This window comes from Aegilops tauschii, chromosome 7, assembly GCF_002575655.3.
Source record: "Aegilops tauschii subsp. strangulata cultivar AL8/78 chromosome 7, Aet v6.0, whole genome shotgun sequence".
Taxonomy (NCBI): Eukaryota; Viridiplantae; Streptophyta; class Magnoliopsida; order Poales; family Poaceae; genus Aegilops; species Aegilops tauschii.
Genome location: NC_053041.3, coordinates 201,427,802 through 201,499,890, shown reverse-complemented (window position 1 = coordinate 201,499,890; position 72,089 = coordinate 201,427,802). Strand labels below are relative to the sequence as shown.

General features: G+C 46.6%; 1 protein-coding gene and 1 long non-coding RNA gene across 2 annotated transcripts; both read left to right on the top strand.

The window, feature by feature from the left end:
- The first annotated feature begins 18,676 nt into the window (after window positions 1-18,676).
- Window positions 18,677-21,747, top strand: LOC109765627 (formate dehydrogenase, mitochondrial). The gene is made up of 6 exons (XM_020324411.4): window positions 18,677-18,867; window positions 18,978-19,149; window positions 19,869-20,409; window positions 20,493-20,617; window positions 21,039-21,151; window positions 21,472-21,747. Exons 1-6 carry the CDS (start codon window positions 18,799-18,801, stop codon window positions 21,583-21,585), a joined length of 1,134 nt encoding a protein of 377 aa, XP_020180000.1. The 5' UTR covers window positions 18,677-18,798; the 3' UTR covers window positions 21,586-21,747.
- Window positions 21,748-23,501: 1,754 nt separating this feature from the next.
- On the top strand, window positions 23,502-26,651 carry LOC141028062 (uncharacterized). Its single transcript, XR_012190280.1, has 2 exons — window positions 23,502-23,806; window positions 26,349-26,651. It is a non-coding gene; the product is annotated as an uncharacterized lncRNA (long non-coding RNA).
- The last annotated feature ends 45,438 nt before the right edge of the window (window positions 26,652-72,089 follow it).

Genomic DNA, 72,089 nt, shown 5'->3' with positions numbered 1-72,089 from the left:
AAGATTCAACACCCTCCAAAATAGTGGGATCATTACTTCCTAAATTTGACACTCTTCCAAACCCACTTTCATCAATATAGTCATCATAAGTAGGAGGCATGCTATCATCATAACAAATTTGCATATCAAAACTTGGGAGGCTAAAAACATCATCTTCATTAAACATAACATCCCCAAGCTTGGGACAAACATTAATTTCAGCAAATATATTCTCAAATATGTCATTCTCATCAAACATAGCTTCCCCAAGCTTGGGCCTTTTCATATCATAAGCATAATCACTCTCATCATTAATAGTATGGATAGCATCAATAATATAGCAATTATCATCATCACGATGAGTAGTAGGAGCAACATCATTTGGGAGGGATACCTTTTTACCTTTGCTTCTCCGTCTTTTATTTTTCTTCTTCACATCATGTGTGGGTTTAATCCTCTTTTTGGAGCTCCTTACTAATGAGATTGGTTGAATAGAAGGCTCCTCGTCGTTACCTGATTCATCATAAGAAATAATAGGAGAATATTGGGAACTCTCTTCCCTTTCGTTAGTATTCTCTTCATCTTCTATTTGTTTTCTTGTCTTTATGTAATTGGCAATATAAGGATTTTCAATGCAATTCACCGCACAATACATATAAATTTCCTCTAGATCAAAATCAAGAAGTTTATAACGGGCAAATTCTGTAAGATGCTTAGTTATACGTTTCATTTCTTCATAACCCATAAGCTAACTAAGTTCATTATAATGTGCAAGGGAAATCAAGTCATCACAATTTTTGGACACGATTAGATCATGAAACAATTTGCATCGGATAGTTAAATGACCCCGTTCATTGCAAAGTTCACAAGTACGGCTAAGAAAATTTAAATTTTCAGCACAAACATCTAGCCTTTCTTGCAACAATTTAGTTTCTAAATGCTTATGCCTCTTGCAATATCTATCTTCCCTATTTGGTCTGTACTTGCAAACCCAATGCACTCCACAAAAATTGACATGTTTATAGGAGACATTTTCATCATAACTAGTGCAATCATCATTAGTACTATGGATATTCAAAGAGTTCATACTAACAACATTGCAATCATGCTCATCATTCAAAGATTTACTGCCAAACATTTTATAGACTTCTTCTTCTAGCACTTGAGCACAATTTTCCTTTTCATCATACTTACGAAAGATATTAAAAAGATGAAGCGTATGAGGCAAACTCAATTCCATTTTTTTGTAGTTTTCTTTTATAAACTAAACTAGTGATAAAACAAGAAACTAAAGATTCGATTGCAAGATCTAAAGATATACCTTCAAGCACTCACCTCCCCGGAAACGGCACCAGAAAAGAGCTTGATGTCTACTACACAACCTTCTTCTTGTAGACGTTGTTGGGCCTCCAAGTGCAGAGGTCTGTAGGACAGTAGCAAATTTCCCTTAAGTGGATGACCTAAGGTTTATCAATCCGTGGGAGGCGTAGGATGAAGATGGTCTCTCTCAAACAACCCTGCAACCAAATAACAAAGAGTCTCTTGTGTCCCCAACACACCCAATACAATGGTAAATTGTATAGGTGCACTAGTTCGGCAAAGAGATGGTGATACAAGTGCAATATGGATGGTAGATATAGGTTTTTGTAATCTAAAAATATAAAAACAGCAAGGTAGCAAGCGATAAAAGTGAGCGTAAACGGTATTGCAATGCTAGGCCTAGGGTTCATACTTTCACTAGTGCAAGTTCTCTCAACAGTAATAACATAATTGGATCACATAACTATCCCTCAACATGCAACAAAGAGTCACTCCAAAGTCACTAATAGCAGAGAACAAACGAAGAGATTATGGTAGGGTACGAAACCACCTCAAAGTTATTCTTTCTGATCGATCTATTCAAGAGTCCGTAGTAAGATAACACGAAGGTATTCTTTCCGTTCGATCTATCATAGAGTTCGTACTAGAATAACACCTTAAGACACGAATCAACCAAAACCCTAATGTCACCTAGATACTCCAATGTCACCTCAAGTATCCGTGGGTATGATTATATGATATGCATCACACAATCTCAGATTCATCTATTCAACCAACACAAAGAACTTCAAAGAGTGCCCCAAAGTTTCTACCGGAGAGTCAAGACGAAAACGTGTGCCAACCCCTATGCATAGGTTCATGGGCGGAACCCGCAAGTTGACCACCAAAACATACATCAAGTGGATCACGTGATATCCCATTGTCACCACAGATAAGTACGGCAAGACATACATCAAGTGTTCTCAAATCCTTAAAGACTCAATCCGATAAGATAACTTCAAAGGGAAAACTCAATCCATTACAATTGATTAGAGGGGGAGAAACATCATAAGATCCAACTATAATAGAAAAGCTCGCGATACATCAAGATCGTATCACCTCAAGAACACGAGAGAGAGAGATCAAACACAAAGCTACTGGTACATACCCTCAGCCTCGAGGGTGAACTACTCCCTCCTCGCCATGGAGAGCGCCGGGATGATGAAGATGGCCACCGGTGAGGGTTCCCCCTCCGGCAGGGTGCCGGAACAGGGTCCTGGTTGGTTTTTGGTGGCTACAGAGGCTTGCGGCGGCGGAACTCCCGATCTATTCTGTTCCCCGAAGGTTTTAGGGTATATGGATATATATAGGCGAAAGAAGTCGGTCAGGGGAGCCACGAGGGGCCCACGAGGGTGGAGGGCGCGCCCAGGAGGGTGGGCGCGCCCCCTGCCTTGTTACTTCCCTTACGTACACTCCAAGTCTTCTGGATTGCTTCCGTTCCAAAAATAACTCTCGTGAAGGTTTCATTCCGTTTGGACTCCGTTTGATATTCCTTTTCTGCAAAACACTAAAACAAGGGAAAAAACAGAAAGTGGCACTGGGCTCTGGGTTAATAGGTTAGTCCCAAAATTAATATAAAAGTGTTTAGTAAAGCCCATAAACATCCAAACAGATAATATAATAGCATGAATACTTCATAAATTATAGATACGTTGGAGACGTATCAACGCTCTCAATGGAGGTGAAACTTTTGCTACTGAGGGAGTTTGATACGGCTTGTCCAGAAGAGCTCGCCGATCATACATGGGAATTTCATCGGCAACATTATCATCAGAGGGATTATCAAATGAGGCAGGTGCTGCCTTCTTAGACTTTCTGGCAACAGATTTCTTTCTCAAAGCTTGAGGGGAAACATACTTCCTCTTCTTCTTTTCCTTTCTGGTAGAAGCCCTTTCCTTCTTTTCTTGCACATCTTGCTGCGTCAACTCAAGATTTCTTTGTTCCACTTTATTTTTCTTCGCGGCCTTGGCTTCACGCTTGGCCTTGGCCTTGGCTCTCTTGTCCACTTCTTCGGGAAAATCAACTATTGTCTTTAGTGAATCGGCATGAGCATTTGCGGGAGGAGCTGGCCTGACTTTTTCATCATCTTGACCAAGGCAGGCCTCTGCAATGCAATCATTCCAAGGTGGAGTGAATGCGAACAAGATCTGATATTTCCTTCTGACATTTTCATAATTAAACCACTTCTTCGCCCAGTGACGGCGAATCCTTTGCAACCTGTTATTTCCTTCTGTTGCTGTTTCGACTCCAGGTGGAGTTTTATAAGTCTCGGCTGAGACATCTCAGTAGTGGTGTTTCTTTCTCTACCACGACCACCCTTCTTGGGATTTCCATCAGAGAACGAAGTCTTCGAATCGGTGACATGTTCATCCTCGGGCTGGCTGTAAGCCGAGGGAATATCATCCTCTTCTTCTTCAGATCATAATTCTTCTTCGAAATCTTTGGCGGCTTAGCTGCTTTTCTTTCACCAGCCAACTTTGCTCTTATAGCCACATGCGGCATCTGAGGTATTTCTTCTTTAGACCTAGACTGCTCTTCTGAACTGTGAGCCATGACCACTCCTGAGATGAAAACAACAATGCGAAGGAAAACAGGAAGGGGTCATAAACATGCACAGAAGCATTTTGACAGAAGAACAACATATTTTTCGGAAGCAGCAAAGGAATTCATGGTATGTATATATGTAAGATATCATCGACAGATCTGCAGCATGCCTTGAGGCAAAGTGACAACCTATCTAATCTTTCGAATAAATACACACGAACCCTAGATCCAGAATGACTAGCACGAGGGAAAACTACAAATCGCACTAGTTACAACTTAGAGAACCTTAAAGATCTACCGCAAGATAATAAAGCAAGATAAATCAGCGTCGGTAAGAACAACCCTAGAACAGAGGTAGGATAGGGCTAGCTCCAAATCTATGCGCCCTAACTTGGTAGCAAAGATCATCTATGGCAGTACGGAAGAGAAGATGTACCGCACTGGCGCGACCAACGATGGTGGGGCTTCACCGGAGTTACACGGCGAGGCGCGACGACGATGCTGCTTCGAGCATGGGCTCGGGCGGAGAGCGAGAGGAGGGGTATGAGGTTGAACAGAGAAAGAACAAAGGAGGAAGACGCCTGGAGGGGGGGTTTATATATCCCGAGGGCGAAACCGCTTCCTCTGAGATCCACGACCAAAAATCACGGGGCGTTCCACATTCAACGGACGAGATCACAATCATGAGATCGTGGGCACGTGTCATCCGTTTCCTGCGAAAATCTCGATAACTGAATAGAGTGCTGAAGGGTTCGAAGAAGGGAAAACACCAAAACAGATAAAATTTCGAAGTTGATTTCATTCATGACCAAGGACGCCTTATTGAAATCTTCTTCTGATCAAGTTGCATGTTTATGACGAAGAAGAATAGAAATAAACATAGTCCGACACAAAACACTTATACAAACGAAAGAGACCATAAAACTACAAAGCTCTGAGAGATTTGTCATTCAGACAGAACTCTAACACATCGAACAAAGATACAAATGAAAACAGGAAGACCCAGCACCAACAATTGATCTCAGGGCAAAAAATGGACGATGAAGATTCTTGAGATAACATCTGCATGAAAGGATTAGTTCTTTTTCACAACCCACACTTGCATGGGCAACGAGGATCTCATTTTCTTCATCTGAGCAGGAACATTCTTTCGGCGAGTTATGTGAGTCACCTGTGTACTTCAAGAGTAATCATATGAATAAGCATTGAAGTTATTTTTAGAGACATGAGTATAATGATTTGAGGAGGTACGCACGTACTCCTTCTGTCGATGGTTTGATTGATGCTCATACGAGAATTTTCCTGTGCCATTCTGCGAATGATAATCATTGTCTCGAGGAGAATTGCTCTGTAAGTACAAGTTAGCAGTGACAGATAGATTTTCAATAATGCACTTCTTCACCCATATTCGCTTCTTGGGTGAGATAGACCTGCAGTTAGTCCCAATATATCAGGTGAAAACCTTACCATTCTGTGTTTGAACAGTTTGTAATTCGAGTCATCAGACTCATCAGAAATGATAGTAATGGATGAATCATATCCTGGCAAAATTGCAGGTTCAAGTGTTTTGCTTTTAGCAAGAACCCAACTCGTTCGAGGATATTGCTCGGGAGTCCAGTAAGTTTCATCAACGTTGAGTTTCCTTTCGAAACCCAATCCTTCCTTTTGAGGATTTTTGTGCAGTATCGACTTCTTGAGCACATCACATAGGGTTTGATGCCCTTTTAGGCTTCGTAGCATTCCTGTCTCAAGCAAGTCCTTTAGCCTACAATTGTCATCAGCAATAGCAGCATATTCCTTGGAGGAGAGGTTAGAGTTATCATCCGTAGCTGCTACAATATTCTCGATGATAGCATTAGAAGTTTCAGCATGTGAACCAGCATTACTACGCTCTAAGCATTTTAAACATGGAGGCACAAAATCACCAGGAAGACGATTAGATTGCTCGGCGAAGAGAGAAGCATTTTCTTTTGCCAACTCGTTGTGAGCCTCTTTCAGTGACACGAATTCTTGATTCCTATCAAGGAGTTCATTTGATAAACTCTCATAGTCAACTGTAAGAGAATCATATCGATTGGTAAGATCATCAATAGTTGAGGAAAAAGCATCTTGCTCTTCGATCAACTTTTGATTCTTCTCCATCTATTCGACCAGTAATCCTTCGGTATTCCTAAGATTTCCCTATAGCATTTCAGGCTCATCTTGTTGAGATTTTGCAATCTTAACAAGCTTTGCATAGGCAATATATTCAGGAGAATATCCATTCATGGATTTTTGGTGTTTTGCTGATACCTGATCCTTTGATGATTTTGCCATGAGACAGAAGCGACCTTTTCATCACTGCTTGAAGCATCATCATCAGTGTCTGACTCGTGTGAATTCTCAGGTGATTCATAGGCAATGAAGGCATTGATCCTTCCAATACTTTTGAAGAATTCTTCATCATCTGATTCAGTGTCCATAACTTCCTCTTTAGAGTCCAGGCTCATATCAGCACATGCTCTATTCAGCTGTGATATTTTCTTCATATTTGATTCGATGGTTGCTCTTGTCTTCACATCAGTGACTGGTCTCATTGAAGAGGATGAAGAAGATTCAATTTCCTTTGAGAGCTTAGTATGACGATCCACTTGACTAAAACAACTACAGCGAAGATATTTCCAACGGTTACTAGGTTTTCCTTCCTAGCTAGGGCAATATGTTATGAGATGACCGAACAGTTTGCATTTGAAGCACTTCATTTCCTTCGGAGTAACTTTCTTGATGATCCAGGCAAGTCAAGTTCATCATCATTAGTGAGGCACAAGTTTGTCTTCTGAGATCACTTAGCCTTTCTGTGAGCATCTCTAGTTCCCTTGTGATCGTGTGTTGATTCTCAATATCTTCTTTTTCTTCTGAACTGCCATAGTGAGAGAGAATATCTCCTACACTTTCCGAAGAAGATTCTTGGTTCGCATTTTCAAGCTCCATCTTTTCTTCGTGAAGGCACAACAATGTGATGATCTCAACATAGTGAAGTTCTTCATAGTCCGGCTTTGCTTGATCTCTTCTATGATGGGATTGAATGATGGATCAATAACGCTTAGCAGCTTGCCGACCACATCTTTATCGGTGATATCAGTTACTCCTCGTTGATGAAGTATTTCGACAATGTTTGTCAATCGATCAGTGAGTTCCATAGCACTTTCCTTGCGCAAACTTCTAAAACCAGTGAACATAGCATGAAGCGTTTGAGTGTGAGGATCCATTTTTGCGATGAATTCTTCATGAACATTTTTTATGGCATCCCAGAGTTGATGTGTAGTGTCGAGCTTTTGGAATCGAAGAAAAATGTCTTTCGACAGACTGTAACATATGATGTCTTTCGCTTGAGCATCCAGCTGCAGATTGGCTTTGTCATCGGAATTTGGATCATTCGGTTGCTGAATAGTGTATCCATTTTCCACAATCTCCCACAGATCATAATTGATCGCCTGCATTCTGATTCTCATTCATTCCTTCCAGTACAAATAGTCATTTCCATCGAAGATAGGAAATCTTTCAGAGTGTGAGGATCTACCTGCATATGACATACTCAACACTCCAAGGATGTTAGACCTTTAATAAACAGAGATAAGGAGAACCCGCTCTGATACCAATTGTTAGGACCGAGAGTATATCTACTAGAGGGGGGTGAATGGGAGAATCAAAATTTGTTCGAAAAGTTTTGAACTGATCCCAAACACAGAAGTGGGGTAAAGTAAAGGATGGAAAGAACTGAGTTAATCTTCGTCTTCAGAAGCATATTCCTCGATGAAAGATGTAATAACAGTGCGAGTTTGGAAAATCACAGGTTTAACTACGATGAGAGTTATGCAACAGGCAAACAGATGTAGTAGTATGAGACAAAACATGGTACGGGAGATGAGAGATACACAAGATGGTTAACCGAGGTGAAATGATGATGACTACACAGAGTGAAGAAAATGCAACAGAATGATATACGAAGATAAACTTATGCGAATGACAAATAGGGGCGACAGATGAAGTAGATCTCTAGAAGTAATGATCTAATCTACTATCAACATAGAGCATGAAAGTAAACTGCTGAAGGAAATGCAGTAAAGTAAATTGAACTAGTGGTGCTCGGTGGTGACAGAGAGATTTGGTAGACCAGTTCACCCTTGTGCCAAAGGACTGCGTCTGGTCGGAGGGGTTGTGACTTAACATGGAAGATAAACTCTCCACACTATTCTCCTTCAACTCCAAGCTGATCAGACTCCAGTTGATTTCACTCGTGCTAGATCCTTGTCGGCGATCTCCAAACCTTCGGTCGACCTTCGCGAACCACAATCACTCTTGGTTGCTGAATATCTAGCTCGGTGAAGACAACAACTCTTCGACACTCGAGCGGAAACCTATCCGTCTAGAGAGTGTGTAGCTCTCAACAGTAATAGGTACAAGAACTCTAACTCAGAACCACTGTGATGTTGAACCACTGTCTAAGTTTGGGCTCTTGATTTTCTCTCAGTGGATCTTAAACTCAAATCACTCGGAGAGGGGTTTCTCAAAACAATCTTCTCAGAAATCTCAAGCGGAGCAGCCAACGGACAATGTTGGAGCGGGGTGGCTATTTATAGCCGCAGCCTTCCCTAATGGGAAATGACCAGATTAGACATCGGGATCAGCCAATGGCCGAACGACACGAGTCCAACATTCGGATTTGAGCACAACAGTAACATTGCTTGTAGAGCAAGTAATACTAACTCCTCGGTCTGAGACAAATCTCTCGCGACGAAGAAGATCACAGTCTCTTACTGACCAGTATTTGCTCGAAACACAAAGAGATTTCTCTCGCAACTTTCATAGGTTTTGGCTAAGCATCACAGCGGATCTAAGCTTCGAGAACCTATACCCCTCTTAATAGTACGGAGGTCATATGACTCAATTAAACAGAAGAAGAGAAATGAAATGAATACTACGTCTTCACTTTGTCTTCGACTTCCATTCGCTGCAGTTAGTTTCTTCGGATGATGATACCGAACCAAATGCTTTGCTTCAGCAGTAAACCTTCGAGGGGTTTAATTCTTCACTTCAATCTTCTCCTCTACAAGACTCAATAAGATGTAGCTCTTTCTTCTCTGCAACACTGATATACTTCGGTGAAGTTCCTCGAACTTGACACCAGAGACAAAATTCTCTTCGGGTTTTGTATGGACTATTTCTCTCTGTGTGCACTAGCAAACAAATCAATCCATACCTGTTTCTGTCAGCAATCTCCAAAACACAGGGTAGGCAGGTATTGCACCAACAATCTCCCCCTTTTTGGACGATTGTTGACAAAACAGATCACATCGAAGGATAGATAATGAATGGAATGAAATGCGAAGAATAGTGAAAGACGAGAAATAATTACGAATATAAAGCACTCTCCCCTTGAAGGTATGCATCAGAGCATGAAAGGACCGGAGGGAGATGAGATTATTTTTCGTATGAGTGACATTGATTTATGATTTCATCCTTAACTTCCTTCAATGCACTCCACGGTGACTAAGATAATTCCTGTCACACAAACTTCAAACAGAATTAGACATAATGACTATATTGAAGGATTTGTGATGAAAGATAAGCCATGAAGGTTTTCTCATAGCACAATTTGAATCCACACAAGATGTAGGTTTCCTGCATGTTAGATATTCGATATGATCAGAGCATGATAGGAATACGTAGTTCGGAGTGAATATGCTTTGGACGTGGTTTTCCTGCAATACATAAGATAATAGAAGGGATAACTGCGAGGAATAACACTTTATCAGTCAAACATATGGCCTTCACAGCGTAAGGCATTAAAGCTTAGACTGACTTTCTCTTCCTGCAAGGTTAGATAATGAAGGATAACAATCATAGCATATCCAACCAAAATAGATATGATTCATTTTGTACTCAATGTACTTCTCCCCAGTTGTATTATCATTCGATGATTTTATCACTCGATGATTTCCTGTCCTCCTTGTAGAGCAAACATTTTCCCTGCACTATAGATAAATATCGAGGATAATCACTACAAAAGTACCTGCAAATAGATTGTACGAAGCAAATAACGTTGCAGGGGGGTTATTAACATTACATGGCGACCGAGTATTTCAACACCACAGGCGGTGCGTTAAGTTGTTCAAGCAAATTGTTCGAGGGAAAACCAAATTGTTCGAGTGTGAAAAGCAAATGGCGAAGAAAAGACATCCTGCAAATCCCCCGATAATCTATCACTTGATGTAATTCTCCCCCTTTTGTCAACAAGTGTAAAAAAGGAATGAGAAAACATACGAGGAACTACTCTTCTGGAGTGTCCTCAGAATCAGAATTAAAACCACTAGACGAACCAGACTCCAAAGAGCGAGGAATGGTCGAGGCAGATGCATGATTGGCAGCATGGGCCCTCGAGGACTTGGCGGGATGAGCATCTGGCTTGTATACGAGTGTTCCAGCTATGTCTTCAATTTCATCATCGGGTCCGACAAATAGCAAGTCAGTTGATGCAGAATGATCAGGGAGCACATGAGTTTGTCTTCGGATGCGCGGAACAGCAAGTAAGTCCAGGTGGTCATAATCCTTCTTGATTCCCTTGGCAAGCAGCTGCTTGGGAGAGTAGTGTTGTCCCAGCAGAGTCCAGGAGCGGTTCTTTACTTCCTTCTCATAAAAAAGAATTTGGCGAGTATGATTATGAAGCAAATTTAGCTCAGTCATCAATTCCAGCTTTTCCTTCTGATCCAGTGCTTGCTGTGTGCGAATACAAATTTCATAGAGAGATGGATTTTCCTCATGAGGGATTTCAACCCTGGCTTTCTTGACCTTTGGAGCATCTTCAGGCGCAGACGCATTACCAGCAGCATCAACAGGTTGCTTCCCTCTTCCAATATCCTTCACTATGCGCAGTGTGTCACGAACTGGTGGCATGAATACTTTTGGAATATAAGCCTAGAAGAATTTCTCGTTGATGAGCTGCTCGATTTCAAACATGATCCATGGGGCATATGGCTTCAATGATTGAGGGTTGTCAGTTGCACAAGACAAACTACGAAATGAAAAGATCAGGAACATCGAAGCGAATTCCTTGAGAGATGGCCAGAAGTGCATATCCCAGAATGCCATTGATGGAATTTGGTCTGTTCGTTGGCGTGAGAGTATTGCACATAATGTGAAACATCACTTTGTTGTCATAGGCCTACTTCTTTGGGTCTACATCAATGCATTCATCACCAACCATGGTGGGATCCATCAGAATATGGAGTTGTGCTTCGGACACTTCCTAGAAATGCAGCTTGTGTTCTCTATCTTTTGAACTCGCACCGAGGAAGATTTATCATGACCAAAAACTGATCTGCCGAGCATTTGATCTTTTCTCTGCCAGTCATCCATTCAAGAATCCAGGTTGAGGTGTTCCCAAGCTCTCCTAAGATATATTATGTGGCATAGAACTGAAGGATATTTCTCTGTTCCAACCATGATTAAAGCGCATGAATCCTTTCAGAAGGGCATGTTCAATATGCCCGATTGCATGGTGGAAATAGGGCATTTCTTCGAGCTTAGCGAAGTTTAATATCTTGTGATTGAAGATTCTATCCTTGCCGAACAAGATCCGAGCATAGTATACAACTTGTTCGTCAGTCCGAAACCTCAGTGATAGAGAAGTCCTTTCACCTTCATAAGGACTGATTCCAAAGAATGCAAGCTTTGAATGATGAAGCTCTTGATTGAACGTAGGGCCATTAGGGCCACTTTTATCAATTTTTTCAACAAGATTTCCACCCTCCGAATTATCGGGACGCCTTCTAGCTAAGTTGACTCTTCTTTAGTCCCTTTTTCATTAATTTTAATCTTACTAAACAAGGAATCAATAGAAGAAACACCAATCATTTTAAGCTCTTCATCATTTTTATGAAAGCAATCGGTAGAAAACGCTCTTTCTAAAAATTCTCTATTAGCTCTAACCATAGCGGTTCTTTTCTTAATTTCATCCTTAGAAACACATAAAGCTTTAATTGATTCATTGATATCAAATTTAGGTGGAAAATTTTTAATCTTGAGATTTTCTACATCATGGGAAATTCTATCAATGCTTCTAGACATACCATCAATCTTATTCAATTTTTCTTCTATCGTAGTGTTGAAAACTTTTTGAGCATTGATAAATTCTTTAATATTACTCTCAAGATCAAAGGGGTTCCTATTATTATTGTAAGAAGAATTACCATAGGAATTGCCATAATTATTAGAGGAATTTTCAGGAAAAGGCCTAGGATTAAAATTACCTCTATAAGCATTGTTGTTAATTAACCTTGTTTCCAGAAACAAAATTCACATCTACAGGATCACTCTTTTGCTCAATCAAAGTAGAAAAAGGCACATCATTAAGATTACTAGGATCACTTTAACTAGCAACCAATTTCATAAGAGCATCAACGTTTTCACTCAAAGTACTAAGTTCTTCAATTGAATTAACCTTTTTACTAGTAGGTGCTCTTTTGGTATGCCATTGTGAATAATTTGCCCTAATATTATCAAGTAGTTTAGTGGCTTCACCTGAAGTAATCTCCATAAAAGTACCACCCACGGCGGAATCTAAAAGATTTCTAGAAACAAAATTCAATCCCGCATAAAAAATTTGTATGATCATCCAAAGATTTGAACCATGAGTAGGACAATGTCTTAGCATCAATGTCATTCTTTCCCAAGATTGTGCAAAATGTTCATGCTCATGTTGCTTAAAATTCATGATCTGAGTTCTAAGGGAAATAATTTTCGCGGGCAGAAAATACTTAGTAATAAAAGGGTCTTTGCACTTATCCCAAGAATCAATACTATTGCAAGGCAAAGAAGAAAACCAGTTTTTTTCACGATCCCGCAAAGAGAAAGGAAACAATTTCAACATCACAATATCATTGTCCACATCCTTTTTCTTTTGCATATCACACAATTCTAGGAATGTGTTTAGATGGGACGCGACATCCTCATTAGGAGTACCGAAAAATTGATCTTCCATCACAAGTTTCAACAAAGTGGCATTAATATCACAAGATTGGCACAGGAGACTACCTTGACTCGATCCTCCCCGGCAAAGACCCCATAAATTCCTTTTGAGGCGGCTTGAAACTGCGTCGGTATTTCCCCAAAGAGGAAGGATGATGCAGCATAGCTACGGTAGGTATTTCCCTCAGTTATGAAACCAAGGTATCAATCTAGTAGGAGGACCAAGCAAGACTATGTAAACGGTACCTGCACACAAAGAACAAATACTTGCAACCCGACGCGTAAGAGGGGTTGTCAATCCCTCCATGGTAAAAAGATAAATTGTTTTGTGATACATTGGATAAATAGATCTCAATAAAACGCAAAATAAAGTAAATAAATAAAAAGTGCAACAAGGTATTTTTGGGTTTTTGGAAATATAGATCTGAAAATAAATATTGCAAAAGATAGATCAGAAACCAAATATGATAAAAGATACACCTGATGGGCTGTAGATTTCACTAGTAGCTTCTCTCGAGAAATAGGACATGGTGGGTAAACAAATTACTGTTGGGCAATTGATAGTAGAACAAATAATTATGATGATATCCAAGGCATATATAGGCATCACATCCAAGATTAGTAGACCGACTCCTGCCTGCATCTACTACTATTACTCCACACATCGACCCCTATCTAGCATGTATCTAGTGTATTAAGTTCATGGAGAAACGGAGTAATGCAATAGGAACGACAACATAATTTAGACAAGATCTATTCATGTAGGAATAGACCCCAACTTGTTATCCTTAATAGCAACGATACATGCGTGCCTTGCTGCCCCTTCTATCATTAGGAAAGGGCACCACAAGATCGATGTCATCACAAAGCACCTCTTCCCATTGCAAGAAAAATCAATCTAGTTGGCCTAACTAAACCAAAGATTCGGAGAAGAAATACGAGGCCATAAATAATCATGCATATAAGAGATCAAAGAAGACTCAAATAATATTCATGGATAAAAATCTGATCATAAACTCGAACTTCATCGGATCCCAACAAATACACCGCAAAAAGTCATTACATCAAATAGATCTCCAAGAGACCATTGTATTGAGAATCAAAAAGAGGAGAAGAACCCCTCCATGATCGTGTTCCCCTTCGGCAGAGTGTCGGAATAGGGCTCTAGATTAGATCTCGTAGTTCTGGAACTTTCAGCTGCTCGAATTGTGTTTTGTCAACTCCCCTAGGGTTTCTGGAATATCTGGGAATTTATAGGGCGAAGAGGCGGTGCAGGAGACCCCCGTGGGCCCCACAACCCACCAGGGCACGCCTGGGCCTCCTGGCGCGCCCTGGTGTTTTCTGGTCCCCACGGGACTCCTTCTAGGTGCTTTCTTGGCCCCCAAGGTGTCTTCTGGTCCAAAAAAATCTCCAAAAAGTTTCGCTGCGTTTGGACTCCGTTTGATAAGGATATTCTGTGAAGTAAAAAACAAGCAAAAATAGCAACTGGCACTGGGCACTATGTCAATAGGCGAGTCCCAAAAAATGATATAAAGTTGCTATAAAATGAATATAAAATATTCAAGATTGATAATATAACAGCATGGAAGAAGCAAAAATTATAGATACGTGGGAGACGTATCAGCCCTCTGTAAAACTTTCATGTGTAAAACTTTTCTCTTCTTCTTAGAAAGTGCGTGTAACAGATGCTTTGGCATTTCGAATTGTACGGATATACGTCTTGAGGTCATGGGAAATAAAGACCACCTTCTACGGTCCTCTTGCAATTACTTATATTGCACTGTTTTCCGCTCTTCGACTAGTTCGACACACATTTTTTCTAAGATGCAATTGGCTAATAGACCGGGGGCTCGTCCATAATACTCGCCCTATGCATCAAAGTCCGGCACTATCTTTTCTCTACATGTTCGGCATCTCAGATATTGCATTATATGAATCGGTTCCGAATTATGTCTTGGGTCAATAGTTGGGTTGCCTGGCTCCTGTGCTTACCTTCTTATGTTCCGCATGTTCGACTAAGAAGGTAAAGGGAGAACCACTGCGATTGTACTTCTGGCTAGCCTGGTTAAGTACCACAGTGGAGAAAGCCGAAAATTGACTGTCATAATAACCGAGAACTGGTCGGCGATCCGATGACAAGTGTCAAACTCAAAATCGATAGCAATTACCCCGTATTATACGAAGGGTTTGTCTTTGGACAAAACCACGTGATAAAGGTATATACCTCGACTCTCCCGAACATCACAGAACAATGGGGGCTAGTCACTAGCCCTCTTGATAACCCACAAGTATAGGGGATCGCAACAGTTTTTGAGGGTAGAGTATTCAACCCAAATTTATTGATTCGACACAAGGGGAGCCAAAGAATATTTGTAAGTAGTAGCAGTTGAGTTGTCAATTCAACCACACCTGGAGATTAAATATCTACAACAAAGTGATCAGTAGCATAGTAGTATGATAGTTTGATAGTGATAGCAATAATAACAGTAACAGTAGTAGCAATGATTTTGTAGCAGTTGTAATAGTAGCAGCAACAGTAGTAAGTTAGCAAGAACAATATGTGAAAAGCTCGTTGGCATGGATGATGCTCGGGCAATAGAGGCCCAATGTCCAAAAGATGTAATTTATCAATGAGCGTACTATCATGTATCCGATGATAGTCAAACCTTTGTGCTTTATGATGCGATTGTTTTGCGTGGTATATCATGCTTTGTTTGTTTATTTTGACTCCTGTACGGCCGTTTTAATCTGAAAGTTACCAGTCGTCGGCTTCACCCCCCTTGTAGATGCTACAAGGGGTGTTTCTACCTCCACACTTTGACCCTTAGCCCAATTCTCGGTGCCCGGAGGCGGTAGTGTGTAAGTGAAACGAGCCAATAAGACTATGTGGCTTTAGTGCTTTCACTTAGCCATAGGAGCTTGACTGCGGGGGCTAATGACTAGCCCCCAGTGTTTTGTGATGTTCGGGTGTGCCGAGTTGAACCATTGTCACTTGGTTTGTGTGAATACAAACCCTTCGTATAACACGACATAACCTCCATCGATTTTTAGTTTAACACTTGCCATCGGATTGCCGACCAGTTCTCGCAATCAGTTTTTGGTTTTCTCCACTGAGGTACTTAACCAGGCGAGCTGGAAGTACAATCACAGTGGTTCTTCCTTTACCCTCCTAGCCGAACATGCGGAACTTAAGAGGGTAAACATAGGAGCCGGGCAACCCAACTATTGACCCAAGACATAATTCGGAACCGATTCATATAATGCAATATCCGAGACGCCGAGCACATGAGATAGAAAATAGTGCTGGAATGATGCTCGGGCGAGTTTTATAGTCGAGCCCCTGGTCTATTAGCCAATCACATATACAGAAAACATGTATCGAACTAGTTTGTTTTGGCGTCAAAGAGCGGGAAGAGCTATGCAACATACATGACTGCAATGGGATCATGAAGAATGGTCTTTATTTCTGATGAACTCGTGACATCTAATCGTACAATCCGAACTGCTGAAGCAACTGTTATAGATACTTTGCTTGAAAATAAACTTTACAGAGGCACATGTGCTCTCAATTATTCCCCGGTACCCCATCAAATTTGCACGTGTGTTTACATTGGCACATCTTGTTAGTTTTCCATATGAAAGTTGTTATTGTTTTTACAAGATATAAAGTTCAGAGTTCTTATTCGGGTTAAGACTGCTGGTGAACCACGCGGCCAAGATGACATCATCCACCGATCTCCCAGTCATGGACGTCTCTTAGATGATGCCCCCAAGGAAGAGAAAAGATGTGATCGATCTGAGGTTTCCCTCCAGAGCCAAAGCCATGGGAAGGAGGGACACACCTCCATTACGACGCTTCCAAGAAAGGTCGCGACACCCGTGGGCACCGCCGGCGATGGGTTCGATGAGGATTAGAGCAGGGATTTCTCTCGAAGATGCGTGCCACCCCCGACCGCCGCCCACCAACCACCACCCTGTCGAGAGAAAACTCAAACCGGATGCGGGATCCCTCGATCCAACGCAACTAGACACGCACCACCACCCTGCCATAACCGTCGTCCACCACCGTAGCAACCAACTCATGCATCGCAAGGAGCAGCACCCAGATCGAAGAATTAGCCCGCACAAGATCCAGACCGAAGCCACCCGAGCGAGTCGTAGAGAAGCTAGCGGGACTGCCACCCGCAACACACCTCGCGCTCCAGAGTTGTCGCGCCTTCCATGGCCAGCCAGCCGCCGCCGTGCCCAACCGTCAATCCGCGCCCCACGCGCACATCCGGAGTCGAGCGCTGCCACACCCACCTCGCCACGCACGTCGTCCACGCAAAGGCCATGTTGGGAGCTCTGATCGAGGCCGTCGCCCGAGCGGCCTATCGCACCATGCCGCGCCTCAGGACACGCGCACCGCTGCCCATAGAAGACCGGATATCCCCACCCCCTTTGGGAGCGAGGCTCGCCGCTACCGCGGCAGGGGCCAGCGACAACAGCGGAGGGGGGAGACGACGGGGGGAGGGCCGTCAGTGAGTCGCTAGGTTTCCCGCACACCACTCGAGCTAGGCGACACAGGGGTCAGGTGGGGAAGGGATGTCCATGCAAAAATATTCAAAGCATCACTCAAAGTAATTCCTTAGAGCATATCCAATAGATGATGTATATTTCGTGATGTAAAAGTGCTAGATGTAATATTCACATCACCAAAAAGTGTGTTTTACATCACCAAAAGCACCCAACTCCAACAGATGATGTAAAACTAGTGCTCCAACAGATGATGTAAAACTAGTGCCCCAACACGCGACGGTGCGGCGGTGGCTAAGCGGGTGAGCTCAAAATCGCGCGGTGACCGAGCGGATTCGAGGCGTGGGGCTCCCTGCCGGCGGCGCCGAGGGAGGGAGGGTAAGGAAGCCGGATGCTGGAGGACAACGACGGAGGAGCTCAAATCAAGCAGCAGCGAAAAAACGGTGGATGCAGTGATTTGCAGTCAGCGGAAAAGTGGCGGAACCGGCGGCGGCGGGGGTGGGGAGGCCGGATCTGGCGACGTGGTGCAGAGGGACGCAAGGAGCTGGCCGCGCCGCGCGGAGGGGGGGCGGGGGAGGAACCAACGGATGGGCATTTACGGGTGGCTTTCAATTTTACATCTAGGGTGGTCAGGTGATGTATATTTGCATCACTTGGTGATGCATTTTACATCCGATGTAAATCCAGATGTAATAAAATACATATCTACATCATTCGATTGAAGAGTTTTTTTAGTCTAAATGATGCATATTTCGGTTATTTTATCTACATCATCTATTGGTGATGGAACTCTGAAGAGATGAAAACCAAAGCTAATGAATTTAAAAAGGAGTTTGTGCTCCCAACCACCACTCCCCCGCTTGAAGATCATGCACGCATGACTCACACAAACATTCGTCGAGGTGGCAAGAAATGTGCGTTCCTAGCGCCAGCAGTGGTCCGGTTCATTGATCCTTCACCACCTTCTCTCCCCACCGGCCGCTAGCTAGCCACGGCACAGATCACGGCATCTTCTCGCCCACTTTTCGACTGGACAACTACTTGGCACTTTCATCGGCGCAGTCCTTTTCCTACCAGAACAAAAGCCAAAACAAACCACTGCGCACGCGACACACAGACACGTGGGGCATCACCGAAAGGCGGGCCCACAGGTCATGCATGCCCTCACGCCTCCGTCCGGGACCACCTCCGCCGCGCGGCGCAGGCTCCGGTCCACGTGTGGGCGGAGGCGGTCCACCTGTCAGCGTGACGGCGTTGAGGCTTTATCTACCCGTCCCGTCCGGCCCTCACTGTGTGTGTCATCACTCCCATCGCCTCCCCTCTTTTCCTCGCTCGCCGTTCCCCGTGAAGTGATTGGCAGATTGCTTCTCCCTCCGCCGGGATCTCTCCGTCCCCATGGCCGCGATGTGTAGGGCCGCCGCGAGGCAGCTCGTCGACCGGGCCGTCGGATCCAGGGCCGCGCACGTAAGTTTTCTCGCTCGGTTTGATTCCTGCAAGTTTTGTTTACTGAAGAAGTACTACGGTCGGGATTCTGAAGAATGCCGTGTTTTGATTTCTGTCTTCCCGTTCTGCAGACGTCTGCAGGCAGCAAGAAGATCGTGGGCGTGTTCTACCAGGCTGGCGAGTACGCCGACAAGAACCCCAACTTCGTCGGCTGCGTTGAGGGCGCCCTCGGCATACGCGACTGGCTCGAGTCCAAGGGGCATCACTACATTGTCACCGACGACAAGGAGGGCTTGAACAGCGGTCGGTACCCAACATCATCCCAATTCTTCTCATGTTTTTCAATTTCCTATAATTTATTATTATTTTGTTAACGATTCTGTAATGCAATTCATGTGCTTCCCTGTGTGAACAATTTGTGAATACATTGTACTATACATCAGATACAGATCTCAAAACGCTAAACGTAGTGAAGTTGGCAGGAATGGTCAAAACCTGTATCGAACTCTTTACTGAACAGATATGTAGTAGTGTTTTACTGAACAGATATATATCAATTCTGAATTATCTGGGTTACTGTGTAGTCTATAATGCTATGAGTAATCCGACTGCCCTCTTTTTGAGCTGATGACAGCGAAGAGTAATTTTTATCTGTTCCGTGTGAAAGGGGAGATTTGCTCCTTATTTGGCTAAGCAGCGTGTTTTGATTTTTTCTAATAAGCAGCCGTGTTCTGATGAATCGATTGACAGACAATTGATGGTTTTCGTCTAGTTTATCACAATTTCCCAAACTAATTGGAGGTATCCACATCATGTGAGCTTTGCTGCAGGATCAGTTCAAAAGCTTATATATATTCCAATCTAGCTTGTATGTTTGAACCCTGTATAAGTGCTTGTATGTTTGAACCCTGTATAAGATGAAATTACTATGATACAATCTTATTATTTTATGGTTTTATATCTCTGATTATTGTTATCTGACTCTTAACTTGTGAATAAATGATTGCTGTTCTTGTCCCCAGAGCTGGAGAAGCACATTGAAGACATGCATGTTCTGATAACCACCCCATTCCACCCAGCCTATGTTACTGCCGAGAGGATCAAGAAGGCAAAGAACCTCGAGCTGCTTCTCACAGCTGGGATTGGCTCGGACCATATTGATTTGCCAGCTGCTGCTGCTGCAGGCTTGACAGTGGCTGAGGTTACTGGAAGTAACACTGTCTCTGTGGCAGAAGATGAGCTCATGCGCATCTTGATTCTGCTCAGGAACTTCTTGCCTGGCTATCAACAGGTTGTTAAAGGTGAATGGAATGTTGCAGGCATTGCCCATAGGGCTTATGATCTTGAGGGGAAGACCGTCGGAACTGTCGGGGCAGGTCGTATTGGCAGGCTCTTACTTCAGCGCCTTAAGCCCTTCAACTGCAACCTGCTCTACCATGACAGACTTCAGATCAACCCAGAGCTTGAGAAAGAAATTGGGGCGAAATTTGAAGAGGACCTGGATGCTATGCTTCCAAAGTGTGATGTCATTGTGATCAACACACCTCTTACTGAGAAAACTAGGTTTCTATTCATCACACTCGGTTCTTTTCCATTATCTTCTAGTAATATACAGTTCTCTAAATTCTGTTTGGTCCTTTCTTCAGAGGCATGTTCAACAAAGAAAAGATTGCAAAGATGAAGAAAGGTGTAATCATCGTGAATAACGCTCGGGGAGCAATCATGGATACCCAGGCAGTTGCTGATGCTTGCTCCAGCGGTCACATTGCTGGTACAATTCTTTCACTTAATCAGTCTATCTTAAGCACCAGTATGCTGCAGGATGTGTATCTAACTCTTGCTGTTGGGGTCTATGAAATACATCGTTTTATTTAGTCTGTCATACTTTGCATTTATCTGGGGTAATATGATAAAATTTCGAAATCAATATAACATAATGCAGTAATGTCAGGTACTCAATAATGCCAGTTTGTAGCTAATTATTTCTTAGTGTTGACAGAAAACAAAGGTTGATCTATGCCTCTGTAAATTCTGTTCAATCCTATTTCTTGCCATGGCACTTGTTTCTTGATGGCTGTTACTATTGTGTCCTATTGAATTGTGTCCAAGATTAGGAGAATGATGCAGTACCTTATATCTCTATCTTGGGGATTATTTCCTTTTACTCAAAGTACATCATTCCTGATTTTCAGGATATGGAGGTGATGTCTGGTTCCCCCAACCCGCACCCAAGGATCACCCATGGCGCTACATGCCTAATCACGCAATGACCCCTCACATCTCTGGAACTACAATTGATGCACAGGTTTGCTTCTGTGTTTTTATCTCAGCATAGGCCCTACCCAGCCATATGCTTTTAACAAAACTATGGACGAATTCTAAGTAGTCACTAGTCAGTTATTCCGAATGGATTCTGCATATGGTAACTTGTGTTTTCCTTTCCTTCATAAGTGGAGAAGCAAGGAATAATCTATATCAAGAGCAATGTACATACAACTAAGACAGTGGGGCAACCTTAACCATCACACATACGCAGCCTAGATCAGTTTATGCCTGTTTGTCCATTGCCGCGCTTTGCTACCGACTGACCAGCCGTGTTTCTGATGTGGATGGCAATTGCTGCAGCTGAGGTACGCGGCTGGAGTGAAGGACATGTTGGATAGGTACTTCAAGGGCGAGGACTTCCCCGCGGAGAACTACATCGTCAAGGAAGGCGAGCTGGCCAGCCAGTACAAGTAGAGGTAGTAACCCAACCCTCGGCGCTGCATGGTAACATATCTGAAGCGAGGTGCGAGAGAACAAACCATTGTGTTGTTGTATGAGTGTTCTCATAGAACGGAAATAATGGATGTCTGCCTGGGATTGCGACCATGGCAGTGAATAAAAAAGCTTTGGGATCAAGCTATCTGATTGTGATGTGTGTACTGCTAGTTTTTCTTTTTACTTACTTTTGTGTCTAGAGCATCTATAACCGGACACCGTATCTGCCCCAAATGCCGGCCGGGCTGCCCGGTCACTAACCGGACACAAAATTGCCACCCAACCGGACATGGCAAATCCAGCCCAAACGCACGGACTGGCCGGCAACTCCCATATCCCACCCTATATGGTGATATCTGGACGCACCTACCACGTCGGATTTGGCCCACTATGGCCCATCCGATCCCACATATATTCAACTCTATCCGCACTCCGGACGAAACCTTAGCTGCACTCCACTCCACATCACTCACTTCCCACAGTATCCAATCTCCTCTTCGGCGAGTTTCGGCCTAGTTCTTCATGGAGGGCACTCGATCCAGCTTCGAGATGTCTGGATCCGAGGACTGGGTGCTCATCCCTTCTAGTCCCGGGGAGTAGATGGCTGTCCTCACTGCTCTCCAACGCTCCCGGGAGGAGTGTCCTCCTGCAGTCTTCATCGATCCGGAGGGATTCCATTGGGCGCTAGGATTTCGTTGATGGAGCGTCATGAGCTTAGACCGCTTTAACCCTTTTGTTTGCGCTTCAAGTGCCAAAGTTTAGAGTTGAAGATGGAAGATAGTCTCCTCAAGGTTGGCGATGAGGGCGATTAAGCCTCGAGAGTGGTTTTTGTATCCACAACTATCTTCTTCTCTATCTGCATAAAACGTGCACGCAAAAGGTGAGGTGAATAAGCAAAGCATTCGCATGTTATACCTCGAGTTTCCTGGTGTGTTCTTCAATTTTGCTAGGATGTGCTTTCCGAAAGACGTCAGGGTCGGCAAGTACTTTTTGTGTCCACAGTCCACCCTGGTTTTTTTTAGCCTTAGAGGTTACCAGTGGTGGCGTCTAAAAGTGCACGCCATTGCTAGGGGGTGTAAGAGCATGGTTAATAGTACAACTAGCTATAAACCACCGTCAGGTCACATAAAGCCTTCACCCACATAGTAGGTTGGCTATTACGTTGGCTGTTAGACTGACTCTAATAGATACTTAGACGTTTAATACTTGCATGTGTATATCACCTATGGTGATCCAGTGTAAGCTACATCTTTGTGGCCATTTCAATCAGCATATATATGCCATTCACGAAACTGATTAATATTCAAGCAACTGATTAATAAGCAAGCAACAAACTGTGACGCCCGAATATTTAAGCTACAGTAATTCTCTGCTAATGATGCCACGTCACTTAGATTACAGTTGCTAATCTCGCGTTAGTTTGAAACCGATTCAAAATCAAGCAAACAATAAGATTTTTCAAATATTAAAACTAAAATGTTCGGAGTGAACCAAATATTGCATAGGTAATTATGGTGGAGAACCAACTCTAAAAATGAATAAAACCATAGCAAAACAATTATTTAAATGATTTTAAATATTAAAAATATATTAAATTAGTTTATTTGACCACCAAACTTTTTATGGTAGAGGGTTGTTCTGAAACCTTAATTTAGGAGCTAAGGTTATATTTTATAAAACTATAAATAAAAGAGGAACTAAAGTTAAAACAGAAAAAAAACAAAAACAGAAAACTAAACTAACAAACAAATAAAAAGGCAAAGGCCGCCCCCCTTTTCACATGGGGCCTCTTGGCCCAGTCGGCTCCGTCGACCAGGCCGGCCCAACCGGCCACCCCTCGCTCCCCTTATCTCCACCCGACCGGAACCCTAGCTACACCCCCACTCCCCCCCGAACCGCTCGTCTCCACTTCCCCCCTCACTCCCCCGATCCCCTTCTGGATCGGGATCCCGTCGACGACGACCACTCAGGAACCGCGCCGTCGTCGTTGTCGCAGCCGGAATCGTCCCCAAGCCACGAGGAGTTGTCCAGGAGGCGTGCCATCGTCGCCTTCCTCGCCGGATCGAGGCAGTGAAGCCTCATCGACAGCGCCCACGTCGTTCCCCTCCGTCGGCGAACCGCCACTGCTCGTTTTTGATTCGTGCTTCCTCAGCCCCTCCGGACCTCCCAGATCCATCCCGGGCACACCCCGAGCATCGCTGTGAGGCCTCCGCTCGATTCACCTTCTCCGTTTTGTTTCTCCCTCGCCGAAGGTCGCTGTAACACCATCGTAGACGGGGCTCTGCTCTCGCGCGCTCTTGGCCACGCCCTGCACCCGCTCGTCGCGCGCCGCCCGCGCCTTGCCTTCCCCGAGGCTGTGCTCGCCGCGCGCCACGCTTGCTACCCGCTGCTACCTGCACTGATGCTGCTGCTTGCTACAGCCGCCGCCGCCTCCGACCGCCGCTCCTCGCGCTCGCTCACCCCCCTCGCGCGCCCATGACAGCGCGCGCTGGCGACGTTCGCAGCCGCTGCTGCCCTTCCCCATCCCCGCCGCAGCTACCGTCTCCGCCCCCCCGTCACCTCCCCCTGCGGCTGCTGCCGGCACCACCGCCGCAGCCATCTCGCTCGTCTCCGTCTCTGGCTTCTGCTGCTCCGGCCACTCGCCGTGGCCTCGCCACTGCCGCCGGAGGCGGACAGCTTCCGTCTCTGCGGGCGGGCGTCCTGGCGCCCCGCGCCCGATCCACCGCCCGCGCCCGTTTGGCCCTATGGGCCACTGCCCAGTGGGGCCCCCACCCACGCCCCTGTTAAAAAAAAGAAGAATAGAAAAATATAATTAAAATAATAATTAATTAATTACTTAATTAGTTAACTTAATTATATCTGTTAAATTAACCTAATCACTTATTAAACTAACTAATCAAGTTTATTTAACCTAAGTCAATGACAACCGGGACCCACACGTCAGTTTGACCAAGTCATCTGACTGTTGACTGCTGACATCACCCTGATGTCATGCTGACATCATAATAGCATTTTCGAATTAAATTAAATCTGTTATTTCTAGAAATTGATAAAATCTATAAAAATTCATATAAAATAATCCGTAACTCGGATGGAAAAACTTTGTACATGAAAGTTGCTCAGAACAACGAGACGAATCCGAATACGCAGCCCGTTCGTCCGCCACACATCCCTAGCATAGCGAGCACGCAACTTTTCCCCTCCGTTTCATCTGTCCGAAAACGCAAAACTTCGGGGATACTTTCCCGGACGTTTCCCCCCTTCGTCGGTATCACCTCCTACCACGTTAGGGCATACCTAGCACCGCGTATTGCCTCGTTATGTTTTGTGATGCTTTGTTTGCTCCGTATTTACTGTTTCTTCCCCCCTCTTCTTCCCCGGTAGACCCCGAGACCGGCGCTGATGCCACCGAGTATGACTACGTCACCGACGACCCTCTTCTTCCTGTGCAACAAAGCTTCCGGGCAAGCCCCCCCTTGATCACCAGATATCGCCTATTCTTCTCTATACTGCTTGCATTAAAGTAGTGTAGCATGTTACTGCTTTCGGTTAAATCCTATTCTGCTGCATAGCCTTTCATTGTTGCTACAGTTGATACCCTTACCTGCAATCCTAAATGCTTAGTATAGGTTGCTAGTGTTCCATCAGTGGCCCTACACTCTTGTCCGTCTGCCATGCTATACTACTGGGCCATGATCACTTCGGGAGGTGATCACGGGCATATGCTATACACTTTATACTGTTACATTACTTATGATACTGTTCGGAGATGGGGGCTGAAGGGGCAGGTGGCTCCATCCCGGTAGAGGTGGGCCTGGGTTCCCGACGGTCCCCGACTGTTACTTTGTGGCGGAGCGACAGGGCAGGTTGAGACCACCTAGGAGAGAGGTGGGCCTGGCCCTGGTCGGCATTCGCAGATACTTAACACGCTTAACGAGATCTTGGTATTTGATCTGAGTCTGGCCACTGGCCTATACGCACTAACCAACTACGCGGGAACAGTTATGGGCACTCGGCGTCATGGTATCAGTCGAAGCATTCATGACGTCAGCGACTGAGCGGCGCGCGCCGGATTGGACTGGAACGCCTGCTAGGCTAGGTCTGCTTCCGGCCGCCCACGCAACATGCAGGTGTGCAATGGGCGATGGGCCCAGACCCATGCGCCATAGGATTTAGACCGGCGTGCTGACCTCTCTGTTGTGCGTAGGTGGGGCTGCGACGTGTTGATCTTCCGAGGCCGGGCATGACCCAGGAAAGTGTGTCCGGCCAAATGGGATCGAGCGTGTTGGGTTATGTGGTGCACCCCTGCAGGGAAGTTTATCTATTCGAATAGTCGTGATCTTCGGTAACAGGATGACTTGGAGTTGTACCTTGACCTTATGACAACTAGAACCGGATACTTAATAAAACACACCCATCCAAGTGCCAGATATAACCCGGTGATCGCTCTCTAACACGGCGTCGAGGAGGGGATCGCCGGGTAGGTTTATGCTATGCGATGCTACTTGGTGAACTTACCATCTACTCTCTTCTACATGCTGCATGATGGAGGTGGCCTGAAGCGTAGTCTTCCACAGGATTAGCTATCCCCCTCTTATTCTGGTATTCTGCAGTTCAGTCCACCGATATGGCCCTTTACACATATACCCATGCATATGTAGTGTAGCTTCTTGCTTGCGAGTACTTTGGATGAGTACTCACGGTTGCTTTTCTCCCTCTTTTCCCCCTTTCCATTCTACCAGGTTGTCGCAACCAGATGCTGGAGCCCAGGAGCTTGACGCCACCGTCGACAACGACTCCTACTACACCGGAGGTGCCTACTACTACGTGCAGGCCGCTGACGACGACCAGGAGTAGTTTAGGAGGATCCCAGGCAGGAGGCTTGCGCCTCTTTCGAGCTGTATCCCAGTTTGTGCTAGCCTTCTTAAGGCAAACTTGTTTAACTAATGTCTGTACTCAGATATTGGTGCTTCCGCTGACTCGTCTATGATCGAGCACTTGTATTCGAGCCCTCGAGGCCCCTGGCTTGTATTATGATGCTTGTATGACTTATTTCATTTTAGAGTTGTGTTGTGATATCTTCCCGTGAGTCCCTGATCTTGATCGTACACGTTTGCGTGTATGATTAGTGTACGATTGAATCGGGGGCGTCACAAGTTGGTATCAGAGCCGACTGCCTGTAGGAATCCCCCTTCCAAACTCCTTGGCCGAAGTCAAGTCTAGTCGATGAAAATTGTTTTACTAACATGGCTGTGCGGCCCATGGGCCCACGTCGCCATTGGGTGGTATTAGGATCTTTTACTCCTCATCTATACTCTGGGACTCTAATCTCTCTTCTATTCGGGTTAAATGATTTTACTAAATCTAACTCTAGGTTCTCGTAGCTACTTCCTCCCGGAGAGCCACTCGATACAGGTGATTGCCTGATGCACTAGAAGATTCCGAAGTTACTCTCCGATGTTCTCTCGATACTTTGTGCCATCGCTTTTGCAATTCCCTTCCATCGATAAACCCCTATGGATAACCACGTATACTCGCCATTCATACAATGTTTCCCAGTTGATCTTGTTACTACAAGATACCCCGAAATTCTCTCTGTTGTTCCGAGAATCCTTTGAGCTTAGTGCCTTGCTGTTCTTTGTCACCTGAATACCCCTACGGATAATTCTCGCACTTACCGAGTATCCGCTCATCCCCAGTTGATTCAACTAATTCACAAAAATCTTCGAAATGCTATTTGAACTTCCAAAAATCCCAAGCAGCCTATTGCTCTTGAAATTCTTGCTTGCTTGCATTATGTTTAATCCCATAAGTCTCGTAATCATATTGGTATCCCTTGTCATTATCATTTTGAGGTTGTTGATTCAAAATGTTGCGAATGCTCACAATCCTTAATCAGATCCTAGAATTCATTCTTTCGGCTCAGACGTCTTTTTAAACATGAGCTGAATCTCGACCAATCAAATTGTTGTCGATTTTACCCCTAAGCTTACTCAACTTATCCATCCTTAATCAGAGCGTTTGCTTCTGATCCTTTGATTTGGAAATCATAATTCCCTTACATGTGAGCTTTGAATTAGCCAGTTGTTTCTATAATCCAATGCCTTTGAATTGTTTCTTCCTCTGGTTGAGTACCGATGCTCACATCAGACCCCTTGAGGACCACTGGAACCTTTGTTGGGTTTTATCTGACAGCGTCCTTCCTATTCAATCACTTGGGAAGTTCTTTCCCTGATACATAATGCCATTAGTAAATCCTATTCTCGGATTTGGCCAACCATGCTCTACCTTCGAGCTTGTGTTATTTACTCTTTAAGTTTGTAGTATATGTTTCTATGCCCCGATGGGTTGAACCTATGCCATCCTTAATCTGTGGGAACCCGAGAGTTTTCACGAGTTATACTCTACTGGCTTTTCGTCAGATAAAATTTCAACACCTACAACTTCTTCAAAAGCGGGAAGTGAATGAAAAGTTGTGCATTGGAGAAGTGGGAGTCGGCCTTGAACTTTGTGTTCATGCCCATGGACACGATGTAGATCCTATCATGAAAGCTTCTAGTAATGATAACTATTTCCTTGATAAATATCATCTGGCATCTGTGAATTGATCCTTTGTAATTGTGGTTCCGACCATATGTTCTTCCTTGATCCCATCTCTCGGGCAAGTTTAAGCACTTGCCTTCCATGGATCAATACACCAATCCAACCTCTACTTTGATCTTTCATCGAGTATTACACCCAGGTATCTCGAGATTGTCACGGAACTGCATAGCGTTTTATGAGTTCTCCATCAAGTACTACATTCTCACTGATTCTAATTTTTCACGGGCTCCGAGTCATTAAACACTCCAGGACACCGATAACTGAATTGAGTTCGCATCACGATTAAACAAGTATTAGTAATCTTCTTTGCTTACGAGTTTAGTAATCCTTCAAGTCATTCCTAGCCTGATCGGCTATATCATTGTCGTGATGATTTTAACTGTGCTACCTGGTCCTTATTCTTGGAGCACCACTTTCGACGATGAGCTAAGCTTACGTCGATTTTCCTCGTCATGTCATTTCGCCTTAAACAACAAAGTTGATTTCGAGTTTGTGTCCTACTCGTGGTTCCAATAACTGTGACACCCCAAAAATTTTGGCCTTATTTTTATTTATTCAAATGTTGCCAGGAAATAAAACTTTTCCAATTGTCAAGTTTTACCTTTTGTGACTTTTGGATTTTATGCCCCTAGTGGGAAAAACCTTCAAAGGTATTGTTGGACTTGATTTCTCTCTATTATGAAACAATTATTTATCAGTGGATTCAAATGTTGCAAGATTTATTTTCTCAAAACTTTGCTCTTATAAAATGATTTCTTCTGCATTGGGAGCCCATTTGCACTACAACCATTTGATAAATGCTCCAAAAAATTCCACCAAAATTTGGGGATGTCAGGTGATGTTTCCACATCACTTTTATGCAAAGATATCTTCTGGCCATTGGAGATTTTGGGCTCTACCCCAACTTTTCCAATCTGGTCCAGTAGGCACTTTTGCACTACAACCCATTTAAATATTCTTCTAAAAATTCTTCCAAGTGTTTGGAGATGTCAATGGATGCATACAATTCACCTTCAAGCAAAAAAACCAGTGATGTTCTTTGAAAAATTTGAGTGAATCAACCTCTTTTGCATGCTGGTCCAAATTGGTGATTTGTACTGCAAACATGTTTTCCTTTGCTCTAATAACCCTGAGCTTTCTCCTACTTGTAGCCCTCCCTACCAAACTCTTAAGTCCAGGAGATTGGGCTCATTGGAGATTTTGAAGTGCATGTTCTAAACCTTTTTCTTTCTGCCCAAAACTGGAGTTTTGCAAAACTTGCACTATCAACTTTCTGTTTTTGCCAAACTAATCTTACCACCATCTCCTGCATCTAAGGAGACACTGATCTGGAGATTTTGGCCACCCCAAGAGTTGCCTAAGTGCATCTGGCTTTCTGTCGAACACCTGGTGTGCACAGCCACTTTTGGCAAGCCCTCTGGTTTGCATTGTGGACTTGAACCCCTGACCCACCCACCTTGTCCACTGAGTGTCTTGCTACCCCTACCTCCATCCTGTGCAGTGCCAGCTCCACCCTCGAGCTCTAGAGCGCGCTGGCATTTCGTCGAATAGGTGCCGTGCGTGCTCTGGGCGCGCCCAGAGCGCACGTTTTGCACGCGCGCGCACTACGCCGCACTGCCGCACTCGACGCGACCCGACCCTGGCCCCCTCTGCATCGCTGAACCGCGCACTAGCCGCCCCCTGCTCCACGGTACCTCTGGCGCCCTGATGCGCCGCTGGCCGCGCCTTTGGCGGCACGCCGGCGTCGGCAGCGGATTCCGCCGCGGACGGCACCGCCCAAACCACCAGCGCGCGCCAGCTGCCTCAGAGCACAGGCCGCGCTTATCCTCCCGCTCGTCGGCACGCGTTCGTCGCCGCCGCGATGCCCTGCAACTACAGCAACGGCTGTCGCCGGCGATCCTATCTTCTGCCGCCACGGTCCAGCCTCGTCACGCTATATAAAGGGTCCCCGAGCTCATTCAAGACTTCAGGCGACATCAGACTTCCCCCGTAGAGCTTCCCACGCAGTAGATCGACCCATAGTGGCCGTCCTCCCCAACTCCGGCCAGCTCGGCCGCCGCCAAGCCCCGGCGCGATTCGTCGCAACCAGCCACCCTCTCGCCCAACCAGCACCACCAGTAGCTCCCTCTGGTCCTTGCGGAGCTACCCAGCTACCCAAGCTCGATCGGAGACCACCGGAGCACAAAAAGCACTTCGCCACCGTAGCCTCTCTCCGCCGCGGAGCTCGCCGCCGGTGACCTCCTCCATCCCCACCTGCCTAACACCCACCGAGAGGACCGCCTCGGTCTGGCCAACCCATCCCTACCCTCAGATGCCCTCGAGGAGCCGCCGTTCGTCGCCGGCAATCGTCGGAGCCCCGCGCCGGTCGGGCACAGAGAAAGGAGGGAGAGGGAGACCAGTCAAACCTGACCAGTGGGCCCTCTGGACCCACTGTCAGTGACCCGCTTCCCCGCCCTCTCTGGTTAAGTGGTAGCACAAAGACCGGAGTACGTCTCCCCTGTTTTGAAAGCGTATTTCTCTCGAATCGTTTTCCTTTTCTGGTTTTATTTAAAAACAAAGTTGACCAAACTTTGACTAGCTATAACTTTTAAAATAAAACTCCAAATGAGTTGATTCTTTTTCCTACCTCTCTCAAATTTTCATCTAGTTTATTTTAAGATTTATTTAAAAATTATTTGAGACAGGTTTTGGTACTGTGTTTGAAATATTTGTATTTGTGTATTTTGCAAAATAGGATTTTCGGAGGAAAAGGAAAACTTCCAACAAGTGCATCCTTTGCATACTCTTGAAGGCAAGCATTTCTGAGCTCTGGCATAATATTTTGTTGTGGTGTTTGGATGCGATCACAACACCTTTTGACTCAAAGTATGTGATAGCTTTATGTATCGATATGGTCTCGTGCATGAGTGCACTTTGGAGTTTGTTTGTGGCCAGCAATGGATACACTAATGATTTGGATCATCCTCGTGAGCTTCTCTTGCACACCGGTAGGGAGCCGGGAAAGTCGTGGTCTTGGGTAGACGCGAGCTTGTCCCTAACCCCTCGTCGAGACGAGTATGCCCGGCATAGCATGGTGAGGCTCGAGGAGTGGTGATTTGTTTCACTAGTGGTAATATTGTTGGTGGATTCTTGGACCACCTGAGTCGGTTGTAGACCGAGTCTTGATCGATAGCTTCTTCCTTTGTCGGTACCACCACTTGTCGCTGCAAGGGACAGGGTATGGTTCAGTAGGTTGTCAACCCCTTTCCAAAGCACACACCGTACAGAGAGGCCGTGATGAGGGTCCCATGGCCATGGATTAAAGCCAGTCATCCGGTCCGGGGGCATGGGTGTTTCGGTTGTAGCCGAAGGGGATAGCTTCCCCAGTTTGCGCGCGGTATAAATTTTGTGATCCCATGCTACGTCGAGGTTGTAGCCTCCCCACTTAGAGTTTTGCTTGGCAGGTGTCGTGGGTGATTCCAGGCACTGGTGAGTTAAGCTGGTGTGTGCAGGTCAGGCGTGTTTTCAATCAAAAGACCGTAGACGGCGTTAGTCCCAAGGGACTGAGTAATCCCGTTACTCGTGGAAAATGGTATTACCTCTGCAGAGGATATATCCTGTTAGATAGTCATGTTCTTGAGTAGAGACCAGTCTGAGATGAGTCTCAGTAACGGTATTCGGATGGAGAACGATTTAACTAGAACTCTGTAACGGCATTCGGATGGAGATACGGCTTGACTAAATTATCGGTTTCTGGATGGAGAAACGACTGTACTTATTTTTGTTTAAGATTTTGGCATATGGATTATGATCTTTATTATTTTGGACTGACCATTTATATTGCGTATATTATTGAGTATCCCTGGGACGGTTCAACCCCCTGGATATTCGCTGTGATTATTCTCTTATAAGCCCTCTCTGTGGCGTCGCTCAGACGCCCGACTGCGGCATGCTTGTTCTTCATTTATCTTTTGTAAGCCCTTTATGTGGTGTCGCCCCGACGCCCGACTGCGGCATTATTATTTCTGCATTTTCCGCTCGAGGAGTCATTCAGACCCTCGTTTGGCACCTATATTACTATTCCGCATTTTCCGCTCGAGGAGTCATTCAGACACTCGTTTGGCACCCAGTATTTTGTTTTGGTATATTTTTTTAACCATATGTGTGCATCTTGATTTTTCGTATCTTTTCGTGACAGACGTGTGATCACATAATAATCTGGAGCATGTTGATATTTATTATACCTGTGTTCTTAATGTTTGCGAGTACATTCCAACGTACTCACTGGCTTGTCCCTGGCTATTGTCTTGGCCAGATTCCTCGCTTGGAGATGAGCACCGTGGTGACAGCCTCGGAACCTACGTGTTGACGTAGGCAGCCTCGCGAAGATAGGAGTTATCCTGGTCAGCTGTTCTTGTGGGAAATGGAGTCCCATAGACGCAGATGTACCCAATCGCTTCCGCCCTCAACCATTAGAAACCAAGTGTTGTACTCCTAGGCCTAAATGGTCTTGTACTACATATTTTTGTACTTGCTTGGAATTCTTGTATCAAGTTGGTACCTCATCAGCTAACAGTAATCCTGGGGCTGATGAGCGCACAGGCCGTTTTTCTGGGAATTTATATCCCAAAAATCCGGTCGTGACAGACTTGGTATCAGAGCCAGGCTGACCATTGGCTAATCCTATCTTAGCCAGGTCAATAAACCCAGGTTAACCCAAACCATCAGACCTTAGCTTAACCCCGGTCAAGCTTCCCGCATAAGGTAGCCCCACAGTGACCCGACGTCCTTTTCGGCGGACGGTGCCCAACCTATCAACCTAGCCCGTCGATCACGCGCCAGTGACCGACACCCAACCCGTCTCTATCGCAAGCGTGCAGAGGAAGACTCCGTCCCCTTTTCCTATAAAAAGGGCACGCTAGCCACGACACAACACAGCCTCTTTCCCCCCAAATCGAGCCACGATGCCTGGCCCCATTGTTCACAATGAGACCACAGCGACCAACCTTGGAGGTTTTGTGACCATGCTCGCAAACCTCACCCGCCGTGCCTATGCGTTAGAAGAGCCTCCTGAGTATGTTGTGTACCAAGGACCCATGTACGGTGAAAGCCGTCAGTATTGGGCCACTGTGCACATCTACGGTAGGGGTCTGTCGCCAGAACGCCCCTACAGGTTCACTGGAAGGACAACTCCCTTCGAGCCACAAGCCATCCAACTGGCAGCCCGAGAAGCTATAGTTCAACTCCGGCACTTGTCGCCCAGAGTTAACAGTCGCTCGTTCTACTACTACCCCAGTCGTGACGGGTATGGTAGGCCGCCTCAAGTTGCCAACGGAGACCACGAGACGGATCCTGCGCTGTTGCATCTGGTGCGCTATGTAAGCGCACTAGAGCAACTGTTCGACCAGGTCACTCTTGATCTGATCGCAGCTCGTGGAGAGCTGGTTCGCCGAGCCCCGGCGAGGAGAGAAGCGGAGCCCGACACCGACAACCCAGTCGTGCTGTTCGGACACCCGATCGATCCCTTGAGGTCTGCGCCAGCCATCAACCAGAGCACTTTGGTGACCCCAGAAGCGCTTCGTCGCCTTTTGGAAACCCATTCCAACGGGATTTGGGCCAACAACCCCCGGGATGGTCATCACCATCTCCCCAACTCTGCAGCCCCTCAGCCTCAACCAGCGAATCCCGACGGTGAGAACCGTGGAGAAGCATCGGCGTCCGCAAGGCCAGCCCACTTAGACATTAACGAAGTAGACTAAGTCGCTCAAAGTTGTATCGAGCCTTAGTTTCCTACGCTTTGTAATATGCGGCCTTGTATCGCTTTTGTTGCATGCTGTCTGTTTGAGTGCTCTTATTTTTTTTGGAGTAGTAGCTATGCATGTGTACGTTGGCGTACAGTTGCATTTTTTTTCGGGCGCAGCTACCAAGACCAACCCTGTCGGCTCCCACAGCAATGCGTCCCATTTATGTGACGTGTATATCTGTGGCTTTGACCCGAGTACAGGATCGTCAGCCAGTTACCTTTCACCCCGGTAGATATCCCAGCCCCGGTGCTATATAAAGGCCACTCCGTGACCTTGCCGAGCACCCCTCATCTTTGTGCGCAGCGCTCACAGCCATTCCTTGCCATGTCGACCCCCAGCATTTATCTGAGAACCCCAGACGCAACCCCGGGTAGCTTTGTCAAATTATTGTGGGACTTTACCTGCAGTACTATGAGTGCCACCCGTCCACCCCAGTACGAGTTGCTCAAATCGAGGATCACTCCGTCCACCTCGAAATATTGGGCAGTGGTGCACATCCCTCCCGCATACCCAAATCAAGATCCAACGGAAGTCTCCTTCGTGGGGAAATCCATGCCGACTCCGCATATGGCCATAGAAGCTGCTGCGTACGAGGCGCTCACTCGTCTTCGATTCGCAGTGCCCTATGCCAGCGAGCGAGGATACTACTATTTTCCGAGTCGTGCAGCACCCGGAGAAGTTGCATCTTTTCCCGGTGGGCGCATTGAGAGAGATCCAGTACTGGCCAACCTTGCCCAGTACGTCATCGCTCAGGAGCGTTTAACTCAGCGAGTATTGGGTTATCTCCAGAGCCTCGCTGATTTAAACCCTCGGATCGCTATTGGCAGACCACTGAGGCCTGACCAGGAAGGACGCATTCACCGACTGGTCAACCCGCTTCCCCCGATAGAAGAGGAGTGTGCCCCGGTGCCAGAGGCGTTTTCTCAGGACCCTGTCGCTTTACCGTTTTCCATGTAAACGCCTCCGATGTATTTATTATCCCAGTACTTGTATTTATGTGTTGCAGCATGTTCGTAAAAATTTTGTGCGACGGATCCGTTTTTTCTTTAGTTCCTGTTTTGTGTGAGCAGTGTTACATCTGTTAGTTTTGTTTTAATTATTTCTTCTCTCACAACATGTTTTTCGAGGAGATTTCTTTTCCCTGAGTTATTGCTGCGTATTTATACATTTTCTCGACATAGATTTTTTATTCACGCAGCATCATTACAGCAAACTCTCAGCAGCCACCACTCGACCATGAGCACTGTTACAAATCCTTGAGCACATTTTTGCGCCTATCCAACCACACTCGAGGACACCACAGTCTCAGTGAGAGAGATTTGTGAGCATTCATTCGAGCGCGAGCTGCCCCGGCACTCCGACAGCAGTCAGCCCCGATGCCGCGCTTAATCCACGTGATCGCCGCCACCGCGTAGAGCCAACACTCGTGCGGCAGCATCACGACGATCGTCCAGGATCATCGCGCACAGGAGCACGGAGAACCCCAGCAGCACCGCCAAGCCTCCACACACCAGGACCACATACCAGTCCGGCATTGCCTCCGCCATGAGAGCCTCGGCTCGAGCTCCTGCCAGCAGCTATGGAGGAGAAGGATGGAGAAGTGGAATCGAGGCCGGGTGTGAGGGAGAAGAGAGGAGCACCGCGAGCGTTTTATAGCCCGAGATCGGTGTACGGTGGGCGAGGTCCACCAGCGCCACTCGTCGCTCGACCGCCGGTGTTCGGAGGCGAGTCCGCGAGCAGTGCCGACAGCGCCCTGGCCCGCGAGGTGAGTGCACGCTGCACCAGCAGCTAGCACGCCGCGCACTACCCCGGTACGGCCTCGAAGCCCTACGAGCTAGGCATCGCCGGTGGAGGAGGCGCGGGAGAACGCGCGAGAGAGAGAGAGCCAGAGGTAGGAGAAGAGGCCGACAGTGGGCCCTAGGCCCACCTGTCAGCCAGAGAGAGCACTGTGCTCCCGGGTGTGACCAGCCTGTTTTAGTAATTTAGAATTTATTCTAAATTACTGTATCCCGTAGAAATATCTCGTTTTCCCTGACCGTGGATTTTTCCACACCACGCCAGTGTACCACACTGTGGTTTTACACCACTTATTGCCCTCTCACTGTAGCCGTTTGCTTTTGTGCATTTGAAGGATTTCTTTGACAAAAACAATTTTTATTTCAAAACAAATCCTTGTTCAAAACCACTTTTAACAAATCTCGAGGACGAGATTTTTCTTAGGGGGGTAGTGTTGTGACACCCCAAAATTTTTGGCCTTATTTTTATTTATTAAAATGTTGCCAGGAAATAAAACTTTTCCAATTGTCAAGTTTTACCTTTTGTGACTCTTGGATTTTATGCCCCTAGTGGGACAAACCTTCAAAGGTATTGTTGGACTTGATTTCTCTCTATTATGAAACAATTATTTATCAGTGGATTCAAATGTTGCAAGATTTATTTTCTCAAAACTTTGCTCTTATAAAATGATTTCTTCTGCATTGGGAGCCCATTTGCACTAAAACCATTTGATAAATGCTCCTAAAAATTCCACCAAAATTTGGGGATGTCAGGTGATGTTTCCACATCACTTTTATGCAAAGATATCTTCTGGCCATTGGAGATTTTGGGCTCTACCCCAACTTTTCCAATCTGGTCCAGTAGGCACTTTTGCACTACAACCCATTTAAATATTCTTCTAAAAATTCTTCCAAGTGTTTGGAGATGTCAATGGATGCATACAATTCACCTTCAAGCAAAAAAACCGGTGATGTTCTTTGAAAAATTTGAGTGAATCAACCTCTTTTGCATGCTGGTCCAAATTGGTGATTTGTACTGCAAACATGTTTTCCTTTGCTCTAATAACCCTGAGCTTTCTCCTACTTGTAGCCCTCCCTACCAAACTCTTAAGTCCAGGAGATTGGGCTCATTGGAGATTTTGAAGTGCATGTTCTAAACCTTTTTCTTTCTGCCCAAAACTGGAGTTTTGCAAAACTTGCACTATCAACTTTCTGTTTTTGCCAAACTAATCTTACCACCATCTCCTGCATCTAAGGAGACACTGATCTGGAGATTTTGGCCACCCCAAGAGTTGCCTAAGTGCATCTGGCTTTCTGTCGAACACCTGGTGTGCACAGCCACTTTTGGCAAGCCCTCTGGTTTGCATTGTGGACTTGAACCCCTGACCCACCCACCTTGTCCACTGAGTGTCTTGCTACCCCTACCTCCATCCTGTGCAGTGCCAGCTCCACCCTCGAGCTCTAGAGCGCGCTGGCATTTCGTCGAACAGGTGCCGTGCGTGCCCTGGGCGCGCCCAGAGCGCATGTTTTGCACGCGCGCGCACTACGCCGCACTGCCGCACTCGACGCGACTCGACCCTGGCCCCCTCTGCATCGCTGAACCGCGCACTAGCCGCCCCCTGCTCCACGGTACCTCTGGCGCCCTGCTGCGCCGCTGGCCGCGCCCTTGGCGGCACGCCGGCGTCGGCAGCGGATTCCGCCGCGGACGGCGCCGCCCAAATCACCAGCGCGCGCCACCTGCCTCAGAGCACAAGCCGTGCTTATCCTCCCGCTCGTCGGCACGCGTTCGTCGCCGCCGCGATGCCCTGCAACTACAGCAACGGCTGTCGCCGGCGATCCTATCTTCTGCCGCCACGGTCCAGCCTCGTCACGCTATATAAAGGGTCCCCGAGCTCATTCAAGACTTCAGGCGACATCAGACTTCCCCCGTAGAGCTTCCCACGCAGTAGATCGACCCATAGTGGCCGTCCTCCCCAACTCCGGCCAGCTCGGCCGCCGCCAAGCCCCGGCGCGGTTCGTCGCAACCAGCCACCCTCTCGCCCAACCAGCACCACCAGTAGCTCCCTCTGGTCCTTGCAGAGCTACCCAGCTACCCAAGCTCGATCGGAGACCACCGGAGCACAAAAAGCACTTCGCCACCGTAGCCTCTCTCCGCCGCGGAGCTCGCCGCCGGTGACCTCCTCCATCCCCACCTGCCTAACACCCACCGAGAGGACCGCCTCGGTCTGGCCAACCCATCCCTACCCTTAGATGCCCTCGAGGAGCCGCCGTTCGTCGCCGGCGATCGCCGGAGCCCCGCGCGGTCGGGCACAGAGAAAGGAGGGAGAGGGAGACCAGTCAAACCTGACCGGTGGGCCCTCTGGACCCACTGTCAGTGACCCGCTTCCCCGCCCTCTCTGGTTAAGTGGTAGCGCAAAGACCGGAGTACGTCTCCCCTGTTTTGAAAGCGTATTTCTCTCGAATCGTTTTCCTTTTCTGGTTTTATTTAAAAACAGAGTTGACCAAACTTTGACTGGCTATAACTTTTAAAATAAAACTCCAAATGAGTTGATTCTTTTTCCTACCTCTCTCAAATTTTCATCTAGTTTATTTTAAGATTTATTTAAAAATTATTTGAGACAGGTTTTGGTACTGTGTTTGAAATATTTGTATTTGTGTATTTTGCAAAATAGGATTTTTGGAGGAAAAGGGAAACTTCCAACAAGTGCATCCTTTGCATACTCTTGAAGGCAAGCATTTCTGAGCTCTGGCATAATATTTTGTTGTGGTGTTTGGATGCGATCACAACACCTTTTGACTCAAAGTATGTGATAGCTTTATGTATCGATATGGTCTCGTGCATGAGTGCACTTTGGAGTTTGTTTGTGGCCAGCAATGGATACACTAATGATTTGGATCATCCTCGTGAGCTTCTCTTGCACACCGGTAGGGAGCCGGGAAAGTCGTGGTCTTGGGTAGACACGAGCTTGTCCCTAACCCCTCGTCGAGACGAGTATGCCCGGCATAGCATGGTGAGGCTCGAGGAGTGGTGATTTGTTTCACTAGTGGTAATATTGTTGGTGGATTCTTGGACCACCTGAGTCGGTTGTAGACCGAGTCTTGATCGATAGCTTCTTCCTTTGTCGGTACCACCACTTGTCCCTGCAGGGGACAGGGTATGGTTCAGTAGGTTGTCAACCCCTTTCCAAAGCACACACCGTACAGAGAGGCCGTGATGAGGGTCCCAGGGCCATGGATTAAAGCCAGTCATCCGGTCCGGGGGCATGGGTGTTTCGGTTGTAGCCGAAGGGGATAGCTTCCCCAGTTTGCGCGCGGTATAAATTTTGTGATCCCATGCTACGTCGAGGTTGTAGCCTCCCCACTTAGAGTTTTGCTTGGTAGGTGTCGTGGGTGATTCCAGGCACTGGTGAGTTAAGCTGGTGTGTGTAGGTCAGGCGTGTTTTCAATCAAAAGACCGTAGACGGAGTTAGTCCCAAGGGACTGAGTAATCCCGTTACTCATGGAAAATGGTATTACCTCTGCAGAGGATATATCCTGTTAGATAGTCATGTTCTTGAGTAGAGACCAGTCTGAGATGAGTCTCAGTAACGGTATTCGGATGGAGAATGATTTAACTAGAACTCTGTAACGGCATTCGGATGGAGATACGGCTTGACTAAATTATCGGTTTCCGGATGGAGAAACGACTGTACTTATTTTTGTTTAAGATTTTGGCATATGGATTATGATCTTTATTATTTTGGACTGACCATTTATATTGCGTATATTATTGAGTATCCCTGGGACGGTTCAACCCCCTGGATATTCGCTGTGATTATTCTCTTATAAGCCCTCTCTGTGGCGTCGCTCAGACGCCCGACTGCGGCATGCTTGTTCTTCATTTATCTTTTGTAAGCCCTTTATGTGGTGTCGCCCCGACGCCCGACTGCGGCATTATTATTTCTGCATTTTCCGCTCGAGGAGTCATTCAGACCCTCGTTTGGCACCTATATTACTATTCCGCATTTTCCGCTCGAGGAGTCATTCAGACACTCGTTTGGCACCCAGTATTTTGTTTTGGTATATTTTTTTAACCATATGTGTGCATCTTGATTTTTCGTATCTTTTTGTGACAGACGTGTGATCACATAATAATCTGGAGCATGTTGATATTTATTATACCCGTGTTCTTAATGTTTGCGAGTACATTCCAACGTACTCACTGGCTTGTCCCTGGCTATTGTCTTGGCCAGATTCCTCGCTTGGAGATGAGCACCGTGGTGACAGCCTCGGAACCTACGTGTTGACGTAGGCAGCCTCGCGAAGATAGGAGTTATCCTGGTCAGCTGTTCTTGTGGGAAATGGAGTCCCATAGACGCAGATGTACCCAATCGCTTCCGCCCTCAACCATTAGAAACCAAGTGTTGTACTCCTAGGCCTAAATGGTCTTGTACTACATATTTTTGTACTTGCTTGGAATTCTTGTATCAAGTTGGTACCTCATCAGCTAACAGTAATCCTGGGGCTGATGAGCGCACAGGCCGTTTTTCTGGGAATTTATATCCCAAAAATCCGGTCGTGACAATAACCTTTCGCTTCAGCATTCGTTTGACTTGATGTCATCATCGATCGATTACATCTTTGTGAAATCTCTCGACAAATGTGTCGTGATCATCATCAGTATTCCGAGCTTTTCTAGGATATCAATTGAATTCATGATGAGAAATACCATCCTTGCCTCGATGATTTGTGTTATCATCGACCACTTTATTGTCTTCCCTCCAACACAAACTTGTTCGTGTTTTGTGTTATACCTTGAGTTTCTTTCTACCCATCATTTGTTCTTCTTTACCTTGAAGTATTACCATCTTTTATGTCAAGAATGTCGTGAGAATTTCACCACCCCTTAAGAATTCTTGATTCAAGTGATACTTCTCGCAATCTCCATTCAATTCTTGGTCCATGTATTGTTGCTAACCGGAATACCAACAAATAAAATGTTCGGTGTAATTCCAAAACTTCTAGCAACCCTATTGCTTGATGTTAATGGTCGATAGTTTATTCTTAGACCATTGGTTATTGAAACACCATTCTGACATCGTTCCTACCTAAGCCCATATCTCGGGTGCACCTTCAACTAATGTTTAATTGTGTATGTTTTCCTCGAACATATATCATTATATCAATTGATCTGACAAATGTTATCTCCTTGTTCACATGATTGTGGAAATCCATCTTTTTGGAAATCTCGAGGAATTGTCGATGAGTCCTTCAGCCACCCCCTCATCCTCTCCTTGGTTTACTGATGAACTCTTGTTTCGGAACTCGCTTCCATAGTTCATTTCCCAAGAATCTTACAATGCCATCCCGTCAATTTGTGTTGCACCTTTTCTTCTCAGACATCCTGAGTCTGAGGTATCCTGACACCAATCAGAGCTGAATCTCGGTCAGATATTATGGTTGGAACATATTTCCAAGAGTTATAACATTGGTCTTTTATATGATCCAGTAAGATGATGTCATGCCTAGCACACCTGGTTGGAGGACCTATTGCAAGACTTATTCTATGAGTTGTTTCTGATGGATCCTTAGTGTATCCAAAGTCTGACCTTTGCTTGAAGAACATGTCAATGCTATCCCGAAGCATGTCTGTGGTAATCCGATTTTCAACCAGAACATTTGAAGCCCAATGCTAAATGTTTCCTGCTCAATTATCCAAACACCGCTGTATGGGTAATGTCATGAAATTTCTCTCCCCTACCTAAAGAGTTTTCTACATTATATCCTGTCATGGATATCATGCTCTGCTTGTCCTTGGGAAGGATATACCCTTGAAATATGTGTTTAAATACATTTTCCTTTCCATTGTTCTGTTTAATCTGATAATCATATTTTCCTTTCCATTGGTTGGTTTAACGTTTCTTGTGATCTATATGATCTAAGCAGTAATATTCTCCTGCTTATGTAAACACCTCGGTGTACAATTCTGTCAGCAAGACCCTGTTACTATTGTTGATGATATTCCGATAGCCACCAATGGACGAGAACTTTGCCTATTGGTCCGCCTCGTTCAACGAGCAAGAAAGTGGTTCTCTTCGTCCCTCGCCCTTGGTACCGACGTTGTTGCCAACATAATCGACAGGCTACCCTCTGACCTGCCTTGCTATCATGACCATGCAAGATGTCACCGCTCCTCCTACTTTTAACCCACATGGTGGGCCCATAACCCACAGTTCCACAGGATCGAAACCTGACTCTCCTATACACCCCCGGTTTCCAAAGTAATTCCTCGCACTTGGCCTCGTATGTGATTCACGAGCCACCTTCGGAGAAATCATCAATTCTGGAATCAAACACAATACTTATTCCCATTGCTTTGAACCCCTTTTCACGCCCTGTTTCAGGCATCAAACGATTGCCTGCCCGCTCGAAACTTCACATGATACCTCCTTACCTTGCTCTCGATATTTTCGTAAGTTTCAATTCGAGAGTTACTTCCGCCACCTTCCTCGATGTTATCGACCAGATAGTCGACCTTGCAGAGGTCTGTTCTCCCTGAATGCCCACCCTTTATTCTTTCGTAAGTACGATGGAGTTCCTGAAGAAAGGACGTCGACTTCATCATGATGACCTGAAGCAGAGAAATGAAGACATCAACATAATGGATCGACCGCTTCGAGAAGAGCAACCAAGATTGAGAATGCTCCACTACAGGAATCAGCTATTTTGCCGTCTGCCACGGCGGACGGCAAAGGCATGAACGGCGGACGGCAAAGGCCTTTGCCGTCAGCCGCGGACGGCAAAAGGCTCCGGCAAAGTAGGCTACGGTAAAGAGCTACTTTATCGTCTGCTTCCTGGCGGCTGACGGCGAAGGGCCTTTGCCGTCTGCAGCGGACGGCAAAGAGAGCAGACAGCAAAGAGCTGGCAGATGGCAAATTAGCTGATTCCAGTAGTGCTCGTTAGAATTCGTAACCCAATCCCTTCCCCGGCACTTCCCCTCTTAAATCTCGGGACGAGATTTCTTGTAGTGGAGGAGAATTGTGACGCCCGGATATTTAAGCTACAGTAATTCTCTGCTAATAATGCCACGTCACTTAGATTACAGTTGCTAATCTCGCGTTAGTTTGAAACCGATTCAAAATCAAGCAAACAATAAGATTTTTCAAGTATTAAAACTAAAATGTTTTGAGTGAACCAAATATTGCATAGGTAATTATGGTGGAGAACCAACTCTAAAAATGAATAAAACCATAGCAAAACAATTATTTAAATGATTTTAAATATTAAACAAATATTAAATTAGTTTATTTAACCACCAAACTTTTTATGGTAGAGGGTTGATCTGAAACCTTAATTTAGGAGCTAAGGTTATATTTTATAAAACTATAAATAAAAGAGGAACTAAAATTAAAACAGAAAAAAAGAACAAAAACAGAAAACTGAAAGCTGAACTAACAAACAAATAAAAAGGCAAAGGCCGCCCCCCTTTTCACACTGGGCCTCTTGGCCCAGTCGGCTCCGTCGACCAGGCCGGCCCAACCGGCCACCCCTCGCTCCCATTATCCCCACCCGACCGGAACCCTAGCTACACCCCCACTCCCCCCCGAACCGCTCATCTCCACTTCCCCCCTCCCTTCTGGATCGGGATCCCGTCGACGACGACCACTCAGGAACCGCGCCGTCGTCGTTGTCGCAGCCGGAATCGTCCCCAAGCCACGAGGAGTTGTCCAGGAGGCGTGCCATCGTCGCCTTCCTCGCCGGATCGAGGCAGTGAAGCCTCATCGACAGCGCCCACATCGTTCCCCTCCGTCGGCGAACCGCCACTGCTCGTCTTTGATTCGTGCTTCCTCAGCCCCTGCGGACCTCCCAGATCCGTCCCGAGCACACCCCGCGCATCGCTGTGAGGCCTCCGCTCGATTCCCCTTCTCCGTTTTGTTTCTCCCTCGCCGTAGGTCGCTGTAACACCATCGTAGACGGGGCTCAGCTCTCGCGCGCTCTTGGCCACGCCCTGCACCCGCTCGTCGCGCGCCGCCCGCGCCTTGCCTTCCCCGAGGCTGTGCTCGCCGCGCGCCACACTTGCTACCCGCTGCTACCTGCACTGATGCTGCTGCTTGCTACGGCCGCCGTCGCCTCCCCCTGCGGCTGCCGCCGGCACCAACGCCGCAGCCATCTCACTCGTCTCCGTCTCTGGCTTCCGCCGCTCCGGCCACTCGCTGTGGCCTCGCCACTGCCGTCGGAGGCGGACAACCTCCGTCTCTGCGGGCGGGCGTCCTGGCCCCCCGCGCCCGATCCACCGCCCACGCCCGTTTGGCCCTATGGGCCACTGCCCAGTGGGGCCCCCACCCACGCCCCTGTTAAAAAAAAGAAGAATAAAAAATATATAATTAATTAATTAATTACTTAATTAGTTAACTTAGTTAGATCTGTTAAATTAACCTAATCACTTATTAAACTAACTAATCCTGTTTAGTTAACCTAAGTCAATGACAACCGGGACCCACGCGTCAGTTTGACCAAGTCAACTGACTGTTGACTGTTGACATCACCCTGATGTCATGCTGACATCATAATAGCATTTTTGAATTAAATTAAATCTTTTATTTCTAGAAATTGATAAAATCTATAAAAATTCATATAAAATAATCCGTAACTCAGATGGAAAACTATGTACATGAAAGTTGCTCAGAACGACGAGACGAATCCAAATACGCAGCCCGTTCGTCCGCCACACATCCCTAGCGTAGCGAGCACGCAACTTTTCCCCTCCGTTTCATCTGTCCGAAAGCGCGAAACTTCGGGATACTTTCCCGGATATTTCCCCCCTTCGTCGGTATCACCTCCTACCGCGTTAGGGCATACCTAGCACCGCGTATTGCCTCGTTATGTTTTGTGATGCTTTGTTTGCTCCGTATTTACTGTTTCTTCCCCCCTCTTCTTCCCCGGTAGACCCCGAGACCGGCGCTGATGCCACCGAGTACGACTACGTCACCGACGACCCTCTTCTTCCTGTGCAACAAAGCTTCCGGGCAAGCCCCCCCTTGATCACCAGATATCGCCTATTCTTCTCTATACTGCTTGCATTAGAGTAGTGTAGCATGTTACTGCTTTCGGTTAAATCCTATTCTGCTGCATAGCCTGTCATTGTTGCTACAGTTGATACCCTTACCTGCAATCCTAAATGCTTAGTATAGGTTGCTGGTGTTCCATCAGTGGCCCTACACTCTTGTCCGTCTGCCATGCTATACTACTGGGCCGTGATCACTTCGGGAGGTGATCACGGGCATATGCTATATACTTTATACTGTTACATTACTTATGATACTATTCAGAGATGGGGGCTGAAGGGGCAGGTGGCTCCATCCCGGTAGAGGTGGGCCTGGGTTCCCGACGGCCCCCGACTGTTACTTTGTGGCGGAGCGATAGGGCAGGTTGAGACCACCTAGGAGAGAGGTGGGCCTGGCCCTAGTCGGCATTCGTGGATACTTAACACGCTTAACGAGATCTTGGTATTTGATCTGATTCTGGCCACTGGCCTATACGCACTAACCAACTACGCGGGAACAGTTATGGGCACTCGGCGTCATGGTATCAGCCGAAGCCTTCGTGACGTCAGCGACTGAGCGGCGCGCGCCGGATTGGACTGGAACGTCTGCTAGGCTAGGTCTGCTTCCGGCCGCCCATGCAACGTGCAGGTGTGCAATGGGCGATGGGCCCAGACCCGTGGGCCATAGGATTTAGACCGGCGTGCTGACCTCTCTGTTGTGCCTAGGTGGGGCTGCGACGTGTTGATCTTCCGAGGCCGGGCATGACCCAGGAAAGTGTGTCCGGCCAAATGGGATCGAGCGTGTTGGGTTATGTGGTGGACCCCTGCAGGGAAGTTTATCTATTCGAATAGCCGTGATCTTCGGTAACAGGACGACTTGGAGTTGTACCTTGACCTTATGAGAACTAGAACCGGATACTTAATAAAACACACCCTTCCAAGTGCCAGATATAACCCGGTGATCGCTCTCTAACAGGGCGAAGAGGAGGGGATCGCCGGGTAGGTTTATGCTATGCGATGCTACTTGGTGAACTTACCATCTACTCTCTTCTACATGCTGCATGATGGAGGTGGCCTGAAGCGTAGTCTTCCACAGGATTAGCTATCCCCCTCTTATTCTGGTATTCTGCAGTTCAGTCCACCGATATGGCCCTTTACACATATACCCATGCATATGTAGTGTAGCTTCTTGCTTGCGAGTACTTTGGATGAGTACTCACGGTTGCTTTTCTCCCTCTTTTCCCCCTTTCCATTCTACCAGGTTGTCGCAACCAGATGCTGGAGCCCAGGAGCTTGACGCCACCGTCGACAACGACTCCTACTACACCGGAGGTGCCTACTACTACGTGCAGGCCGCTGACGACGACCAGGAGTAGTTTAGGAGGATCCCAGGCAGGAGGCTTGCGCCTCTTTCGAGCTGTATCCCAGTTTGTGCTAGCCTTCTTAAGGCAAACTTGTTTAACTAATGTCTGTACTCAGATATTGTTGCTTCCACTGACTCGTCTATGAACGAGCACTTGTATTCGAGCCCTCGAGGCCCCTAGCTTGTATTATGATGCTTGTATGACTTATTTTATTTTAGAGTTGTGTTGTGATATCTTCCCGTGAGTCCCTGATCTTGATCGTACACGTTTGCGTGTATGATTAGTGTACGATTGAATCGGGGGCGTCACACAAACAGATGCGCATAGCACCATGACACCACACTTAAACATTACACGAGTCTTCCTAATGAAGCATTAACCAAACATAAGACTAAATAAGACCCCCAGCAAACAAGATATTAATTTTGATCTTGATGACAATAATCAACAAGCTGATTGCACATAGCAGTATGACATCGACATTTAAACATTAAACTGGTCTTTATAAGAAGACAATACACAAGCATAATATTAAATAAGATCTTTGGCAAACAAGCCATTAGTTTTGATCTTGATGATAAATTGGAACTTCAATAGAAACGAGCGGCTAATCCATCTGCATCAACAATCTCCAGCCACTATATGGAAAAAGGAGATGGTAAATATTTCAACATGGATGCAAATGATAATGAGATGATGATGGCATGCTCATGACAGTAAGTAGTGGCACTATGATTCATTACCGAGTCAGTCGTAGCATGCTCAACTTATTCCTTATGTACACTTCACAGAATCTCACCTCAGGTCATACACATACGGTAGCTCATATGGTTCTTAGTTGGAAGTAAGTTTCAGGTAATACATTGTTTTACTCTAAAGCTTATATAAAAGAATCATAATAAGCTGTTCTGCTGGTGTAACAAAGCAAACTTTAATTACTTCCTCAGCTGAATTGACTACAATTGTCAACTGGGCTGATTTGCTCACACAAGTGTCCTAGTTGCTGGAAATATGCCCTAGAGGCAATAATAAAATGGTTATTATTATATTTCCTTGTTCATGATAATTGTCTATTGTTCATGCTATAACTGTATTGACCGGAAACTGTAATACATGTGTGAATACATAGACCACAACATGTCCCTAGTGAGCCCCTAGTTGACTAGCTCGTTGATCAATAGATGGTTGTGGTTTCCTGACCATGGACATTGGATGTCGTTGATAACGGGATCACATCATTAGGAAAATGATGTGATGGACAAGACCCAATCCTAATCATAGCACAAGATCGAGTAGTTCGTTTGCTAGAGCTTTTCTAATGTCAAGTATCTTTTCCTTAGACCATGAGATTGTGCAGCTCCCGGATGCCGTAGGAATGCTTTGGGTGTAGCAAACGTCACAACGTAACTGTGTGACCATAAAGGTGCACTACAGGTATCTCCGAAAGTGTCTGTTGGGTTGGCACGAATCGAGACTAGGATTTGTCACTCCGTATGATGGAGAGGTATCTCTGGGCCCACTCAGTAATGCATCATCATAATGAGCTCAATGTGACTAAGGATTTAGTCACGGGATCATGTGTTACGGAACGAGTAAAGAGACTTGCCGGTAACGAGAATGAACAAGGTATAGGGATACCGACGATCGAATCTCAGGCAAGTAACATACCGATGGACAAAGGGAATTGTATACGGGATTGATTGAATCCCCGACATCGTGGTTCATCCGATGAGATCATCGTGGAACATGTGGGAGCCGATATGGGTATCCAGATCCCGCTATTGGTTATTGGCCAGAGAAGCTGCATGGTTCCCGAACCCGTAGGGTCTACACACTTAAGGTTCGGTGACGCTAGAGTTGTAATGGGAATTGTATGTGGTTACCGAAAGTTGTTCTGTGTCCCGGATGAGATCTCGGACGTCACGAGGAGTTCCGGAATGGTCCGGAGATGAAGATTTATATATGGGAAGTCCAGTTTGAGTAGCCGGAAAGTTTTGGGGGTTATCGGTATTGTACCGGGACCACCGAAAGGTGTCCGGGGGTCCACCGGGTGGGGCCACCTGCACCAGGGGACCAAATGGGCTGAACATGGGTGGGAACCAGCCCCCCTAGTGGGTTGGTGCGCCCCCAAGGTCCCAAGGCGCCTAGGGTTGGAAACCCTAGGGGGTGGGGGCGCCACCCACCTACTTGGGGGGCAAGTTCCCCCCTGGCCGCCCCCTCCCATCTAGATGGATCTAGGGGGCCGACCCCCTCTTCCCTTCCCCCTATATATAGTGAGGGGGTGGGAGGGCAGCCACACCCTTCCCCTGGCGTAGGCCTCCCCCCTCCTACACCTCCTCCTCCTCCTCCGTTGAGCTTAGCAAAGCTCTGCCGGAGAACCACAAGCTCCACCACCACGCCGTCGTGATGCCGGAGCTCTCCCTCAACTTCTCCTCCCCCCTCGCTGGATAAAGAAGGAGGAGACGTCCCCGGGCTGTACGTGTGTTGAATGTGGAGGTGCCATCCATTCGGTGCTTGGATCGGATCTTCCGCGATTTGAATCGCCGCGAGTACGACTCCATCAACCGCGTTCTTGTCACGCTTCCGCTTAGCGATCTTCAAGGGTATGAAGATGCTCTCTCTCTATCTCTCTCGTTGCTAGCATCTCCTAGATTGATCTTGGTGACACGTAGGAAAATTTTGAATTATTATTACGTTCCCCAACAGTGGCATCATGAGCGAGGTCTATGCATAGATTCTATGCATGAGTAGAACACAAGTGGTTGTGGGCGATGATTTGGTCAATTTGCTTGCCGTTACTAGTCCTATCTTGATTCGGCGGCATTGTGGGATGAAGCGGCCCAGACCGACTTTACACGTACGCTTACGTGAGACTGGTTCCACATCCTAACATGCACTTGTTGCATAAGGTGGCTAGCGGGTGTCTGTCTCTCCCACTTTAGTCGGATCGGATTCGATGAAGAGGGTCCTTATGAAGGGTAAATAGCAATTGGCATATCACTGTTGTGGCTTTTGCGTAGGTAAGAAACGTTCTTGCTAGAAACCCATAGCAGACACGTAAAACATGCAACAACAATTAGAGGACGTCTAACTTGTTTTTGCAGGGTATGCTATGTGATGTGATATGGCCAAAAGGATGTGATGAATTATATATGTGAAGTATGAGATTGATCATGTTCTTGTAATAGGAATCACGACTTGCATGTTGACGAGTATGACAACCGGCAGGAGCCATAGGAGTTGTCTTAATTTATTGTATGACCTACGAGTCAATATAAACGCCATGTAATTACTTTACTTTATTGCTAACCGTTAGCCATAGCAGTAGAAGTAATAGTTGGCGAGACAACTTCATGAAGACACGATGATGGAGATCATGGTGTCATGCCGATGACGATGGTGATCATGCCGCGCCTCGAAGATGGAGATCAAAGGCGCAAGATGATATTGGCCATATCATGTCACTTTATGATTTGCATGTGATGTTTATCATGTTTACATCTTATTTGCTTAGAACGACGGTAGCATAAATAAGATGATCCCTCACTAAAAAAAATCAAGAAATGTGTTCCCCCTAAGTGTGCACCGTTGCGAAGGGTCGTTGTTTCGCAGCACCACGTGATGATCGGGTGTGATAGATTCTAAGATTCGCATACAACGGGTGTAAGGCAGATTTACACATGCGAAACACTTAGATTGACTTGACGAGCCTAGCATGTACAGACATGGCCTCGGAACACGAGAGACCGAAAGGTCGAACATGAGTCGTATAGTAGATGCGATCAACATGGAGATGTTCACCATTGATGACTAGTCTGTCTCACATGATGATCGGATACGGCCTAGTCGATTTGGATCATGTATCACTTAGATGACTAGAGGGATGTCTATCTGAGTGGAAGTTCATTATATAATTTGATTAGATGAACTTAATTATCATGAACTTAGTCTAAAATTGTCTTTACAATCTATCCTGTAGATCCAATGGCCCACGTAATGTTGCCCTCAACTTCAACGCGTTCCTAGAGAAAACCAAGTTGAAAGACGATGGAAGCAACTATACGGACTGGGTCCGTAACTTGAGGATCATCCTCATAGCTTCCAAGAAAGCATATGTCCTTGAAGCACCGCTAGGTGACGCACCCATTTTCCCAGCAACTCAAGACATTATGAACGCCTGGCAGTCGCGTAGTGATGATTACTCCCTGGTTCAGTGTGGCATGCTTTACAGCTTAGAACCGGGGCTCCAAAAGCGTTTTGAGAAACACAGAGCATATGAGATGTTCCAAGAGCTAAGAATGGTTTTCCAAGCTCATGAACGGGTCGAGAGATATGAAGTCTCCAACAAGTTCTTCAGTTGTAAGATGGAGGAAAACAGTTCTGTCAGCGAGCATATACTCAAAATGTCTGGGTTGCACAACCGCTTGTCTCGGCTGGGAGTTAATGTTCAAGATGACTCGGTCATTGACAGAATCCTCCAGTCGCTTCCACCTAGCTACAAGAGCTTTGTGATGAACTTCAATATGCAAGGGATGGAGAAGACCATTCCTGAGTTATATTCGATGCTGAAATCAGCAGAGGTGGAGATCAAAAAGGAACATCAAGTGTTGATGGTGAATAAGACCACTAGTTTCAAGAAAGACAAGGGTAAGAAGAACTTCAAGAAGGACGGCAAGGGAGTTGCCGCGCCCGGTAAATCAGTTGCCGGGAAGAAGCCAAAGAATGGACCCAAGCCTGAGACTGAGTGCTTTTATTGCAAGGGAAATGGTCACTGGAAGCAGAACTGCCCCAAGTATTGAGCGGCTAAGAAGGCCGGAAACGTCAAAGGTATATATGATATACATGTTATTGATGTGTACCTTACCAGCGCTCGTAGTAGCTCCTGGGTATTTGATACCGGTGCGGTTGCTCACATTTGTAACTCAAAACAGGAGCTGCGGAATAAGCGGAGACTGGCGAAGGACGAGGTGACGATGCGCGTCGGGAATGGTTCCAAGGTCGATGTGATCGCCGTCGGCACGCTACCTCTACATCTACCTTCGGGATTAGTTTTAAACCTCAATAATTGTTATTTAGTACCAGCTTTGAGCATGAACATTGTATCTGGATCTCGTTTGATGTGAGATGGCTACTCATTTAAATCCGAGAATAATGGTTGTTCTATTTATATGATAAATATGTTTTATGGTCATGCCCCGCTAGTCAATGGTTTATTTTATTGAATCTCAAACGTGATGTTACACATATTCATAGTGTGAATGCCAAAACATGTAAGGTTGATAATGATAGTCCCACATACTTGTGGCACTGCCGCCTTGGTCATATTGGTGTCAAACGCATGAAGAAACTCCATGCAGATGGACTTTTGGAGTCTCTTGATTATAAATCATTTGACACGTGCGAACCATGCCTTCTGGGCAAGATGACCAAGACTCCGTTCTCCGAAACAATGGAGCGAGCAACCAAATTGTTGGAAATAATACATACAGGTGTATGCGGGCCAATGAGCGTTGAGGCTCGCGGTGGCTATCGTTATGTTCTCACCCTCACTGATGACTTAAGTAGATATGGGTATGTCTACTTAATGAAACACAAGTCTGAGACCTTTGAAAAGTTCAAGGAATTTCAGAGCGAGGTAGAGAATCAACGTGACAGGAAAATAAAGTTATTACGATCAAATCGTGGAAGAGAATATTTGAGTCATGAGTTTGGCATGCACTTAAGGAAATGTGGAATTGTTTCACAACTCACGCCGCCTGGAACACCTCAGCGTAATGGTGTGTCTGAACGTCGTAATCGCACTCTATTGGATATGGTGTGATCTATTATGTCTCTTACCGATCTACCTCTATCATTTTGGGGTTATGCTTTAGAGACTGCCACATTCACTTTAAATAGGGCACCGTCTAAATCCATCGAGACGACACCATATGAATTATGGTTTTGGAAGAAACCTAAGCTGTCGTTTCTGAAAGTTTGGGGATGCAATGCTTATGTCGAGAAACTTCAACCTGAAAAGCTCGAACCCAAATCAGAAAAGTGTGTCTTCATAGGATACCCTAAGGAAACTATTGGGTATACCTTCTACCTCAGATCCGAAGGCAAGATCTTTGTTGCCAAGAATGGATCCTTTCTGGAGAAAGAGTTTCTCTCGAAAGAAGTAAGTGGGAGGAAAGTAGAACTTGATGAGGTACCCCCTCTTGAACCGGAGAGTAGCGTAACTCAGGAAGATGTTTCTGTGGTGCCTACACCGACTAGAGAGGAAGTTAATGATGATGATCATGAAACTTTGGGTCAAGTTGCTACTGAACTTCGTAGGTCCACGAGGACATGTTTCGCACCAGAGTGGTACGGCAACCCTGTCCTGGAAATCATGTTGTTAGACAACGGTGAACCTTCAAACTATGAAGAAGCGATGGCGGGCCCGGATTCCAACAAATGGCTTGAAGCCATGAAATTCGAGATAGGATACATGTATGATAACAAAGTATGGACTTTGGTGGACTTGCCCGACGATCGGCGAGCCATAGAGAATAAGTGGATCTTTAAGAAGAGGACTGACGCGGATGGTAATGTGACCGTCTATAAGGCTCGGCTTGTCGCTAAATGTTATCGACAAGTTCAAGGAGTTGACTACGATGAGACCTTCTCACCCGTAGCGAAGCTGAAGTCCGTCCGAATCATGTTAGCAATTCCCGCATTCTATGATTATGAGATCTGGCAAATGGATGTCAAAACGGCATTCCTTAACGGTTTCCTTAAGGAAGAATTGTATATGATGCAGCCGGAAGGTTTTGTCGATCCTAAGAATGTTGACAAGCTATGCAAGCTCCAGCGCTCCATCTATGGGCTGGTGCAAGCATCTCGGAGTTGGAACATTCACTTTGATGAAATGATCAAAGTGTTTGGGTTTATACAGACTTATGGAGAAGCCTGTATTTACAAGAAAGTGAGTGGGAGCTCTGTAGCATTTCTCATATTATATGTGGATGACATACTGTTGATGGGAAATGATATAAAACTTTTGGAAAGCTTAAAGGCCTACTTGAATAAGTGTTTTTCAATGAAGGACCTTGGAGAAGCTGCTTACATATTAGGCATCAAGATCTATAGAGATAGATCGAGATGCCTCATTGGTCTTTTACAAAGCACATGTTGGGGAACGTAGTATTTCAAAAAAAATGCCTACGATCACGCGAGATCATCTAGGAGAAGCATAGCAACGAGCAGGGAGAGTGTGTCCACGTACCCTCATAGACTGAAAGCGGAAGCGTTTAGTAACGCGGTTGATGTAGTCGAACGTCTTCGCGATCCAACCGATCAAGTACCGAACGCACGGCACCTCCGCGATCTGCACATGTTCAGCTCGTTGACGTCCCACGAACTCTTGATCCAGCTGAGGTCGAGGGAGAGTTTAGTCAGCACGACGGCGTGGTGACGGTGATGATGAAATTACCGTTGCAGGGCTTCGCACTACAACGATATGACCGAGGTGTAAAATTGTGGAGGGTGGCACCGCACACAGCTAAAGATCAACTTGTGTGTCTATGGGGTGCCCCCTCCCCCGTATATAAAGGAGGGGAGGAGGATGCTGGCTGGCCCCTAGGGCGCGCCCCCAGGAGGGGAATCCTACTAGGACTCCAGGTCCTAGTAGGAATCCACCAAGAGGGAGAGAGGGGGAAGGAAGGAAGAGGGGGAAGGGAAGGAAAGGGGTGCGCCGCCCCCTTCCCCTAGTCCAATTCGGACCCAGGGGGCGCAGCCAGCCCCTCCTGGCCCTTCCTCTCTTCCCACTAAGGCCCATAGAGGCCCATTAGTTCTCCCGGGGGTTCCGGTAACCCCTTTCGGCACTCCGGTTTTATCCGAAACTCTCCGGAACACTTCTGGTGTCCGAACAACATGGTCCAATATATCAATCTTTATGTCTCGACCATTTCGAGACTCCTCGTCATGTCCATGATCTCATCCGGGACTCCGAACAACCTTCGGTACATCAAATCACATAAACTCATAATACCAATCGTCATCGAACGTTAAGCGTGCGGACCCTACGGGTTCGAGAACTATGTAGACATGACCGAGACACATATCCGGTCAATAACCAATAGCGGAACCTGGATGCTCATATTGGCTCCTACATATTCTACCAAGATCTTTATCGGCCAAACCGCACAACAACATACATTGTTCCCTTTATCATCGGTATGTTACTTGTCCGAGATTCGATCGTCAGTATCATCATACCTAGTTCAATCTCGTTGCCGGCAAGTCTCTTTACTTGTTCTGTAATGCATCATCCCACAACTAACTCGTTAGTCACATTGCTTAGAAGGCTTATAGTGATGTGCATTACCGAGAGGGCCCAAAGATACCTCTCCGACAATCGGAGTGACAAGTCCTAATCTCGATCTATGCCAACTCAGCAAACACCATCGGAGACACCTGTAGAGCATCTTTATAATCACCTAGTTACGTTGTGATGTTTGATAGCACACTACGTGTTCCTCCGGTCTTCGGGAGTTGCATAATCTCAGTCATAGGAACATGTATAAGTCATGAAGAAAGCAATAGCAACAAACTAAACGATCATAGAGTTGGAAATATGCCCTAGAGGCAATAATAAAATGGTTATTATAATATTTCCTTGTTCATGATAATTGTCTATTGTTCATGCTATAATTGTATTGACCGGAAACCTTAATACATGTGTGAATGCATAGACCACAACATGTCCCTAGTGAGCCTCTAGTTGACTAGCTCGTTGATCAATATATGGTTATGGTTTCCTGACCATGGACATTGGATGTCATTGATAACGGGATCACATCATTAGGAGAATGATGTGATAGACAAGACCCAATCCTAAGCATAGCACAAGATCGTGTAGTTCGTTTGCTAAAGCTTTTCTAATGTCAAGTATCATTTCCTTAGAACATGAGATTGTGCAACTCCCGGATGCTGTAGGAATGCTTTGGGTGTGCCAAACTTCACAACGTAACTGGGTAGCTATGAAGGCACATTACGGGTATCTCCAAAAGTGTCTGTTGGGTTGGCACGAATCGAGACTGGGATTTGTCACTCTGTATGACGGAGAGGTATCTCTGGGCCCACTTGGTAATGCATCATCATAATGAGCTCAATGTGACTAAGTAGTTAGTCACAGAATCATGCATTACGGAACGAGTAAAGTGACTTGCCGGTAACGAGATTGAACGATGTATTGGGATACCGACGATCGAATCTCGGGCAAGTAACATACCGATTGACAAAGGGAATTGTATACGGGATTGATTGAATCCCCGACATCGTGGTTCATCCGATGAGATCATCGTGGAACATGTGGGAGCCAACATGGGTATCCAGATCCCGCTGTTGGTTATTGGCCGGAGAACGTCTCGGTCATGTCTGCATGGTTCCCGAATCCATAGGGTCTACACACTTAAGGTTCGATGACGCTAGGGTTATAGGGAATAGATATACGTGGTTACCGAATGTTGTTCGGAGTCCCGGATGAGATCCCAGACGTCACGAGGAGTTCCGGAATGGTCCGGAGGTAAAGAATAATATATAGGAAGTGAGGTTTTGGCCACCGAAAGAGTTCCGGGCGTCACCGGTAATGTATCGGGACCACCGGAGGGTTCTGGGGGTCCACCGGGAGGGGCCACCAGCCCCGGAGGCTTGCATGGGCCAAGAGTGGGAACGGACCAGCCCCTGAGTGGGCTGGTGCGCCTCCCACCAGGGCCCAAGGCGCAGCTTGGAGGGAAAAGGGCGGAAACCCTAGGCGCAGATGGGCCTAAGGCCCACCCTAGGGCGCGCCCCCCTCTCTCCCCCTCTTGGCCTCCCCCTCCATCCCATCTAGGGCTGCCGCCCCTCCTAGGGGTGGGACCCTAGAGGGGGCGCACCCTCCTCCCCTCCTCCTATAAATAGTGGGGGTTTTGGGGCTGCAGAAGACACGAGTCTCCCTCTCTCTTGGTGCAGCCCTACCCCTCTCCCTCCTCGTCTCTCGCAGTGCTTGGCGAAGCCCTGCTGGAGTGCCACGCTCCTCCACCACCACCACGCCATCGTGCTGCTTCTGGACGGAGTCTTCCCCAACCTCTCCCTCTCCCTTGCTGGATAAAGGCGCGGGAGACGTCACCGGGCTGCACGTGTGTTGAATGCGGAGGCACCGTTGTTCGGTGCTTAGATCGGATTCGGCCACGATCTGAATCGCTTCGTGTACGACTCCACCGACCGCGTTCTTGCAACGCTTCCGCATCGCGATCTTCAAAGGTATGAAGATGCAGTCCTCTCTCGTTGCTAGTTACTCCATAGATTGATCTTGGTGATGCGTAGAAAATTTTGAATTTCTGCTACGTTCTCCAACAGTGGCATCATGAGCTAGGTCTATGCGTAGTTTCTATGCACGAGTAGAACACAAGTTGTTGTGGGCGTTGATTTTGTCAATTTACTTGCCGTTACTAGTCTTATCTTGATTTGGCGGCATCGTCGGATGAAGCGGCCCGGACCGACCTTACACGTACGCTTACGTGAGACAGGTTCCACCGACTGACATGCACTAGTTGCATAAGGTGGCTAGCGGGTGTCTGTCTCTCCCACTTTAGTCGGATCGGATTCGATGAAAAGGGTCCTTATGAAGGGTAAATAGAAATTGGCATATCACGTTGTGGTTTGGGCGTAGGTAAGAAACGTTCTTGCTAGAAACCTATAGCAGCCACGTAAAAATTTGCAACAACAATTAGAGGACGTCTAACTTGTTCTTGCAGCATGTGTCGTGTGATGTGATATGGCCAAAGGATGTGATGAATGAAATATATGTGATGTATGAGATTGATCATGTTCTTGTAATAGGAATCACGACTTGCATGTCGATGAGTATGACAACCGGCAGGAGCCATAGGAGTTGTCTTAATTTATTGTATGACCTGCGTGTCATTGAATACGCCATGTAATTACTTTACTTTATTGCTAAACCGTTAGCCATAGTAGTAGAAGTAATAGTTGGCAAGACAACTTCATGAAGACATGATGATGGAGATCATGGTGTCATGCCGGTGACGATGATGATCATGGCGCCCCGAAGATGGAGATCAAAAGGAGCAAAATGATATTGGCCATATCATGTCACTACTTGATTGCATGTGATGTTTATCATGTTTTTACATCTTATTTGCTTAGAACGACGGTAGCATAGATAAGATGATCCCTCGCTAAAATTTCAAGAAAGTGTTCCCCCTAACTGTGCACCGCTGCGAAGGTTCGTTGTTCCGAAGCACCACGTGATGATCGGGTGTGATAGGTTCTAACGTTCACATACAACGGGTGTAAGCCAGATTTACACACGCAATACACTTAGGTTGACTTGACGAGCCTAGCTTGTACAGACATGGCCTCGGAACACGGGAGACCGAAAGGTCGAACATGAGTCGTATAGAAGATATGATCAACATGAAGATGTTCACCGATGATGACTAGTCTCTCTCACGGGATGATCGGACACGGCCTAGTTGACTCGGATCATGTATCACTTAGATGACTAGAGGGATGTATATCTGAGTGGGAGTTCATTAAATAATTAGATGAACTTAATTATCATGAACATAGTCAAAAGGTCTTTGCAAATTATGTCGTAGCTTATGCTTTAGTTCTACTGTTTAAGATATGTTCCTAGAGAAAATTTAGTTGAAAGTTGATAGTAGCAATTATGCGTACTGGGTCCGTAAACTGGGGATTGTCCTCATTGCTGCACAGAAGGCTTATGTCCTTAATGCACCGCTCGGTGTGCTGAACCTCGAGCGTCGTTTGTGGATGTTGCGAACATCTGACATACACGTTTTGATGACTACGTGATAGTTCAGTGTGTAATGTTAAACGGTTTAGAATTGAGGCACCGAAGACATTTTGAAACGTCGCGGAACATATGAGATGTTCCAAGAGCTGAAATTGGGATTTTAGGCTCGTGCCCACGTCAAGAGGTGTGAGACCTCTGACAAGTTTCTTAAGCCTGCAAACTAAGGGAGAAAAGCTCAATCGTTGAGCATGTGCTCGGATTGTCTGAGTACTACAATCGCTTGAATCGAGTGGGAGTCGTCTTCCAGATGAGATAGTGATGGTTCTCCAAAGTCACTGCCACCAAGCTACTAGAGCTTCGTGATGAACTATAACATATCAGGGATAGACATGATGATCCTTGAGCAACTCGCGATGTTTGACACCGCGAAAGTAGAAATCAAGTAGGAGCATCAATTGTTGATGGTTAGTAAAACCACTAGTTTCAAGAAGGGCAAGGGAAAGAAGGGATACTTCATGAAACGGCAAATCAGTTGCTGCTCTAGTGAAGAAACCCAAGGTTGAACCCAAACCCGAGACTAAGTGCTTCTGTAATGAGGGGAACGGTCACTGAAGCAGAACTCCCCTAGATACTTGGTAGATGAGAAGGCAGGCAAGGTCGACAGAAGTATATTGGATATACATTATATGAATGTGTACTTTACTAGTACTCCTAGTAGCACCAGGGTATTAGATACCGGTTCAGTTGCTAAGTGTTAGTAACTCGAAATAAAAGCTGCGGAATAAACGGAGACTAGCTAAAGATGAGATGACGATATGTGTTGGAAGTGTTTCCAAGGTTGATGTGATCAAGCATCGCATGCTCCCTCTACCATCGAGATTGGTGTTAAACCTAAATAATTGTTATTTGGTGTTTGCGTTGAGCATAGACATGATTGGATTATGTTTATCGCAATACGGTTATTCATTTAAGGAGAATAATGGTTACTCTGTCTATTTGAATAATACCTTCAATGGTCTTGCACCTAAAATGAATGGTTTATTGAATCTCGATCGTAGTGATACACATGTTCATGCCAAAAGATATAAGATAGTAATGATAGTACCACATACTTGTGGCACTGCTATTTGAGTCGTATTAGGATAAAACGCATGAAGAAGCTCCATGTTGATGGATCTTTGGACTCACACATTTTTGAAAAGATTGAGACATGCGAACCATGTCTATTGGTATATATGCATGAAGAAACTCCATACAGATGGATCATTTGGACTCACTTGATTTTGAATCACTTGAGACATGCAAATCATAACACATGGGCAAGATGACTGAAAGGCCTCGTTTTCAGTGAGATGGAACAAGAGAGCAACTTGTTGGAAGTAATACATTTTGATGTGTGCAGTCCAATGAGTGCCGAGGCACGCAGTGGATATCGTTATGTTCTTACTTCACAGATGATTTGAGTAGATGCTAAGTATATTTACTTGATGAAACACAAGTCTGAATTATTGAAAGGTTCAAGTAATTTCGGAGTGAAGTTGAAGATCGTCGTGACAAGAGGATAAAATGTCTATGATATGATCATAGAGATGAATATCTGAGTTACGAGTTTGGCACACAATTAAGACATTGTGGAAATTGTTTCATGACTAATACCGCCTGGAACATCATAGTGTGATGGTGTGTCCGAACATCATAACTGCACCCTATTGGATATAGTGCATACCATGATGTCTCTTATCGAATTACCACTATCGTTTATGGGTTAGGCATTAGAGACAACCACATTCACTTTAAATACGGCACCACAAGATTCCGTTGAGACGACACCGTATGAACTATGGTTTAGAGAAACCTAAGTTGTCGTTTCTTAAGAGTTTGGGGCTGCGATGCTTATGTGAAGAAGTTTCAGGCTGATAAGCTCGAACCCAAAGCGGATAAATGCATCTTCATAGGACACCCAGAAACAGTTGGGTATACCTCCTGTCTCAGATCCGGAAGCAAAAGGGATTGTTTCTAGAATCGGGTCCTTTCTCGAGGAAAAGTTTCTCTCGAAAGAATTGAGTGGGAGGATGGTGGAGACTTGATGAGGTTATTGAACCGTCACTTCAACTAGTGTGCAGCAGGGCACAGGAAGTTGTTCCTGTGGAGCTGCACCAATTGAAGTGGAAGTTGATGATAGTGATCATGAAACTTCAGATTAAGTCACTACCAAACCTCGTAGGTTGACAAGGATGCGTACTACTTCATAGTGGTACGGTAATCATGTCTTGGAAGTCATGTTGCTAGACAACAATGAACCTACGAACTATGGAGAAGCGATGGTGGGCCCGGATTCCGACGAATGGCTCGAGGCCATAAAATCCGAGAGGATCCATGTATGAAAACAAAGTATAGACTTTGGAAGAACTACTTGATGGTCGTAAGGCTGTTGGGTACAGATGGATTTTAAAAGGGAAAACGGACAATGATGGTAAGTATCACCATTAAGAAAACTCGACTTGTCGTTAAGATGTTTTCTGACAAGTTCAAGGACTTGACTATGATGAGACTTTCTCACTCGTAGCGATGCTAAGAGTCTGTTGGATTATATTAGCAGTTACTGCATCATTTATGAAATCTTGCAGATAGGATGTCAAAACATTGTTTCCTCGACGATTTTCTTGAGGAAAGGTTGTATGTGATACAACCAGAAGTTTTTGTCAATCCTGAAAGATGCTAACAAGTATGCAAAGCTCCAACAATCCTTCTAAGGACTGGAGTAAGCATCTCGGAGTTGGAATATACGCTTTGATGAGATGATCAAAGATTTTGGGTTTATACAAAGTTTATGAGAAACTTGTATTTCCAAAGAAGTGAGTGGGAGCACTATAGAATTTCTGATGAGTATATGTTGTTGACATATTGTTGATCAGAAATGATGTAGAATTTCTGGAAAGCATATAGGGTTATTTGAAAAGTGTTTTTCAATGGAAAACCTGGATTAAGCTACTTGAACATTGAGCATCAAGATCTATAAGGATAGATCAAAAAACGCTTAATAGTACTTTCAAATGAACACATACCGTGACAAGATTTTGAAGGAGTTCAAAATATATCGGCAAAGAAGGAGTTCTTGGCTGTGTTATAAGGTGTGAGTATTGAGTAAGACTCAAGACCTGACCATGGCAAAAGAGAGAGAAAGGACGAAGGTCGTCCCCTATGCTTTAGACGTAGGCTCTACAGTATGCTATGATGTGTACCGCACCTGAAGTGTGCCTTGCCCTGAGTTAGTCAAGGGGTACAAGAGTGATCCAGGAATGGATCACAAGACAACGGTCAAAGTTATCCTTAGTAACTAGTGGACTAAGGAATTTTCTCGATTATGGAGGTGGTAAAAGAGTTTGTCGTAAAGGGTTACGTCAATGCAAACTTTGACACTAATCTGGATGACTCTGAGTAGTAAACTGGATTCATATAGTAGAGCAGTTATTTGGAATAGTTCCAAATAGCGCGTGGTAGCTGCATCTAGGAGATGACATAGAGATTTGTAAAGCACACACGGATCTGAAAAGATTCAGACCTGTCGTGGAATTGTCACGGCAGATGTCCTTGAGCTAGGACTTAGTCGTGGAGCCATCGCAGCTAGGAAGCTTAAAGGGGTTAAGCGGGACAAGGAACACGAGGGTTTATACTGGTTTGGCCCCTTACGGTGAAGGTAAAAGCCTACGTCCAGTTGAGGTGGTATTGATTAGGGTTTCGATGACCAGGGAGCTAAACTGCTATGTCTGGCTCTCGATGAGATCTTGCCTGTCTCTAAACCGCTGCCGGGTCATCCCTTTATATAGGGAGGCTGACGCCCAGCAGCTCTCAGAGTCCCGGCCGGCTCATAAGAGTATCCGGCTCGGATTCTCAACTATTCTTGCCTTACACTAAAAGTTCTACCATAATAATGACTGTAACTACGGGCTTTAAGCCATACCCGGGTCTTAAGCCCATCTTTGGCCCACCGTCTTTAAGCTTAGCGCCGGGCTTCTGGCAATGACCTTTATGAGTAACCCGGCCCCTCCTGGCGGGTGACTCTAAGGTCTATATCCTCAACATTAGGCCCCAGATTGATTTGAGCCGGCTCATGTCAATCTTCAATCCTTTCGACAGAAAATCTCCGGCTTACAATTGTGTGAAGGCCATAACCCGGCGTGACGTCATCCTCTGGACTCCGGGTAATCCGCCGTGACGTCATCTTCCATTAAGCCCGTTTTTTACTCCGCCAGATCCGCAACGGATCTTATCTTTACTGTCATCCCGAAAATCGAGGCGTTTCGTGGGGAGATAACCACGCCGTGGTCTCCTTGATTCTCGCGCCCACTTATGAGCTCGCTCTTATAAATAGGCCGGCCCGACGGGCCTTCAGCCACTCTTCTTCCTCCTCGCGCCACTGTTCCTCTGCTCGAGCTCGAACTCCACCGCCGCCGCCGCGCCCCCGGTCTTCGTCAACCTTGGCCGCTGCATCACCCTGACTCGGTCCAGACAAACGGCGGCGACCCCCGCACCTCTTCAGCACCGGTAAGTCCTCACTACCCCGTAGAACAGATCTGCAGTAGGGTTCATCCGTGTTCGTCCGTGTTTGTCGCCGTCGCGCACAAGCTCCGGTAGTTCTCATTGTTACTGCCCCTGTTTGATCTTAGCCTTGTATAGAACCACTGCGGTAGATGTTTTAGCATCCATTTCACACGCAAGTAGACCACTCCTTCACTGCATAAAGGCCTCATTCGAGCTCAAGAACTCCCCTGCGTCTGCTTTTAGGTCTAGAAATTTTCTTTTTACCCGACCATTTTGATCCAAAATATTTACCGCAAAGTGTGAAACCTGTTTTCACCACACTTAGTAAAAAACTGCACTCATTGAGTCATGGCGGTTTATATTTCCGGCTTAAAGAAACCACGCCCCGTAGAATCTTCCGACTCAAAGGAAACCATGCGCCATAGAATTTTCCGGCTCATCATTAGGCCCCTCCGTAAGCCGCCACTTAACACTAAACTATAACTTTCCTCCGGCTTATACTTAAACCGGACGTTTCCTTTTATCATAGGCTGCCGACTTTCACCATGCCTCCCAAAGCTCCTAAGGCCTCCATCACTTGCAATTGGATGAGGTCCAACGTCACCAATGAGACCTTAGCGGATTTTGTCAAGTCAGGCCACCTGCCCAAGAAGGATGTCATGTCCTACCGTGCCCCTGACCCGTCAGAGGAGAGACCACAGCCAAAGGACGGAGAGGTGGTCATTTTTGCGGATCACATGAGCCGGGGCTTCGCACCGCCCGGCTCAAAGTTTTTCAGAGACATTCTGAATTTCTTTGATCTGCGGCCTCAGGACATAGGACCCAACTCAGTGTCCAATATCTGCAACTTCCAAGTGTTCTGCGAGGTTTACCTTGGAGAAGAACCTAGTCTGTTGCTCTTCAGAGAGCTTTTTTACTTGACCGTCAGAATGAGTGCGCCAATGGGCCAAGTCTGGAGCTAGGTGGCATCTCCATTCAGCGGCGGAGGGACTGTCTTTTCCCGTACGCTGAGCCGCCAAGCCACCCCCAAAGACTGGAATCTGACGTGGTTCTACTGCCAAGACACGTCGCCGGCTAATGAAAGTCCGTTGCCCAGCTTTCGCCCCTCGCGTCTGGAGTCAACACACCCAATGTCAGACAAGCTGACTCAAGCGGAGCGCCAGCCTCTGCTCCCCACCATAAACAAGATCAAGGCTCTTCTGGGCAATGGTCTCAACGGAATCGATCTGGTCCAGGTCTGGATCTCCTGGCGGGTGATCCCATTGAGCCGCCGCCCCGGCTTAATGTGCGAGTACACGGGCCGAAAGGATGACCCCCAGAGACACAGCCGCAATGATCTTCCTGAAGATGTTGCAGAGGAGATGATCAAGGCTCTCATGAACGAGAGCCTGGCAGATTGCGGGAGGACCGGGTTAGCCCCCTTCTGCAAGGTCAACCCAGCCCCAACAGTAAGCCACTGATTTGAACATTTTATCTTTGTCTACCTTCATCTGAATCTTTTAAGAAATCATCATTGTATTTTTCAGGCTGATGACAAATTCTGGCGGGTCAAATATGACCATGAGGCGGCCAAGAAGGCCAGAAAGGCAAAGAAAGCTGCCAAGAAAGCCGCTCCCCGCAAGAAGGGAAGTAGGCCAACTGCTTTGGAGCTGATGCAACTAAGCGACAGCTCCGAGTCAGAGGTAACCCCTGAACCTGTAAGCTCTTGTTGTGTTTATTGTTTATTTCTTGTCCGCCTTACCAACACTTGTTCATCAACAGGATGACACCGGAGCAAGTAACCCGGTGGTTGAAGAGGTAATGTCACTTTCCTCCGACTCGGAGCCCTTGCCAAGGCTGAAAGTCCGAAGGGTAACCCGGAAAGTAAGCTTTTCACATCCTTTAGCTTATCAAGATCCTCAATTTATTTTGAAGCAACAGACTCATGAGAGCCGGCGGCACACCCGGACCAGCAAGGACGCCGACCTCTCTTCCGGCTTACCAGACGCGTCGAGGAAGCGCCGGACCGAGGTGATCTCAACTTTGTACCCTTTTCATCCTTTGGCGGGTGTTATACGTCAACCACTTAATTCCTCTGACTCAAATTATCAGGAAACTTCCCCCTCTTCTGGCGACTCTATGCAGTCAAGCCTGCCGGCTTTCAAGACCGTGCCCGGGTAATGATAATCACCTCATGTTGTACTTTGTCTTTACTTACACTATTGTGCTTAACCTTTCTGTCTTTTCAGTGCCCAGGCCAAGCTCACCAAGAGGGCGAAGAAGACTAAGCCGGTCGAAGAGCCGGAGTTTCCTGAGCCGGAGGTAGTAGATCAAGAACCGCCAGCTGCCTCCGCTCCCGAAGCCACCGCTCCAACCATCAAGGCAACTGCAGAAGCTTCTGCTAACCCGGAGGCCTCCAGCTCGGCTCAACCAGCAGATGACCCGGACATGGTAATCACCCGGACGGAGTTTGTTGAGCCGGGGAGACCTACTGCGCTGGCCAAGTGCTCCGCCAAAAGGGAGCTGCTAGAGTCCCGCCGGGTGAATCTGGACCTCACCGACTACGCCAATTTGAACATTGGAGAGATCATCTCCGGCTTCGTCAGCCAAGTGCACAAGAGCCGGGACGCAGAGATTGCCATGTGAACCAGATCCAGCAGAAATCTGAGGTATTATTCTTCTGTCCTCTTACTTATGACTGTTACCATGCTAGCCCCCAAGTCAACGACTTATGACTGAATATGTTGTAGACTTAAATTCCGGCTTATCCAATTGAACCGGCAAGCCGTAGATAGAAACGTTCAACACGCATTAGCCCCCAAGTGCCAAGTGTCTTTGCTTGGAAAACGCTTGGGACTTTAAATTTGTATAATAACTGCTCATGCTATAACCCGGAAATTTATGCAGGCTGCTGGCAAGAAGTTGGAGGCTGATATCTCTGATCTCAAGAACCGGCTGAAGATGCAAGAAATGGAGACCCGGAAGGCAAATGCCAAATTTGTGTCCAGCATCGCCGCGCAAGAAAAGCTGAAGACGGAGTTTGACGCTGAACGGAAGGCTTGGGCCGAAGAAAAGGCCGCGCTGGTGACCCGGGCTGAACAGGCGGAGAAGGCTCTCTCCGAGAAGACCGCCGAACTCTCCGGCTTAAAGCGCCAAGCGTCCCAGATGGTGGCCGCAATCTTCGGTAAGTCATCCGCCGGCTTTCATCCAGTTTAAAATTTTAATGCCTCATAACTCACCCTTGTCGGCGGCTTATCCTATTCTGTGAAACAGGTCCCAGAAGTGCCAACCTCAACCAGAGTGTGGTAACCAAGCTGAAGGCCGTGTACACCCTGGTGGAGCAACTCTACACCGGGTCACAGCGTGCCTTGGCTGTGGTGGCCCTATCCAACGAGGTGCCGACTCACCTGGCGGAGGTTCTTCGCCGGCTCGCCATTCTGCCTCAACGTATCCAAGAGCTGCGACGGGCCTCTGCAAGAGCCGGAGCGATCGTTGCATTGAGCCGGGCCAAGGCGTTCCTTCCAGAGTTAGACCCGGCAGACATCGCCCTCGGCTATCCAAGTCTGAAGGAAGACGGCACGGCTTTCGACCAAAAAGACTTCGCCGCCTGCGTGAAGATCGTGCGCCCGGTGGCAACTCTTATTGGAAACGACACGGATCTGACCAAGTACCAGCCGGGTTACAATGCGGAAAATCAGAGGATTCCGACCCCTCGCTATGAAGCCCTCAGCTTAATCCCGCCGGCTCGTCAGCACACCTTCGCCCCGGAGATTGACCCGGCCGGGTTAATTGATGAGGAAGCTCAATTCGAAGCTCTGAGCGGCATCGACTGGAAGTCGTCGACTTTCCAGACCTTGGGAACAGCCGGAGGAGAAGAGAGGGACGAGCCGGAGACTTCAACCCAGCAAGCGTCGTAACTCTGCTGGCGGCTTATCAAACAATGCCTCACCCTTTTGGACTCAATGAGTCTTGTAATAGAGTAGGACCAACACTTTATCTTTGTCGTGCCATCGTGCACGTATTGAATGCTGAAGTCTATTGAAGTTGTCTCTTTTATATTTCTCCGGGTCATTCAGTCTCCTTGGTCTCAAATAGTTGCCTTTAACTATCCTGCATAAAAGGACAAATCACAAGTCTCTAGGCGGCTTACCGCGCTGAGAATCATAGGTTTTAGATATATAACCCGGATATGAATCAAAAAAGATTGGCCCTCAAGTATGTCCTTAATACAGCCGTAATAACACACTTAGCGGCCTGCAAGCGTACTTCCGGTTTAAATAACCCGGATAATAAGGTTGATACCTCAATGCTGGTTTACCTGTCTGGCTAACACCAATTGTGTTCAACTAACACTGTAAATCAAAGTTAAGCCGGCAAAGTGAGACCCGGCCGTACACACTTTGAAATAATCAGAAGAAACTTGCTATAAAGCAGAAGAACTTAGGGGCTTCCGGTTCGAATACGACCAGAGACCCGGCCCAAAGGGGTTATGCTATGATTTGAATACGATCATATAGCCCCCAGTGGGTGTGGCGATGCCAATCAAGAGGGTACCGACAGCTATGTTCTCTTTGGTTCGAATACGACCCATGTTTGAACAGGAAGCCCCCAAATGACTTTAAGAATTGTTTAACGACGCTGATTCGAATACGATCCACGTCGGTTCTCAAAGGGGTTAAACTATGATTCAAATATGATCAAAGAAAACTCCCCAATGAGCTCGGCACTTTGCCAATCAAATGGGTATCGACAGCTATGTTCTCTTTGGTTCGAATACGACCCATGTTTGAACAGGAAGCCCCCAAGTGACCTTATTGCTTACGGCTAGATTCAAGTTGATCATAAGCCGGATCCTCCTTCAAGCTATCATGTAATCTTGCAATGAAAACAACATGTGCACATTTGGAGGAGGAAAAAAGGACAGAGGTCCTGCTTTATTACTTATCATAATATATACATGGCTTAGAGAAATATGTACATCATGAGAGCCGGTGGCTCAAGTGTAGTAAGGCCGAAGCTGAGCTATGTTCCACGGCCGACGGGTTTCTTCCTCCGACTTACGTGAATCTTTGTGCTCCCGAATGTCAATGAGGTAATATGACCCGTTGTGCAAATTCTTGCTGACCACAAAGGGCCCTTCCCAAGGCGGGGATAACTTGTGCGCGTCTGTTTGATCTTGGATGAGCCGGAGCACCAGATCGCCTTCCTGGAAGACCCGGGACTTAACCCGGCGACTATGATAACGGCGCAGGTCTTGTTGGTAAATCGCTGAGTGAGCTGCCGCCACATCACGTTGTTCGTCCAACAAGTCAAGAGCATCTTGGCGCGCTTGTTCATTATCCGCCTCAACGTAAGCCGCCACTCGAGGTGAGTCATGACGGATGTCACTGGGGAGGACTGCCTCTGCCCCATAAACCATGAAAAAAGGCGTGAAACCTGTAGACCGGTTAGGAGTAGTGTTGATGCTCCATAACACGGAGGGCAACTCCTCCACCCAACAACCCGGCGTCCGTTGCAAAGGGACCAAAAGCCGGGGCTTGATGCCCTTCAGAATCTCCTGATTAGCTCTCTCAGCTTGACCATTGGATTGAGGATGAGCCACTGAGGAAACATCAAGTCGGATATTCTCTCGTTGACAAAACTCTTCCATAGCGCCTTTGGATAGATTGGTGCCGTTGTCAGTTATAATGCTGTGCGGAAAGCCAAAGCGAAAGTTCACCTTTTTCATAAACTGAACTGCCGTGGCTGCATCACACTTGCTAACTGGCTCTGCTTCTACCCACTTGGTAAATTTGTCAACTGCCACCAAGAGGTGGGTCTTCTTATCTTTGGACCTTTTAAAAGGCCCAACCATATCAAGCCCCCAGACCGCAAAGGGCCAAGTAATCGGGATCATCCTCAGCTCCTGAGCTGGCACATGAGCCCGTCGTGAGAACCTTTGGCAACCATCACATTTACTGACCAAATCTTCCATATCAGCATGAGCCGTCAGCCAATAAAAACCATGACGAAAAGCCTTGGCCACAAGAGATTTTGAGCCGGCGTGATGGCCACAATCCCCTTCATGAATCTCACGCAAGATCTCTTGACCTTCCTCAGGGGAGACACAACGCTGGAATGCTCCCGTAACACTGTGGTGATGCAACTCGCCATTGATAACGATAATGGACTTAGCCCGCCGGGTTATTTGCCTGGCCAAAGTTTCATCCTCAGGCAATTCTCCCCGGGTCATGTAAGCCAGATAGGGCATTGTCCAGTCCGGTATGATATGGAGAGCCGCCACCAGTCGTGCCTCCGGGTCAGGGACAGCCAAGTCTTCCTCTGTAGGCAACTTAACAGAAGGGCTATACAGGACGTCCAGGAAAGTGTTAGGCGGCACCGGTTTTCGCTAAGAGCCCAGCCGGCTTAAAGCATCAGCCGCCTCGTTCTTCCTACGATCGATGTGTTCCACTTGGTAACCCTGAAAGTGCCCAGCAATGGCATCAACTTCGCGGCGATAAGCCGCCATGAGAGGGTCCTTGGAATCCCACTTTCCTGATACTTGTTGAGCCACCAAGTCTGAGTCGCCGAAGCATCTTACCCGGCTCAAGCTCATCTCTTTAGCCATCCGAAGACCATGGAGCAAGGCCTCGTACTCAGCCGCGTTGTTAGTGCAAGGAAACAGCAACTGTAGCACATAATGGAACTTGTCACCTTTAGGGGAAGCCAACACGACTCCAGCCCCCGAGCCCTCCAACTGCCTGGACCCATCAAAGTGAATAGTCCAATATGTGTTATCCGGCTTCTGCTCGGGCACTTGTGACTCTGTCCAGTCATTGATGAAATCCACCAAGGCCTGAGATTTAACAGCAGTGTGTGGCACGTACTTGAGACCATGAGGTCCAAGCTCTATAGCCCACTTAGCCACCCTCCCTGTGGCCTCTCTGTTTTGAATGATATCACCAAGAGGGGCAGAACTAACCACAGTGATGGGATGACCCTGAAAATAATGCTTAAGCTTCCGGCTCGCCATGAACACACCATAAACAAGCTTTTGCCAATGCGGATACCACTGCTTGGACTCAATGAGCACTTCGCTGACATAATAAACCGGCCGCTGAACCGGATGCTCCTTACCCTCTTCCTTGCGCTCCACCACCACAGCCACACTGACAGCTCGTGTGTTCGCCGCCACATATAATAATAAGGGCTCTTTATCAACCGGAGCAGCAAGGACTGGGGGCTCTGCCAGCTGCTTCTTCAAATCCTCAAAGGTAGTATTAGCTGCATCATTCCAGACAAAGTTATCAGTTTTCTTCATCAATTGACATAATGGCATGGCCTTCTCACCCAAACGGCTTATAAACCGGCTTAAAGCAGCGATGCGACCCGCCAAGCGCTGAACATCATTTATCATGCCGGCTTAGCTAGGGAGGTGATGGCCTTGATCTTCTCCGGGTTAGCTTCAATGCCTCTATCAGAAACCAAGAAACCCAAGAGTTTACCTGCAGGAACACTAAAAACACACTTGGCCGGGTTAAGCATCATCTTGTAAACCCAGAGATTATCAAAGGTTTCTCTCAAATCATCTATCAGGGTTTCCTCCTTTATAGATTTAACCACAATATCGTCCACATAAGCATGAACATTGCGCCCAATCTGCTTATGAAGACAGTTCTGCACGCAACACTGATAGGTCGCCTGTGCACACTTGAGTCCAAAGGGCATGGACACATAGCAGAAGGCTCCAGAGGGAGTGATGAACGCCGTCTTCTCCTGGTCCTTAACTGCCATTTTAATCTGATGATATCCGGAATAAGCGTCCAGGAAACTTAAGCGCGCACAACCGGCCGTAGCATCAATGATTTGATCAATACGGGGAAGGGCAAAAGGATCAGCCGGACACGCCTTGTTTAAGTCCGTGTAGTCCACACACATCCGCCAAGTGCCGTTCTTCTTGAGCACGAGCACCGTGTTAGCTAACCACTCTGGGTGAAAGACTTCAACAATAAACCCGGCCGCCAAGAGCCGGGCCACCTCTTCACCAATAGCTTTCCTCCTCTCCTCATTGAACCGCCGAAGGAACTGCCTGACCGGCTTAAATTTCGGATCAACATTGAGAGTGTGCTCAGCGAGTTCTCTAGGTACACCTGGCATGTCAGAAGGTTTCCATGCGAAGATGTCCCATTTCTCATGGATGAACTCGATGAGCGCGCTTTCCTATTTTGGATCCAGATTGGCATTGATGCTAAATTGCTGAGATGAATCTCCTGGAACGAAATCAACAAGTTTAGTTTCATCCACCGACTTAAATTTCATTGCCGGCTCATGCTCCGTAGTCGGCTTTTTCAGAGAGGTCATATCAGTTGGGTCAACATTGTCTTTGTAAAATTTCAACTCCTCTGTTGCGCAAACAGATTCTGCATAAGCTGCATCGCCTTCCTCACATTCCAAGGCCACCTTCCGGCTGCCGTGAACCATAATGGTCCCATTATGACCCGGCATCTTGAGCTGTAAGTATACATAACACGGCCGTGCCATGAACTTGGCGTAAGCCGGCCGCCCAAATATAGCATGGTACGGACTTCTTATCTTGACCACCTCAAAGGTCAATTTTTCCACCCTGTAGTTATTCTCATCTCCGAAGGCCACTTCCAACTCGATCTTGCCGACTGGATAAGCCGACTTACCAGGTACCACACCATGGAAGATAGTGTGTGACTGGCTGAGGTTCTTATCAACCAACCCCATACGGCGAAAAGTCTCATAATAGAGGATGTTGATGCTGCTGCCTCCGTCCATGAGTACCTTAGTGAACTTATATCCTCCCACCTGAGGAGCCACCACTAAGGCCAAGTGACCCGGATTGTCCACCCGGGGAGGGTGATCCTCTCTACTCCATACTATAGGCTGCTCAGACCACCGCAAGTAGCGTGGAACCGCCGGCTCAACAGCATTCACAGCCCTCTTATGAAGCTTCTGATCTCGCTTACACAGACTGGTGGTAAATACATGGTACTGTCCACCGCTAAGCTGCTTTGGATTGGTCTGATAACCCCCCTGCTGCTGTTGATGACCCTGGCCAGACTGCTGATTAAAGCCCCCTTGACCATTCTGAGGATTAGAATTTGAGTCGCCGCCCGGGCCATGAAAACCGCCGGCGCCTGAGCCGCCGCCCGGGCCATTGTAATTCTTAAAGGCCTTCATGATTGCACAATCCTTCCATACATGAGTCGCTGGCTTCTCTCTAGAGCCATGCCTTGGACAAGGCTCATTCAACAGCTGCTCCAGCGTCGGGCCTGACCCGCCGCCTCGAGGAGGGGGCCTCCCCTTGCGTTGCTGGTTATTACCTTGTGAGCTGGCGTTGGCTACAAACTCTAGGCTGCCATTGGCCTTGCGCTTGCCTCCTCCTTGGTTCCCCGGGTTATGCTGAGGACCCTTGCCATTGCCATTCTTCTTTCCCTTCCCTGTCCTTTCATCATCCGAAGCGGGGTCCTTGGTACCATCAGAATCGGCGTACTTGACAAGAGCCGCCATCAGTGTACCCATATCATTGCAGTCGCGCTTAAGCCGCCCGAGTTTCATCTTCAGGGGCACAAAACGACAATTCTGCTCCAACATTAAGACTGCAGAGCCGACATCCATCTTATC

Coding starts and splice junctions, on each gene's coding strand:
- LOC109765627 (XM_020324411.4), top strand. CDS start 18,799: ATGGCCGCGATGTGTAGGGCCGCCGCGAGGCAGCTCGTCGACCGGGCC. Junction 20,410..20,492: donor CCTCTTACTGAGAAAACTAG/GTTTCTATTCAT, acceptor TCCTTTCTTCAG/AGGCATGTTCAACAAAGAAA. Junction 20,618..21,038: donor CTCCAGCGGTCACATTGCTG/GTACAATTCTTT, acceptor CCTGATTTTCAG/GATATGGAGGTGATGTCTGG.